Here is a 72089-nt window from a genome sequence, read left to right as displayed (position 1 = left end):
AGGACCTTTCACTAGTTTAAAAACCAAAAACTAACTATATCAGTGGGCAGAGCAGCGCCCAGGGGTCCCCCTGCACTTACTAGTATGTCTGGGCGCCGCTCCGTTCGCCCGGTATAGGCTCCGGTGTGTGCAGCTCCCTGTTTTGTACGGGGCAGAGTTTTTGTATTAGGGTTGTCCGTTGCTGCAGCGCTGGCCAATCGTAGCGCACAGCTCATAGCCTAAGAGTCCCAGGCTATGAGCTGTGCGCTACGATTGGCCAGCGCTGCAGCAAGGGACAACCTTAATACAAAAACTCCGCCCCGTACAAAAGAGGGAGCTGCACACACCAGAGCCTATACCGGGCGAACGAAGCGGCGCCCAGACATACTAGTAAGTGCAGGGGGAGTTTTGGTTGTTGGATCTTTATGTTAAGGATCCGGTTTATTGACGATCCTGTTTTGTACAATGAGTATTTTTGCACTGTGTTGAACATAATATATGACACAAGAATTTTGTAAAATGATATTGTTTATTTTTGCAAAATAATAAAAATGTATCTGATTTTAAAAATAAGTATCTGGCAAACCTATGTCTGTAATGTTATGTGTCTGGATGGGTTAAAGGCAGGGTGTGTAGAGTGTAATGGTCAGTGTATGGTGTAGGAGTCAGAAAAATAGCCCAGAGGTAGAAAAATAAATGTCTCTCTTTACTGTACAGCAAAATGGGAATTGTAGTACATCTAACTATAGCAAAACACAGTTCCAACTGTACAAAGTGCAATTCTCTCCCAGATAGTGGTAAGTGCATTTAGGAAAGGATAGGAGTTATGGTGTCACGAGGGTATCTAGAGCCACGTCTGACTCCGTTATACCCGGGGTCAGGAGGTCGCAGCGGGTGGCTGCGCGCTCTATATCTAAAGATCACGTTGTTTCTTAGTGATTGTTTTCTGTGTTTGCCTTGCTATCCTTTTTGTCTCAATCAGGGATCCGTAGCTTCTCCTCCTCAGCTGTTTCTTGTCTGCCACTCCCAACCTCCTTATATTCTCCCCTCACACTTCTCTAGTTGCCAGTTATAGAGCTTCCTGCCTGGACATCTATACTGACCCACTGGAGTTGTGAATCCTGGTTGTCGTTCCAGAGTGCTACCCTCCGGATCCCTGTTGGGCTTCTTGTTGTCTCCTGTTGTCGCCCACCTGGGATTATATGTTGAGTTTGTATTGTCTGTCCTTCCCTTGGTGTTTTCCTTTAGAGCTAGTGGTGCGGACTAGTGTTCCCACCGCCCTGTTCACTATCTAGGGCTCAGCTTAGGGAAAGCCAGGGCTTTAGGCACGTGATCGGCGTACGGGTGAGGAACCCGTCTAGGGACGTCAGGGCAGCCAGGTGCCAGCCGCTAGGTGAGTCAGGGGTCACCACCTTCCCTCTCACTTGGTCAGGGCCTTCCTTGTTCCCTCCCTCTGTGTCACATATGTGATAGTCACGCCGACCGTGATATTAGAACTGGCCTTTACTTTTTGAGGAAAAAAAAATAAAAATGTTTTTTGTTTTTTTTTCTCTACTTAGAATCCAATATGGATCCTATTGCTGCCTTGGCAAAACAGCTTCAAGGCCTGTCTTTGGAGGTGGCAGGATTGAAGGCGTCTGTCCTCCAACAACAGCAGCAAATGCAGCAGACCGCACCCCCAGCGGTTGCTATAGGTAACCAGGTTGTTACAGAACCCAAGGTTGTTCTTCCTGACAGATTTTCTGGGGGAAGGGACAAATTTGCAACGTTCCGTGAGGCCTGCAAATTATACTTTAAGTTGCGCCCTTACACCTCAGGTAATGAAGAACAGCGGGTTGGGATTGTCATTTCCCTGCTTCAGGGGGACCCACAATCCTGGGCGTTCTCGTTACCCCCTGGTTCCCAGGCTCTCCGGTCAGTGGAGGGATTTTTTGGGGCTTTGGGTCTCATATATGATGACCCTGACCGAGTCGCCCTGGCTGAGTCGAAGTTACGGAGACTCCTACAGGGAGATCGGTCAGCAGAGGAATATTGCTCAGAGTTCCGTAGGTGGGCTACGGATACTCAGTGGAACGACCCGGCTCTCAGGAGTCAGTTCTGCTCTGGGTTATCTGAAAGGGTTAAGGATGCACTGGCGCTGTATGAGACCCCCCTTTCCCTTGATGCTGTTATGTCCCTCTCTATCAGAATAGATAGGCGTCTTAGGGAGAGATCGAAAATTCCTGAGCAATTGGTTACCTCTCCCAAGCAACAATTAGTCTGTACTGACTTCGATGAGCCTATGCAGCTAGGCGGAACTTCTCGTCAGGTCCGTCCTCCTGAGGTTCGCCGTGGGGGGGGGCTTGTTTTTTCTGTGGGGGGAAGGGTCATTTCATTAATGTCTGTCCCTCCTTTCTCAAAAACAAAAGACCGTCGGAAAACTACTAACCCCAGGCTGTGCGGAGGATGTCAGCCGGGGGGTATACGTTTCCTCCATACGAACATCTCAATTTGTGTTACCAGCGGTTATTGTTTTTGGTGTTAAGACGGAGTCTATTTCTTTTTTTCTAGACAGTGGAGCAGGGGTAAATTTGATAGATGCCCATTTTGCCCGCACTATGGGTTTGTCTCTCTGTACGCTGCAGAGACCTATTCCCGTATTCGCTATAGATTCGGCTCCTCTGTCTCAGAGAAACCTCACCCACATTGTTCATAATTTACACCTTCGGGTAGGGGACCACCATAATGAGTGTCTTTCATGTTACGTTCTGGAGGGCCTTCCCTCTCCTGTGGTATTGGGTCTTCCCTGGTTGGTAGCGCACAATCCAGTGGTGGATTGGCAGGCCAGGGAGATATTGGAGTGGAGTGAGCATTGCAGAGAGAATTGCTTAAATAACAATTGCTTAATCGCCTCCATAGCTTCCCTACCTACATTTATTTCGGACTTTGAGGACGTTTTTTCTGAAAGGGGTTGTCAGAAGTCCTTATGATTGCCCGGTTAACCTGATTCCCGATGCAAAATTACCCAAGTCCAGGTTGTATAATCTTTCGGGTCCCGAGAGACAAGCCATGAAAGATTATATCTCCGAGAGTCTGGCTAAGGGACACATCAGACCCTCTTCTTCACCCGTGGCTGCAGGGTTTTTCTTTGTTAAAAAGAAAGATGGGGGCCTGCGTCCTTGCCTAGATTTCCGTGAGCTAAACCAGATAACCATCCGAGACCCATACCCTCTTCCTCTCATTCCTGACCTTTTTAATCAGATTGCGGGTGCTAGGTGGTTCTCCAAACTTGATCTTAGGGGGGCCTACAATCTGATTCGTATCAGGGAAGGGGATGAGTGGAAGACAGCTTTTAACACCCCTGAGGGGCATTATGAAAATCTAGTTATGCCTTTCGGTCTGACCAATGCCCCCGCTGTCTTCCAACATTTCGTTAATGATATTTTTAGTCATCTCATCGGCAGGTTTGTAGTCATATACCTAGATGATATCTTAATTTATTCGGCTGATCTGAAAACACATGAGGTGCATGTCAGGCAAGTACTGCAGGTCCTACGGACGAATAAATTATATGCGAAAATTGAAAAATGTGTTTTCGCCGTTCAGGAAATACAGTTCCTGGGATATCTATTATCTGCTTCAGGTTTCCGTATGGATCCTGGGAAGGTCCAGGCAATTTTAGATTGGGATCTTCCTGAGAACCTTAAAGCCCTACAACGGTTTTTGGGTTTCGCAAATTTCTATAGAAAGTTCATTAAAAATTATTCAGTGATCGTTAAACCCCTTACCGACATGACTAGGAAGGGGACTGATTTTTCTAAATGGTCTGACGCCGCTAAAAATGCATTTTCCTCTCTAAAAGAGAGGTTTACCTCGGCACCTGTTCTAATTCAACCTGATGTCTCCCAGCCTTTTATTGTTGAGGTAGATGCGTCAGAGGTGGGAGTGGGGGCTGTATTGTCTCAGGGTCCGTCTCCTGGCAAATGGCGCCCTTGCGCTTTCTTTTCCAAAAAATTATCTTCTGCGGAGAAGAACTATGATGTTGGAAATAGGGAACTGTTGGCGATTAAGCTGGCGCTTGAAGAGTGGCGTCACTTCTTAGAGGGAGCAGTCCACCCCGTCACGGTTATTACGGATCACAAAAACCTTCTGTACCTAGAATCGGCTAAGCGTCTCACCCCTAGACAAGCTAGGTGGTCGCTATTCTTTACCAGATTTAACTTTGTAATCACCTATCGTCCTGGGGCAAAAAATACCAAGGCAGACGCGTTATCTCGTAGTTTCCCTGGAGGGGGTAATGCTAGTGATCCGGTACCTATTTTACAAAGAGGAGTGGTTGTCTCTGCTGTACACTCTGTTCTAGAGGGAAAGGTGTTAGAGGCCCAGGGGGACGCCCCGGCCTCTTGCCCCTCAGAGAAATTGTTTGTACCGTTAAACCTGCGTCTTGAATTATTAAAAGATCATAATTCGGCACTTGCTGGGCACCCGGGTAGTAAAGCAACCTTGGAGCTATTATCTCGTCGTTTTTGGTGGCCAAGGTTGCGTCAGGATGTAATGGATTTCGTGTCTACTTGCTCTACTTATGCACGCGCGAAAGTCTCTCATACACGTCCAGCAGGGTCTTTATTGCCTCTTTTTATCCCCAATAGGCCATGGACACATCTGTCGATGGATTTCATCACTGACTTACCGTTGTCTGCGGGTAAAACAGTTATTTTGGTAGTAGTAGACAGGTTTAGCAAAATGGTACACTTTATTGCGCTACCCGCACTTCCTAATGCTAAAACTCTTGCTCAGGTGTTTATCAGTGAAATCGTGAAGCTTCACGGGGTCCCTTCCGATGTGGTTTCGGATCAGGGAACCCAGTTTATTTCTAAGTTTTGGAAAGCTTTTTGTTCCCGTTTGGGGGTACACTTGTCCTTTTCCTCAGCTTTCCATCCTCAGTCGAATGGACAGACTGAGCGTACCAACCAAAACCTAGAAACATATTTAAGGTGTTTTGTGTCTGAAAACCAAGAGTTGTGGTCATCATATTTACCGTTAGCTGAGTTTGCCATAAATAATCATTATCAGGAGTCCACTGGCAAGTCACCATTCCTTGGTGCATACGGTTTTCATCCCCAATTTTGTACTTTCAAAGAGGGGGGGTCTTTTGGGGTTCCCGAAGAGGAAAGGTTTTCTTCATCTCTTTCTTCGGTATAACAGAAGGTGCAAGTTAACTTGAAAAAGATGAGTGGTAAATATAAATGCATGGCCGATAAGAAACGGTCGCCAGGTCCGGACCTAGGGGTGAATGACTATGTGTGGTTGTCTACTAGGAATATTAAGTTGAAGGTTCCCTCTTGGAAACTGGGCCCTAGGTTCATTGGTCCTTATAAAATAGTAGCCATCATTAACCCTGTGGCTTTTCGCCTGGAGCTACCTCAGACTTTTAAGATCCATAACGTCTTCCATAAATCGTTACTCAAGAAGTATGTTCCACCTCTAGAACCATCACCGCTGCCACCTCCTCCTGTTATTGTGGATGGTAATCTGGAGTTTCAAATAGCCAGAATTGTTGATTCTCGTCGGGTCCGCCGCTCTCTTCAGTATCTGGTGCATTGGAGGGGTTACGGTCCCGAGGAAAGAATGTGGGTTCCAGCGTCAGAGGTAAACGCCAACAGGTTAATTCAGGCTTTCCATACCTCTCATCCGGAGAGACCTGGTCCTGAGTGTCCGGAGGCCCCTCGTGAAAGGGGGGGTACTGTCACGAGGGTATCTAGAGCCACATCTGACTCCGTTATACCCGGGGTCAGGAGGTCGCAGCGGGTGGCTGCGCGCTCTATATCTAAAGATCACGTTGTTTCTTAGTGATTGTTTTCTGTGTTTGCCTTGCTATCCTTTTTGTCTCAATCAGGGATCCGTAGCTTCTCCTCCTCAGCTGTTTCTTGTCTGCCACTCCCAACCTCCTTATATTCTCCCCTCACACTTCTCTAGTTGCCAGTTATAGAGCTTCCTGCCTGGACATCTATACTGACCCACTGGAGTTGTGAATCCTGGTTGTCGTTCCAGAGTGCTACCCTCCGGATCCCTGTTGGGCTTCTTGTTGTCTCCTGTTGTCGCCCACCTGGGATTATATGTTGAGTTTGTATTGTCTGTCCTTCCCTTGGTGTTTTCCTTTAGAGCTAGTGGTGCGGACTAGTGTTCCCACCGCCCTGTTCACTATCTAGGGCTCAGCTTAGGGAAAGCCAGGGCTTTAGGCTCGTGATCGGCGTACGGGTGAGGAACCCGTCTAGGGACGTCAGGGCAGCCAGGTGCCAGCCGCTAGGTGAGTCAGGGGTCACCACCTTCCCTCTCACTTGGTCAGGGCCTTCCTTGTTCCCTCCCTCTGTGTCACGTATGTGATAGTCACGCCGACCGTGATATATGGCCCTCCTTGTACACTTTCTTGCTAAAGTCTCTCTCAGTGGAATCTATGGCTGTCAACAGTACCTTGGCAGTAATGGCTGTAATGTCCATTGCAGGAGACAGGGGTTTGATGGCATGTCTGGCCAAGGTGTGTACAGGTGTGAGGAGTGTCCTAACAGTGTCCCTCAGTGCAGCAAAGTCTGAATGGCTGTAGTCACAGATTACCTTGCTGACTCCTGTGCTTGGCCATGCAGACTCTAAATTCTCCTTTTCTCTCTCTGTCTTTCCCTTTTTCTGTGGATCTTGCAGATATCTGTTATTCTAAGTAGCTTTCTTGGGCCTAAGAGGATTGAGCATACATTTCTTCCTCTCTCAACTCTCACTAATCACCCCCTAATGGAGCTGGGGGCAGATCCTGGTTACCCACCCAACCTCCTGCAAAGGACTGAGCAGGATTATTAACCCTTGGCTGTGCCATCTATACATGGCTATGCTGGGTCCAATACATGGCAAAACAATACTTACCATAACATTAAATAACATTACATTAAAGAACAAACCATTTGCAGATACCCCCTGCTATGGGGCCCTGCAAGGATAAAGTGCTAACCCATTAGCTGTAGTCTGTACCTCATTACATTCAAAATGGCCTCTGTCATGTTGTGACCTTGCTTGTGATGTCATGATTAGAATCCTGGTAGATGATTCACTTACTTGTGGCATCATAATGGGAGTCATGGCTCATTTACATATGATGTCATAATTGGCGGTGGGTATAAATGGAGGTAACGCACTGACCCCAGCCTTAGTCTCCAGGGCTGGCTGTCACCATTAGGGGCCTCTGATGAGCAGCACAGGAGCAGATCGGGTAAGTTTGGACGCTTTTCTCTAATGTTTGGGAATTGTTTTGCTGATCTTTCTTTTCTTTCTTTTCTATACAATGTGAGAGCTGTGTGTGACCCTCTGCGGCCACCGAAAATCTGCCTCAGGTGTGACACTCAACCTCCTCTAATGGAAGAATCCCAGGAGAAAGTGAAGAAGGAGCCTCCATCTCCCTTAAAGGGCCAGAGCCACAGAGATCCAAGAATATTTTATAATAAATAAAGATCTTTTGTGTGTTTCTTTAAAAAAAAAACTGTTGTGTTTTTTTTCTTAAAGGGAACCTGTCATCAACTTTATGCTGACCTCACTGAGGGCAGCATAAATTAGTGACAAATGCTGATGTCAGTGGAGTGTCACTCATGATCTAATAGTAAGTGGTTGCTGAGAACCAGCATCATAATCATTGCAGCTCAGGCATTAAAAAGAGTAAAATCTACCTGAGAAGAGTCATGGTTATTCCTAATCTCCTGCTCTCTCACCCGTCTGCTGATGATTGGCAGTTCTCTCCTAGAGAGCAAGGGAGAAAACTAGGTAGAAGCCTGTCAGTCATCAGCAGGTGGGCAGGAGAGCAGGAATTCATGAGTAACCAGGACTCTTCTCAGGTGGCCGGGACTCTTTTCCAGGCCCAGTCTGCAATGATTGTGATGTTGGTTCTCAGCAACCACTTACTTTTAACTTTTAAACGACAGACGGCTGAAATCAACTCACCTGTCTCTTCTTTATTCTGCCGTTAGTATGGACACCATAAAGTTGATGACAGGTTCCCTTTAAATATTAAATTGTGCTATTTCTCCTTCCCCCATGTTTTCTATAGGTATCCTAGGGGTGTATTGAACGGGTACAGGGCTGAACCCTTAAAGGATGGGTAAACAAGGAACTCCAGAGAGGAAATTAATTAAAGGGAGATTTTCCCATCTGGGACATTTATGGCATACCACTAGAATATGCCATAATTGTCAGATGGGTGTGGGTACCACCTGTGGGACAGGTCCTGAAGTGAACGGATAGCACCCCGCACCTACACAGTGTCCTCTCCATTAGCTGGTATCAGACTTCCAAAAACTGCCAAGCTGGTGCTCTGTGTATCGAATCCCATCATATGTGATACTGCCTGCGGAGCTGCTGTATCTAATCCTAACATATGTGATACTGTCTGCTGAACTCTGTATCTAATCTTTTTCCAGAGAGTACTCATTACTAATGGTACCCTCAGTATTTATAATGTTCCCTGTAGTGCCCCAAATATTTATAATGTCCCCTGTAGTGCCCCCAATAATTACACTGTCTTTTGTTTTTGCCCCCAACTTTTATAATGCCCCTATAGTGCCGCAATAGTTTTACTGTCTCTTGTAGTGCTCCCAGTATTTATACTGGGAGCACTAAAGGGGGCATTATAAATACTGAGGGGCACTAAAAGACACAGTATAAGTATCTGGCAAACCTATGTCTGTGATGTTATGTGTCTGGATGGGTTAAAGGCAGGGTGTGTAGAGTGTAATGGTCAGTGTATGGTGTAGGAGTCAGAAAAATAGCCCAGAGGTAGAAAAACAATGTCTCTCTTTACTGTACAGCAAAATGGGAATTGTAGTACATCTAACTATAGCAAAACACAGTTCCAACTGAACAAAGTGCAATTCTCTCCCAGATAGTGGTAAGTGCATTTAGGAAAGGATAGGAGTTATGGCCCTCCTTGTACACTTTCTTGCTAAAGTCTCTCTCAATGGAATCTATGGCTGTCAACAGTACCTTGGCAGTAATGGCTGTAATGTCCATTGCAGGAGACAGGGGTTTGATGGCATGTCTGGCCAAGGTGTGTACAGGTGTGAGGAGTGTCCTAACAGTGTCCCTCAGTGCAGCAAAGTCTGAATGGCTGTAGTCACAGATTACCTTGCTGACTCCTGTGCTTGGCCATGCAGACTCTAAATTCTCCTGTTCTCTCTCTGTCTTTCCCCTTTTCTGTGGATCTTGCAGATATCTGTTATTCTAAGTAGCTTTCTTGGGCCTAAGAGGAGGGAGCATACATTTCTTCCTCTCTCAACTCTCACTAATCACCCCCTAATGGAGCTGGGGGCAGATCCTGGTTACCCACCCAACCTCCTGCAAAGGACTGAGCAGGATTATTAACCCTTGGCTGTGCCATCTATACATGGCTATGCTGGGTCCAATACATGGCAAAACAATACTTACCATAACATTAAATAACATTACATTAAAGAACGAACCATTTGCAGATACCCCCTGCTATGGGGCCCTGCAAGGATAAAGTGCTAACCCATTATCTGTAATCTGTACCTCATTACATTTAAAATGGCCGCTGTCATGTTGTGACCTTGCTTGTGATGTCATGATTAGAATCCTGGTAGATGATTCACTTACTTGTGACATCATAATGGGAGTCATGGCTCATTTACATATGATGTCATAATTGGCGGTGGGTATAAATGGAGGTAACGCACTGACCCCAGCCTTAGTCTCCAGGGCTGGCTGTCACCATTAGGGGCCTCTGATGAGCAGCACAGGACCAGATCGGGTAAGTTTGGACGCTTTTCTCTAATGTTTGGGAATTGTTTTGCTGATCTTTCTTTTCTTTCTTTTCTATACAATGTGAGAGCTGTGTGTGACCCTCTGCGGCCACCGAAGATCTGCCTCAGGTGTGACACTCAACCTCCTCTAATGGAAGAATACCAGGAGAAAGTGAAGAAGGAGCCGCCATTCCCCTTAATGGTCCAGAGCCATAGACACCAAAGAACATTTTATAATAAATAAAGTTTTTTGTGTGTTTCTTCAAAAAACAAGATTGTTGTGTTTTTTTCCCCTAAATATTAAAGGGGTTGTCTCATCTCAGACAATGGGGGGCATATCGCTAGGATATGCCCCCCCTTGCCTTAAAGGGAACCTGTCACAGGGATTTTGTGTATAGTGCTGAGGACATGGGTTGCTAGATGGGCGCTAGCACATCCGCAATACCCAGTCCCCATAGCTCTGTGTGCTTTTATTGTGTAAAAAAACCGATTTGATACATATGCAAATTAACCTGAAGTCCTGTATGTGAGATGAGTCAGGGACAGGACTTATCTCAGGTTGAGGCCTATTGCACAAGAACGTATGACTTTTTCAGTGTTTTGCTGTCCGTTTTTCACGGATCCGTTGTTCTGTTTTTTTGTTTCCGTTCCGTTTTTCCGTTCTGTTTTTCCGTATGGCATATACAGTATACAGTAATTACCGTATTTATCGGCGTATAACACGCACTTTTTCCCCCTGAAAATAGGGGGCAAATCATGTATGCGTGTTATACGCCGATATTCATTGCGCTGTATGAGCCGGGAGAGAGGAGGGGCTGGAGTCCGTAACTAGGGGCGGGGCCCGGTGCAGTCACTGTACTCTTACACCGGGCCCCGCCGCTCACCAAAGTATTTATAAACGTGAATCCTTATCCTGTTATTAAGCTGCCCTCTCCCATGTTCCCCCTGTATCCCCATAGCACTTACTTAAGCTCCCATAGCAGGCAGAGCGGACGGCAGCAGTAACGTCACTCACTGACGTTGAGCGCCTGCTCCGCCCCCTTTATGAATGAAGCAGGCGGAGCAGACGCGCGACGTCAGTGAGTGACGTTACTGCTGCCGTCCGCCCTGCCTGCTATGGAAGCGTGTGAATGAATCGTAAGTGCTGTGGGGATACAGGGGAACATGGGAACATGGGAGAGGGCAGCTTAATAACAGGATAAGGATTCACGTTTATAAATACTTCGGTGAGCAGAGGCCCGGTGTATTGGGGGACACTGTTATGAGGGGGATCTGTGGATGACATATAGCAGTGTCATCCACAGATCCCCCCCATAACAGTTCCATCCACAGATCCCCCCACCTCATAGCAGTACAATTTGAAATGGACACTGTTATGAGGGGGATCTGTGGATGACATATAGCAGTGTCATCCACAGATCCCCCCCATAACAGTTCCATCCACAGATCCCCCCACCTCATAGCAGTACAATTTGAAATGGACACTGTTATGAGGGGGATCTGTGGATGACATATAGCAGTGTCATCCACAGATCCCCCCCATAACAGTTCCATCCACAGATCCCCCCACCCCATAGCAGTACAATTTGAAATTTAATTTTTTTTCCTGAAATTTCCCTTAAAATGAAGGGTGCGTGTTATACGCCAGTGCGTGTTATACGCCGATAAATACGGTACATAGAAAAAATTGGGCTGGGCATAACATTTTCAATAGATGGTTCAGAAAAAAACGGAACGGATACGGAAGACTTACGGATGCATTTCCGTATGTGTTCCGTTTTTTTTGCGGACCCATTGACTTGAATGGAGCCACGGAACGTGATTTGCAGCCAAATATAGGACATGTTCTATCTTTCAATGGAACGGAAAAACGGAAATACGGAAACGGAATGCATACGGAACACATTCAGTTTTTTTTGAGGAACCACCATATATGGAACGCAAAAAACGGCCCGCAAAACGGAAAAAAAAAAACGGTAGTGTGAAAGAGGCCTAATTTGCATATGTATCAAATCTGTTATTTTACACAATAAAAGCACACAGAGCTATGGGGACTGGGTATTGTGGATGTGCTAGCGGCCATCTAGCAACCCATGTCCTCAGCTCTATACACAAAATCCTGATGACAGGTTCCCTTTAAAGGTGTGGGTCTAACCGTTGGGATCTGCACTTATATCGGGAACAGAGCCCTGAAAAGTGGTGGCTGGAGGACTCCGGTCCGGCCACCACCAAGCGCTCTCCCCATAGAAGTGAAAGGGAGCGCACCGCGCATGACTAGCCAGCTAGACAATGAGCATATCATTGGGGGCGATATAACTCCATTGTCTGAGATGAGATAACCCCTTTAAATTGTGCCATTTTTCCTGTATCCCAGGGGTGTATTGAACGGGTACAGGGCGGAACCCGTGAAGGATATGTAAGCAATGAACTCCAAAGCGGAAGTTTATTAAAGGGATATTCCCATCTGGGATATTTATAGCATACTGCTAGAATATGCCATAAATGTCAGATAGGTGGGACCGGTCTTAAAGTGACCGGAGACCACTTTGCACATACACAGTGTCCTCTCTATTCACTGGTTTGAAACTTCTAGAAATTGGCAAGCAGGTGTGCTGTGTATCTAATCATATAATGTGTGATACTGTCTGCTTAGCTGCTGTATCTAATCCTATCATATGTGGTACTGTCTGATGAACTGTGTATCTAATCTTCTCCCAAAGTGCCCTCAGTAATTGTGCCCCCTGTATTTATAATGCTCCCTGAAGTGCCACCAACCTAATTTTATGGTCAAAAACAGGCAAACTTGACAAATGTGTCCCACTGACTGTGTGAAAAAGGTTGTGTGGAAATTGCAATAAAAACATATAAAAAAATAAATAAATCTGTGTTTAACCTGTACAAACATTTGTGGTAAAAACACATGCATTTTTGTGGCTTTTTTTTAAAACCAAGAAAACGGCAAAGTATAAAACCCCCCATATGGCCTCTTTCACACAATGGAGGTAATTCACAAAGACCAGCTTTTTATGCCGATCTTTGGGGCACATTTATCATGAGGTTTTGCACTTGTTTTGGTCGTATTTTGTGTGTGTTGGGCAGACTTTTCAATGTAATCGGATTTATTGTTAGGTTTGCGCCTTGCCTCAGACTTAACATCGTATTTGCGCATGTTTTTTTCCGGTCCGTTTCGGGGATAGGTCTAAGTGTTTTGTCAGTGGGATATTGCATTTTTGTATTTGCGTCTTTTTAACGTATAAATTTGATTTGTAAACGTGTGCAAAAGTCCGCCAGCTCCTGCCTGGTGTATGTTGCTGTGCTTAGGCTACTTTCACACTTGCGGCAGACTGATCCGTCAAACAGTTCCGGCGCCGGAATTGGCCACCGGATCCGACAAAACGCATACCGCCGCACAGTTTTACTGCAACGGATCCGTCCTTCGGTCGACTGTTATAAAAGCCGGATCCGTCGTTCAGTTTCCTTCAGTCGTCAATTTTCGACGGATCCGTCCGTCGGATCCGTCTAAAAAGCTGATCCGTCTATTCCGTTTGCTTCCGTTTTTAGACGGAAAGACGGATCCGGCGTTTAAATTTAGAGATTAAGGATGCTATCTTTTTAAGCAAATATTAAAACTGTCTATAAAAGATAAGAGAAGGTCACAAAAAGATGCAATCTGTTAAAGCAAATACCACAACTGGCTATAAAAGACCAGCGAAGTTCACTTACCACTCAGAAGTTCCTTCAGCAGAGTGCAAAGATGATGCCGGACCATATTCGTTTTGGATTTCAGGCTTTAATTCTGGTTTCACGATGGAGAAGACGTCTTCAAGCCAGGCGACGTAAAACGCGTCGCTATTGGGTGCATCCAATAACCTCTGCAAGAGTAAGAAGGGGAGTTTTTGAAACTCTATTTCCTGAATTGAGGGATTATCCAGAAAAATTCTTTACCTATTTACGGATGACGGTAGAAAGTTTCGATGATCTTCTACAACGTGTGTCACCTCACATTCAAAGGCAAGACACCACTTTCCGTCGCTGTGTTTCCCCAGCAGACTGCCTATTGTTGACGATAAGGTAAAGTTTATACTTTATTACATATTATACCAATATTTGGTCTAAATTTTCAAAAGCTGCTGTTTGGTAGTGTGAAGCCATACATTTTTTAATCCAAATTTACTTTTTCTGGGATCACTGTACTTTCTGGGATCACTGTACAAAGTGTTTTGGGCCCAATTGATGCTCATCTATTTTTTTTGTAATTATACATCTTGTTTTGGAAAAGTTTGAATCAATATACTCGTCATTGAAGATTTATGAACTGTGATGAATATTGTTCGCCATGGAGAACAAACATTTATTGTTGAATTTTTTTAAAAATTACATTGGCCACATAAAAAATCTTGACCAAACTAATATATGTAGGGGTGCAATAAAATTGGGTCCAATTGATATACCTTGTATATTATCTTGTTTATTAATAATTTTTAGACACTTATTTTTTTCTTTTATATTTTAGGTTTTTGGCAAGTGGAGAAAGTTTCAGCTCACTCCATTTTCAATTTCGCCTTGGGATATCAACTGTTTCAATAATTGTAAAGGAGACATGCCGTGTTTTGTGGGAACAACTGCATGATGAATTCATCCCACATCCAACTCGACAGCATTGGAAAGAAATATCTGAAAGATTTTGGGATGTTTGTCAGTTTCCCAACTGCATAGGGGCTGTAGACGGTAAACATATTCGTATTATCAAGCCACACGGAACCGGATCCGAGTTTTTCAATTATAAGAAATATTTTTCTATAATACTGATGGCCATCGCAGATGCTCAATATCGTTTTGTTGCAGTGGACGTAGGGGCCTATGGACGCGCAAACGATTCAATGGTGTTTAAAAATTCAAATATGGGCCGTAGTCTATATAATGGACAATTCGATTTTCCTCTCCCTCAACCACTGCCAGGTACTGATGGCCCACCCATGCCGTTTGTATTGGTTGGTGATGAGGCATTTCAAATGTGTGGAAATCTAATTAAACCATATTCCAGCCGCGGATTAGATTTAAAAAAACGCACATACAACTACCGCTTGACCAGGGCTAGAAGAATGGTAGAATGCACTTTTGGAATTTTGGTCGCAAAATGGAGGATTTTCACTAAACCAATTCACCTGAAGGTTGAATCAGTAGACGAGGTTGTCAAGTGTGCTGTGGTGTTACATAACTACCTCCTTCATAAAGAACCACTCAATTTGGAACAGGTGCCCGAGGACAGCGAGATCGCGAGCATTCAAAGTTGTCGACATCGGTCAACTGTAGCGGTTGCACGGATGAGAGACTCGTTTGCAGATTATTTTTGTACTGAAGCTGGAAGGGTGGACTGGCAGGACCAATTTTTATAAACTATTTGGGATTAATTTTCAAATAACCGTTAATTTATGTTTGTTGTCCCGTTGGTTGATGGTTACAGTGTGTTGTATTTGATTTCAATAGCATTTTGGGTTAAATAAATATTTTTTATACGTAATTGTGATTTTATTTTAATATATTGATGTGCTCACGCTGGAGTAGCGACACATACTTGTGTCGCTCCAATCAGTCCTGTTAGGAGACTGTCTGCCCACGCTGGAGGAGCGACAATCTGTTTTGTCGCTACGCCAGTGCTGGGAGATTTTAATTGTCTGGCCTATAAGACACCTAGCTTTACAATCTACCAACGCTGGAGGAGCGAGAATCTGTTATGTCGCTACGCCAGTGCTGGGAGATAATGTCTGGCCTATAAGACACCTAGCTTTCTTACAATCTACCAACGCTGGAGGAGCGACAATCTGTTGTGTCGCTCCGCCAGTGCTGGGAGATTATGTCTGGCCTATAAGACACCTAGCTTTCTTACAATCTACCAACGCTGGAGGAGCGACAATCTGTTGTGTCGCTACGCCAGTGCTGGGAGATTATGTCTGGCCTATAAGACACCTAGCTTTCTTACAATCTACCAACGCTGGAGGAGCGAGAATCTGTTATGTCGCTACGCCAGTGCTGGGAGATAATGTCTGGCCTATAAGACACCTAGCTTTCTTACAATCTACCAACGCTGGAGGAGCGACAATCTGTTGTGTCGCTCCGCCAGTGCTGGGAGATTATGTCTGGCCTATAAGACACCTAGCTTTCTTACAATCTACCAACGCTGGAGGAGCGAGAATCTGTTATGTCGCTACGCCAGTGCTGGGAGATAATGTCTGGCCTATAAGACACCTAGCTTTCTTACAATCTACCAACGCTGGAGGAGCGACAATCTGTTGTGTCGCTCCGCCAGTGCTGGGAGATTATGTCTGGCCTATAAGACATCTAGCTTTCTTACCAATCTACCAACGCTGGTGGAGCGACAATCTGTTGTGTCGCTACACCAGTGCTGGGAGATTTTAATTGTCTGGCCTATAAGACACCTAGCTTTACAATCTACCAACGCTGGAGGAGCGACAATCTGTTATGTCGCTACGCCAGTGCTGGGAGATAATGTCTGGCCTATAAGACACCTAGCTTTCTTACAATCTACCAACGCTGGAGGAGCGACAATGTGTTGTGTCGCTCCGCCAGTGCTGGGAGATTATGTCTGGCCTATAAGACACCTAGCTTTCTTACCAATCTACCAACGCTGTTGGAGCGACAATCTGTTGTGTCGCTACACCAGTGCTGGGAGATTTTAATTGTCCAAAAATTTAAAATATCTATCTTCGTTTAAAAAAAAAAAAAAAAACAGTTCTTGGATTTTTTAAACCAAAAAATAACATTTATTATAAATAACAATAAAATAAATAAAAAACAAAGTTACAAATTGAGGAAATGGTGGGGGGTGGAGGGAAGTGATTGGTTTGGGTCCACTCTCTCCTGTTGTTCTTCTGCCACTGTGGACAACAAAGTGCGTGTTGATGCAAGTGGCACAGAGGGAGTGTGAAGACTGGATTGGGCAGGAGAAGGAGTTTCCCGAGCAAGAGTAGAGGGAGTGGTGAAAGAGGAAGGAGCATAGTAAGAAGGAGGAGAAGAAAAGCTTTGAGAAAAGAGCTCGGGGGTTTGGGATGGGGGTGGGTTGTGGGGAGGGGGAGGGGGAGGGGGAGGGTGGGAATGCTGAGCCTGGTGGGGCTGTAAAGTTGGATAGGTGTGGGATGGGGGATAGGTGAAGGATGGGGGATAGGAGTAGGATGGGGGATAGGGCTGGGGTGGGGGAATGGTTGTGGGGCGGTGTGCCAGTTGCCACAAAACGCTGTCCATCTGTCTTCTGGCCTCATACTGCTGGTCGGGTGATAAGCGTTCCAGCGCAGGTAACAACGACACAAGATAGTGATGCATCGGACTCATTTGTGTCGTCAACACCGCCCCCTCCTGAAGACGACGCGAATGATCCTCCACAGATGCAACCCTATTTGTGATCCCCGCCAAGGACTCATACATGAGCCTTGTGAGGTCTTCGTAGTTAGCCTGGCGGCTCCTACCTGACCTCTGGCGACGCATGAGGGCCTCAAAAAGTGGTGCCATGGTTGCCATCGTTACGTCGCCAGAGGGCACAAGTAGGGGAACATGGTGTTCCTGACAAGCAGTAGGAGCAGGGCGAGAGGGACCCGCGGCGGCTTGCTCTTCAGGGACCGCCTCCTGAGGAACTTCGGGCGCAAGAGTGCTGCTTGATGTTCTGTGAAGCAAAGAAAAAAATAAATTTAGAATTTTTAATGGATGGGAGAAACAGTCGGATAGAGGTTTAGCAAAGAGACTTCTGAAACGACATAGGAGGTTACATTCCAAAAAATAGAGAAACATACTGTACATAAATAGAGGCCATGAATTAAATGATTTTTCAAGGAAGTGTCTATGTACAGTATAGCCTTTTTTTTGGAAAACAACTTCTAATGAAAAAATCGGAAGCACACATTGCTACTCTCTACTACACTAAATACAATGTGAATGTCGAAGACAAAGTGCCAAATGACAGTCTGTCTGGGCCATACACCTAGTTTGAAATTATTTTTTTTTAGAGACACCAAATACCTTACCTTCGCATCTCAAGGGTCCTTCGTAGGAACCCCAAGGCGGCAGAATAGCGGTATACGTGTCTTGAGGCTCCTCCTGACCCACTCGGGCGCCGAAGTTCCTCATTAAAGGCCTTCTTGTAGCGGTCCCTGATTGAGCGCCACCGAACCATGATCGTGTCTCCTAGAAAGAAATAAATCAAATTAGGATGTATAATTAAAATAAGTGATTTAATCAAAGTTGGTTTACAATTGTACTTTAAACAGCCACAATAAGAAAACAAAAATTTTTTTAAAAAAATTAAGTGGCGCTTATAATAAAATTATACTGTAAACCACTTTTGATAAAAAAAATTTTTTACGTGTATGTCTGCTATCTACAAATATATTTATACTTACGGCATTGGCCCTGTTGCCTTTCTCGGAGGTCATCCCAGTTGGGGACAATGGCCGCACAGATCTCGTTCCAGAGGAGCCGTGTAAGATGATGGTCTGCATGGCGGCGGTCGGTGTGGTCCCACAACGGTGTACGTTCCTCCACCATATGGATGAGGAGGTCATTGTCAATATAAAATCTTTCAACGTCCTCCTCATGCCTTCTGGTGGAGGTTTGGGATCCCTAAAAGAAGAAAAAAAAATAGAATAATTTTTTTTTGGAATATTTGAAAAAAAAAAAATAGAAAAATTAAAATAATTTACAATACTCACACGACCACGACCGCCACGTGCTCCACGGCGTCCTCTGGAAGATCTTTGATGACCTCTCTCACTGGCAACAGGACGAGATGGCTAAAAAAAAAAAATAATAAATAAATAAATAAATATATAAATATATATATATATATATATATATATATATACATATATACTCAACAAATGACGAGGCAGCAATTCCATCTTTTGTTGCCAGGGTGACGAGCCCAAAACTTTTTTCCCAGCAACGTATCGGCCAACTCAATGAGGCCTTTGTCAAGCTTGACAAAGGCCTCATTGAGAAGGCCGAAACATTGCTGCAAAAAATTTTTTGGGGTCATCAACCTGTCACCAAAAGCTGGAAGTGCTGCCTCGTCATTTGTTGAGTACGTATCGTGGGGGAGAAGCCTACCTCTGTGAGGAATTTCAGCCAGTGCACGTGGTCTGATTGTGCTGCTGCGGTATTTGTGATTTTATATATATATATATATATATATATATATATATTAAAAAAAAATACAGGCATAAAAAATTTTGAAAAATATAAACTAAAAATTAACAAACCGTTTCTCCTCCACCCCCAACTTCCTCCTCCCCTCTTCCTCTGGTTCTGGCTTGAGCAGGAGAACTCTCCTCCATAGAGTCTGACTGATAAACAAAGAAAAAAATAATTAATGTAATAATAAAAGAAATATACAGTTTGGAATGCTAAGGAACTTTACATACCACATCCTGGAGGTGTCGTGATCGTGGAGGAGAGCTCCCGGCCTCGCTCGCAGAAGAAGATGTGCCTTTAAAAAAAAAAAAAAAAAGGTGAATATTCGAACTTTAATAAACAGACATACCGACGAAAAAAATACTTACTGGTCATATTTTTTTTCTGGCTGGCTGGCTGGCTGGCTGGCAGGCTGCTGGCTGGCTATCTGGCTGGCTGGCTGGCAGGCTGCTGGCTGGCTGGCTATCTGGCTGGCTGGCTGGCAGGCTGCTGGCTGGCTGGCTGGCTGGCTAATTTTTTTTTTTGATCAGTCAAAAAAAAATATTTGACAGGTTGTCATATTGTTGAACGAAAAAATACTACTCCTATTATATTACCTGCAACCCCTATGCCACAGTACATAGGGGTATGCAGTTAATATAAGTACACAGTGGATGCTAGGAGTAGCAGCAGACAGGACTACTACTCCTAACATGCACTGGGTAGTTATATTACCTGCAACCCCTATGCCACAGTACATAGGGGTATGCAGTTAATATAAGTACACAGTGGATGCTAGGAGTAGCAGTAGACAGGACTACTACTCCTAACATGCACTGGGTAGTTATATTACCTGCAACCCCCATGCTACAGTACATAGGGGTATGCAGTTAATATAAGTACACAGTGGATGCTTGGAGTAGCAGCAGACAGGACTACTACTCCTAACATGCACTGGGTAGTTATATAACCTGCAACCCCCATGCTACAGTACATAGGGGTATGCAGTTAATATAAGTACACAGTGGATGCTAGGAGTAGCAGTAGACAGGACTACTACTCCTAACATGCACTGGGTAGTTATATTACCTGCAACCCCCATGCCACAGTACATAGGGGTATGCAGTTAATATAAGTACACAGTGGATGCTAGGAGTAGCAGTAGACAGGACTACTACTCCTAACATGCACTGGGTAGTTATATTACCTGCAACCCCCATGCTACAGTACATAGGGGTATGCAGTTAATATAAGTACACAGTGGATGCTAGGAGTAGCAGTAGACAGGACTACTACTCCTAACATGCACTGGGTAGTTATATTACCTGCAACCCCCATGCTACAGTACATAGGGGTATGCAGTTAATATAAGTACACAGTGGATGCTAGGAGTAGCAGCAGACAGGACTACTACTCCTAACATGCACTGGGTAGTTATATAACCTGCAACCCCCATGCTACAGTACATAGGGGTATGCAGTTAATATAAGTACACAGTGGATGCTAGGAGTAGCAGTAGACAGGACTACTACTCCTAACATGCACTGGGTAGTTATATAACCTGCAACCCCCATGCTACAGTACATAGGGGTATGCAGTTAATATAAGTACACAGTGGATGCTAGGAGTAGCAGTAGACAGGACTACTACTCCTAACATGCACTGGGTACTGACAGCTCCTATGTACTTATAGCTCCTATGAATAAGTACATAGGAGCTGTTTATATGAGTTATTTCAGTCATAATACAAGATATACTCACCTTCTATGGCTTGCACCCGACTCCCTCGCAGGCTGGATCCAGACAGGATGGCGCGAAACTTGCTCCTCCTCTATCCGACGCAGGCGCAGACAGGATATCCGGATCAGTCGATGCGTCATTCTCCGGAAGATTTAAAGTCGGATCCGTCCTTAATACAAATCAATGGGACTTAAGGACGGATCCGGCGTTACGGCTAATGATACGGCTTTTGAGACGGAGAAGAAAATTATGCATGCTACGGTTTTTCATTTCGACGGAAACGTCGAAAAGACTGAAGCGGAGCCATCCTGATGCATCCTGAAGGACGGACTCTCCATTCAGAATGCATGGGGATAAAACTGATCAGTTCTTTTCCGGATTTGAGCCCCTAGGACGGAACTCAACGCCGGAAAAGAAAAACGCAAGTGTGAAAGTACCCTTAGTCTGATCTTTTGCAACTTTGTTTAAGTTAAAAAGTCGCAAAACTAATGGATATGACTTTTCAGTTTACTTTGCGACTTTTCAGGCAAAAATTGAACTTTCTAATCCATTAGATCTGCGACTTTCAAAAGCCACAGCAGACATAAATTACAGCTAGAAATTATGGCACACCTTAAAACAATCCAAAAATAATGGCAACAGACGGATTTATCAACACAAATAGATTCACACGATAAGGCCTCATGCACACGGCCGTTGTGCGGCCGTTCCGTGCAATGAGGACCGCAATGTGAGGTCCCCAATGCACGGGCAAAGTCCATGTGGTGGTCGGGATGGATCGAGACCCATTCAACTTGAATGGGTCCATGATCCATCCGCACCGCAAAAAAATAAAACATTCAAGTGAATGGGTCCGCATCTGTGATGCAGAGAGCACACGGCTGGTGCCCGCATATTGCGGACCCACATTCTGCGGGCCGCAATACGACCACAGCTGGGCAACGGCCATGTGCATGAGGCCTAAATGGGAGAAAATTTAACTTTGTAACGACAGCAAAACAGGCACAAAAATAGGCATGTTTCCCTCCTGTGTTGCTGGAGGATTCGCCTGATTTAAGCCTCATTCACACATCAGCGTTTCACGGATGTGTGCTGTACGTGTTCTCCACGGACAGCACACGGCCCCATTTATTTTAATGTGTGTATTCAGACATCAGTGTTTTAGCACGGTCCGTGGATTCGTGTTTTTAGCACGGATGCATGCTCTATTTTGTCCGTGTTCATGGATTCATCACGCCCATTATAGTCTATGGGTCGTGAAAATCACGGATGTTTCATGGATCAGAAGAGATGCTGTAAAAATAATTTTTCAGCTGTTCAGTGTCAATGAAACACGGACGCAACACGGACAACAAAAAATTGACACACGGACGCAACATGGATCCTTCACGGACAGCTTCACGGATGCATCACTGACCACCTGCTCACAGATTTGAGCACGGACGTGTGAATGAGGCTTTAAGATGAGGCATGTGCCTCTTTATAAATTAGGCACACCTCCGCCAGTCTGTGCACCCAGAGTGAAAACCACTGTCCCTGACTAGAGTCGTTTTTATTCCACTTTTATGTCTATTTCTAGAAGAAGGTAAATTTGCCGGGGGCCAAAATCCGGATGTGCGTCAGAATAATGCTGCACAGGCAATAAAAAAAGTTGCATAAGGGCTCATCCACATGAGCGGATGCCGTGGCGGTAATCCGCTGCGTGAAAGAGTGCCAAGCCGCGCTATGGACAGCAGAGACACGGAGCAGTAACATGATTGATAATGCTTCTTGCCTCTCTGTGATCTTTTTACTTTAAAATCACAGTGAGATAAAGTTGTCACCGTGATTTTGTAGTAAAGAGATCACAGAGAGGCACAGAGCATTATCAATCATGTTACTGCTCCGTGTCTCTGCTCCCGCACGGCATCCGCTCGTGTTAAAAAGAGCCCTAAAGGGGTTTGCGACTTTTTTTTACCTAAACCAGGTGTGGTGTGCTTTGTAAATGACCCCCATTGATTCTGTGATTTATTAACAACTGAAAGAGGCCTTGTGCTGGTTTCACACAAGTGAGTTTAATGCATTGAACTCGCAGAGTGTGTCTGCGAGAGCTCCCGTCCTGACCTACGTAGCACTGATAGGATCGCATAGCATTATATTGATTTATGATGCTATGTAACCGTTACAGTTCTGAAATGTATTGGATAAAACTGACAGCATTATGTCACTATTATACAATACATCACAGACCTCTAAGGGTTACATAGCATCATAAATGAATATAATGCTATGAGAACCCGGCAGTGCTGGGAGGTCAGGACGGGAGCTGCTGCATAGTCATGCTGCGAGTGCGATGCTTAGAACTTGCTCGTCTGAAAGGGGCCTAACTAAAGCTTATGAGGAGAGCATCTATCAAACCCCGGACCTGGGGTTATGTCCAGATTTTTTTTTAGCACTTTTGAATGACAGCTGTAGTAAAGTGACATTGTCACTTGAAAAAGACAAAATCAATCAAAAGTGCTACAAAAGAGGGAATGGCCACATGGCGTGGCCATCCTGTGGTTGGGACGCATCCGCTGTGTGGCAGAATACTGTGCAGCTGTGCAAGCCACAGAAGGATCATGCTAACTGCTTAGGCTCCATTTGTTACAAATAGCAGAGAAAAAAGTCCTGCATCCAGGACTTTCTTCTCTGCTAAAAACACATTCTCCCGCACGGAAACCTAAACGATCCCATTAAAGTCAATGGGGTCTGTTTGGCTCGGTTCCTGTCAGTTATGTGCTGAATCTGGAACTTCTGTTATTTTTGTTCGTCTACACCTATAAGGGGGTAGAGGAACAGAAATACATAGCCGAGCGCTGGTTCAGCTATTTCTGTCAGCCCCATGCAAGTGAATAGAGCGGTGGGTGTGCTTGAGCGGCGCACTTCCCATTCATTTCAATGGGACTTCTGAACATAGCAGAGCGTGCTGCTCAGCTATTTTCAGTGCTCCCATAGGAATGAATGGCGGGCGGTGCACCCTCTGGCACTTTGCGGGCTCCATTCTAAGTATAGGTGCGGGTTCGCCATTCTCTGACATCCTACGACCCTGGACTTGCTGACATCACCAGTCATATGGTCAGGACATGCTACCCCTCTAGACATTTCAGCTATCATAGCTAAATTCACCACTTCCCTTCTTCTTGGGGGGCACATACACCTCTCACCCCCCCCCCCCCCCCCCCCATGATTCCTGGCAGGCTCCTGTGCCCCCTCCTCAGGCTTCATATTCACCAGAAACAGCTTTCTTTCACATGTAAAGGCTAACCCCACTGATAAAAAAAAGTATACCGTACAATGGGGAAGATTTATCAAACCTGATGCAAAGGAAGACTGGCTTAGTTGCCCCTAGCAACCAATCAGATTACACCTTTCATTTTCTGAAGGAGCTCTGAAAAATGAAAGGTAGAATCTGATTGGTTGCCATGGGCAACTAAACCAGTTTTCCTATACACCAGTTTTTTATAAACCTCCCCCAATGTTTTGCTTTTTTCCAGCTGCTCAATGTATAGGAAACTTCTTCGCTTTCCTATACAGTAAAATGAAAAGTATGCCTGTGCATAACGGCCCAAGAATATTCATACGGCTGCACTTCTGCTCACTGACTATGTGTGTGCACGCCGCCCAATGGCTGCTAAGACTACACATCCCATGAGCCTCTTCGTCATGATGCAGCGCCACAGATGGTAAGGGGCGTGTCTGTCCGTCAGTTAGGCTACATACTACATTTCCCAAGATACTTCACGAACGAATTAGCGAGAGAGGCGAGGATAGTATGGGCGCGTCACCCGTCTCCGGGGTGACAAAGCCTGAGGAGCCCCGCCCTTAGACTGTTATTGGCCCTTAGGTGGAAGGAAAAGTGACGTCACGGGCAGGGTGTCCAGGCTAAGCATTCTATTGGTGCGAGCGGTCCCCGCGGGCCGGCGGTGGCTCCTGTTCTCTGCGAGGAAAGTGTGAAGATGGCGAAGACGTACGACTACCTGTTCAAACTGCTGCTGATCGGGGACAGCGGGGTCGGGAAGACGTGCCTGCTCTTCAGGTTCAGCGAGGACGCCTTTAACACCACCTTTATCTCCACCATCGGTCAGTGCCCTCGCCACACCCACTGCTCACTTCCTCCCATCCTAGGGCTAAGACTATCTCCCTGCGCTTGTGCTGAGCCATTCTAAGCGCTGGGTGCCCTCTGCTTGCCTCCTGGCCTTTACCCTGTGCCATAGCGTCTGCCCCTCATGGACAACCCCTGTGTGATCGCTGCCAGCTGTGTTACCAGGCAGGGGGGCAGATGGAAGCTTTACCACTTGCCTGGGCCCAGGGCTGTATGTAAACTTTAACTGCCCCCCACTGCTTGTATGGAGCAGGCAGTACTGCAGCTCTGTGTACTAGTTATGCCAGGTGATGGCAGGGGAGCTGGGCACCTAAACTGGTGGGAGGGTATAAGCACGTCTCCACAATACTGTGCTAGTGTATATTATGTACAAGAGTGTATACCGCCTCCAGCGCTGATCAGTGTGATATCCATCTTGCCTGGTGACCTGCTGTCAATCTCGCCCACGCTTCCCGCCACAGGCAGGCGAGGGGCGAGTGAAAGATTGTTTGGATGCTCTGCTTTACGTGACTAAATGCAAAGCCGTATGAAAGTTCATGTACCTTCCTGTATGAACGCTATGGCGGCAGATTTGTGTGGTTAGTGCTTATTAATGAGCCTTACACCCATTAGGGCGGAAACATTCTCCACATCGCGCAAGCGTTCCCAGTCACTGGCCGTGTAAACCATCAGCCAGAATTTGCTCGTTTGGCAAAGAGGACAGACAGGCGAGCGCGACAGCGTAATTGCAAAAACAAAAAAGATTATTACCTAGAATTCAAATTTTTGGTGATTGAATTCGGAAGAATTATGGGGAGGCACAAAGAGCCCGGCGCTCTCTTCCACGCAGCTTGTGACTTACAGCCTCAATGTGTATACGCAGCGCAGCATAAGGATATATCTAACGAGGATTTGCAGTGCTCCCTCAAGTTACCATGTCAATTGGTTCCAGGACAACCGTTGTAAGTTGAGTAATCTGCTCCAAAGCCATGATAGGAGAAAACGAAGAGTTAAAGGCTTTGTACACCTTTGGAGGCAATTTTTGTTATGAATGCATTTTACTCATTTTTGGCTAAAAATCATATTTTCAATTGGCCTTTGTTAAAAATATTGTGCCATTCTGTCACAAAGGTTCACGTTTTTTCTAACTGTGACTGGTGCTTTCGAATTCACTTTGTGCCGGTTATCTAATAACAAAGCATGGGATTCAGCCAGTTCTCCAGATCCAGTGGTTGAAATTTCAACTGGATCAGAGAACTGTGTTACCAGCAGAGTCCCAATCCGGTTCTCTGGCGGCATCACTGCAGCTGTAGATGTTCGCTTCTATTGCTTCGTGCACCGCTGATAGTTTAGCTCCTTAGTTGGGTGTTGTGTGTGTAGATGCATTTCAATCAGAAGCAGGGGGCGTCTCCCTTCTGAGGAATCTGCCAGCACTGTACTGCTGTGACCTCCTTTCCCTTACTTCCCACTATGTTTGTTTTCAGCTCTGAAGCTCCGAGGACAGATAAGGAGGGAGAGATGACACTTACAGAAAGGCAGGAGATTCCTGTGATGTTCAGAAGCAGTGCAGAAGCAGTTCTTTTATCAGGCTCAGGATCTCAGCTAACTCTGACACTTCCTCTGCCTTCTTCTGTCTCTGTAACTATGGGCCATTCTTGCCTAACAGTAGACTGCAACTTAGGAGGAAGTGAGACCCCTAGTGGCCATGACTTTACAGCTTTTTTTTTCAGGTGGATGCAGGCAGATTTTTTTTTTTAAAGGATAACTGTTGTATTTATTTATTTTTTTGAGTATTGGATTGTGGTGATTAATATCTCCTTGGTGGCCCTATTTCAACTTTTCACTGTGTATTCAATTACCCCTTAATTCCACAGTTTTGTTCCCTATACTGCCTACTTTTACCTGTGCTTAAAATAGGGTTGCTAGGCATGGTCCTTCCTTCATAGAAGGAACTGTAAGTAAATGATTAAAGCCAGGTCCTCCCCAGCAGCCCTCCTTTGTGCTGCAGGGGATTAACCCTTTAGGGGGAGGGCTCTGGTTACTGACACTTTTGGGGGGCTATTGTTACTGGCTAGTAAGGGCAGGCGGGATTAGCCTCAGGGTGAGGGCAGTGGCGGCCATATTAACTGAATGGTGAAATTGCAGTTTTATGCAGACTGGTTGCTAATGGCTGAATCTTATTAAATATGGGGTAAGTCAGTCTAATAGTAACTGATTCTGGAATATCATGTTATTACTAACTACATATATGAAAATTTTAATTGGGGTCTAAATGTGACAGTTATCCTTTAAATGAATTCATTTAGAAATTTGCTATTTACACCACTAAACTCATTCAATTCTATTGATTTATCGGCAACACATCTCTGATTACACAGGTAGATGTACTGCCGATAATCGTGTATCTTTCGTTCGAATGAACGAGGCAAAGTAGCCGACAAGCATGTATGGCTGATTGGTGGCACAATTTAGTGGGCAAATTATCGGGAGCAAGTGTTTTTATGTACCCTTGTTCCTGAAAATTGTGCGCTCTAATAGGACCCTTAGAGACAAGAGGGAGGAAGTGCTCTGGACCTCGAGAGTGGCAGCGGCATCCGGAACAGATGAGATGAGTTGATTTACTTTTCGTCTGATTGGGGGTCTTTTTAACATTGGGGGTCTGAGCTGAGGTCTGATGAAAAATACAATTTTTCTTATTTTCCTCCTCTAAAACATAGGGAGAAAAATACAGTAGTTTTTCTTGTGTGTTATACTTACAAAAAATGTTCCAATGTGTTTATTATTTTTTTAATCTGCATCGCCATATTCTGACCGCCATCATTTTGTGTGTATGTGTGTATGTGTATGTGTATATATATATATATATTATTATATTATTACACATATACACTGCTCAAAAAAATAAAGGGAACACTTAAACGACACAATGTAACTCCAAGTCAATCACACTTCTGTGAAATCAAACTGTCCACTTAGGAAGCAACACTGAGTGACAATCAATTTCACATGCTGTTGTGCAAATGGGATAGACAACAGGTGGAAATTATAGGCAATTAGCAAGACACCCCCAATAAAGGAGTGGTTCTGCAGGTGGTGACCACAGATCACTTCTCAGTTCCTATGCTTCCTGGCTGATGTTTTGGTCACTTTTGAATGCTGGCGGTGCTTTCACTCTAGTGCTAGCATGAGACGGAGTCTACAACCCACACAAGTGGCTCAGGTAGTGCAGCTTATCCAGGATGGCACATCAATGCGAGCTGTGGCAAGAAGGTTTGCTGTGTCTGTCAGCGTAGTGTCCAGAGCATGGAGGCGCTACCAGGAGACAGGCCAGTACATAAGGAGACGTGGAGGAGGCTGTAGAAGGGCAACAACCCAGCAGCAGGACCGCTACCTCCGCCTTTGTGCAAGGAGGAACAGGAGGAGCACTGCCAGAGCCCTGCAAAATGACCTTCAGCAGTCCACAAATGTGCATGTGTCTGCTCAAACGGTCAGAAACAGACTCCATGAGGGTGATATGAGGGCCCGACGTCGACAGGTGGGGGTTGTGCTTACAGCCCAACACCGTGCAGGACGTTTGGCATTTGCCAGAGAACACCAAGATTGGCAAATTCGCCACTGGCGCCCTGTGCTCTTCACAGATAAAAGCAGGTTCACACTGAGCACATGTGACAGACGTGACAGAGTCTGGAGACGCCGTGGAGAACGTTCTGCTGCCTGCAACATCCTCCGGCATGACCGGTTTGGCATTGGGTCAGTAATGGTGTGGGGTGGCATTTCTTTGGAGGGCCGCACAGCCCTCCATGTGCTCGTCAGAGGTAGCCTGACTGCCATTAGGTACCGAGATGAGATCCTCAGACCCCTTGTGAGACCATATGCTAGTGCGGTTGGCCCTGGGTTCCTCCTAATGCAAGACAATGCTAGACCTCATGTGGCTGGAGTGTGTCAGCAGTTCCTGCAAGACGAAGGCATTGATGCTATGGACTGGCCCGCCCGTTCCCCAGACCTGAATCCAATTGAGCACATCTGGGACATCATGTCTCGCTCTATCCACCAACGTCACATTGCACCACAGACTGTCCAGGAGTTGGCAGATGCTTTAGTCCAGGTCTGGGAGGAGATCCCTCAGGAGACCGTCCGCCACCTCATCAGGAGCATGCACAGGCGTTGTAGGGAGGTCATACAGGCACGTGGAGGCCACACACACTACTGAGCCTCATTTTGACTTGTTTTTTAAGGACATTACATCAAAGTTGGATCAGCCTGTAGTGTGTTTTTCCACTTTAATTTTGAGTGTGACTCCAAATCCAGACCTCCATGGGTTGAAAAATTTGATTTCCATTTATTTTATTTTTTTTGTGTGATTTTGTTGTCAGCACATTAAACTATGTAAAGAACAAAGTATTTCAGAAGAATATTTAATTAATTCAGATCCTGGATGTGTTATTTTTGTGTTCCCTTTATTTTTTTGAGGTGTGTGTGTGTGTATGTATGTCTGTGTGTATGTATGTGTGTGTGTGTGTGTATATATATATATATATATATATATATATATAATGTGTGTATTTATGGAGCTGTGTTAAGGTTAATTTTTTGCAGGGTGATCTTTAGTTTTTATTGATACCATTTTGGGCTGTGTATAGCTTGGGGGGGGGGGGGAGGTGAATGTGTGTTATTTTTTATTTTTTTTTATATGTTACGCTGTTAACCGTACAGGATGAATACGTTTATATTTTAATAGTACAGTTGTTTTCGGACACAGCGTTGACTATGATCATTATTTTTCTATTTTTAACCCGGGGAAAGGGGTTGATTTTCAGATAGATATATAGATAGATAGATATCTCTCTATTTTATTATTATTATTACATTTTAAGTTCTCTAAGAGGACTTTAAGAAGCGATTGCTTTTTTCATAGCCTGCAGTGAATTAACTTTGTAGGCTATTAAGCAGATTTCTTGTTATATGAAGCTATCTGGTATCCACACGATAGGGGATAACTATTACATTGATGGGGGTATTACCACTGGGAATCCCACTGATCACGAGAAGGGGGGCTCTGTACACTGTGAATCCCCCTGAAAATGAACGGAGAAGCTGGTTGGGCATTTCATTCATTTCTGAGGGTGTTCCAGAGATAACGGTGGATGAGGGATGAGGGTAAGTAGGATTCCCCCTGCAGGTCAGGGCATGCTGGGGGCTCTGCTGGAAAGGCCCCAGACGTTGAACAACCCTTTTAAAGAAGTGCTTTCAGGCCTCTCTTTAAACTCTTTTAGTGAACTCAGGCAGAGAGTTCCATAGTCTCACTGCTCTTACCATAAAGTATCCTCTTCTATGTTTGTGTACAAACCTTTTTTGCACATCAAACTTTGTAGGAGTGCTGCTGATTTTTATTTTTTTTATTTTTTTTTAAAATTATTTGGATACTTGATCAAAACCAAGAATGCGGGCACCTATTTCATTTGGACATTTAAAGGAGTGATAAAATATATATATTTTGTATGTAAAGTGCTTTTCAAATAGAAATAATGTGTAGAGCAGCTCTCGGGTTGCTATGAATAAGGCCTCATGCACACGACAGTTGTTTTTCTCGGCCTCCGTTCCGTGTTTTTTTTTTTTTTTTTGCGGATAGTATGGGGACCTATTCATTTCAATAGGTTAGCAAAAAAATGCTGATAGTTCATCCGTTTGTGTTCCACGTCCGTTGTCCGTGTTTCCCGTCAGCAAAAAAATTGTGCATGTCCTACTTTTTTCACATTTGCGGACAAGGATAGGCATTTATTACAGGGATCTGTGAAAAAAAACGGATCCTCTAAAAAAAAACGGATGCCGCATCCGTTTTTTTTTTTTTTTTGGTGGACGCACAATTTGCGGACGCAAAAAAACAACTGTCGTGTGCATGAGGCCTAAAGCAGTGGTAGCAGAAGAATAGGATCTTCCTGCATAAGTGGAGCATTGGTGTGCACGCATGATCACAGCTCCCTTCACTTCTATGGGACTGCCGGTTGTAGCAGACAGATCTACTCAGCAGTCCCATAGATGCGTTTGGAGCGGTGGTGACACATCTCACACGGGGGTCTCGGGAAACCTCATTCTCCTAATCGTTGGGGGTTCCAGTAATCAAACACACATCACCTCTCCTCTGGGTAGGTGGTCACTGATTTTGATAGGGTACCCCTTTTAATTATAGCATTTTCTGTAATGGGGGTCTGTTTCCTTAGTAGATCACACATAGTGACCTTTTCCCTACCCATGCACACAGCTTTCAGTCTAGTTATGGTAAGCCTCTACTTCCTCTTTTACTCCTACTATAAACGTATTCATTCATTTACAACTAGTCATTACGGACACTGTCCAGCGTACAATGCTGACAATACCAGACTGTGGGATCACACTCCTCTCACCAAGGGAATGGTAACACCCAGCTGTAGGCTTATCCGTACATTTCTAGGAGGAATAACACAATGGAGTTTATATGAAAAGGTGCTCCAGAATCAATGATTCATGGAGAATGTATTTACTAAAACGGACATGACGGGAAGGTAGACAGGTGCTCTTGAAAGATTTGCTTAATGGTAAAATCCTGATCGTCACATGTAACGCATGGTGACCTTGTCGGGTCCTCAGCATATTGCAACAGAATGCCAAACTCGGCAAATCTCAATACTGGCTTTGCACATTACATGCGCAGACTCCTTCGTATGTTTATGCTGGGCCTGTGCGGTAGGCAGTCTGAGAATGGCGAGCTGCAGTAACGCATGAAGAACGGAGAGAGCGGCAGCCTGAGGATAAGGTGCCCCTTTTGTAGACCAGTTGAGCGGTGACTCCATTTAATTTTTCTGGTACGTGTATGTACTATGCAAGACCCTGAAGAAGCTCCTGCTCTTATCATAGAAAGTCATTCACAGCTTCCAGCATCTATTGCTGTCTGTTTTACATAAGGACCATGGTTGCCAACCTTCTCTTTGAATTTTTCTAGACAACTGAACCAAAAATCACGGACAGCCTAAGATTTTTACGGACATATGCCACTCCCTCTTTTAGAAACCGCGCCCCCATTTCACACCCTCAAAATGCCCTAAACATAATATCCTTGAATCACAAACACCCCAGAATGGTTTGTGGGGTAGCCCAGTAGATAAAAATAAAATATGGCACTTTAAGTTCCTCACTTTTCTATCATCATCCTCCTCCTCCCTATCCTCCAACAGTGTTATCCTGCTGCTACCCTCAATACTGTACGGATTGTGCTCCCCAATGACCCCAAACACTATACTGTATAAATAATAGTGCCATACAGATAGTCCCCCTGTAGTAACAGTGCTCCCCAAAGTCCCACTAAGGCCCCTTTCACACGGGCGAGTATTCCGCGCGGATGCGATGCGCGAGTTGAACGCATTGCACCCGCACTGAATACTGACCCATTCATTTCTATGGGGCTGTTCACTTGAGCGGTAATTTTCACGCATCACTTGTGCGTTGCGTGAAAATCGCAGCATGCTCTATATTCTGCGTTTTTCACGCAACGCAGGCCCCATAGAAGTGAAAATCGCAAGCATCCGCAAGCAAGTGCGGATGCGGTGCGGTTTTCACGCACGGTTGCTAGGAGACGATCGGGATGGAGACCCGATCATTATTATTTCCCCTTATAACATGGTTATAAGGGGAAATAATAGCATATTGAATACAGAATGCATAGTAAAATAGCGCTGGAGGGGTTAAAAAAATAAATTTTATCTCCCCTTAATCCACTTGATCGCGCAGCCGGCATCTCTTCTGTCTTCATATTAGCTGTGTGGAGCAACAGGACCTGTGGTGACGTCACTCCGGTCATCACATGGTCCATCACATGATCCATCACCATGGTAAAAGATCATGTGATGACCTGAGTGATGTCACCACAGGTCCTGTTGCTTCACACAGCTAAGATGAGGACAGAAGAGATGCCGGCTCCGCGATCAAGTGGATTAAGGGGAGTTACATTTTTATTTTATTTTTTTAACCCCTCCAGCCCTATTTTACTATGCATTCTGTATTCAGAATGCTATTATTTTCCCTTTATAACCATGTTATAAGGGAAAATAATAGCAATCTACAGAACACCGATCCCAAGCCCGAACTTCTGTGAAGAAGTTCGGGTTTGGGTACCAAACATGCGCGATTTTTCTCACACAAGTGCAAAACGCATTGCAATGTTTTGCACTCGCGTGGAAAAATCACGCGTGTTCCCGCAACACCCGTACATTTTCCCGCAACGCCCGTGTGAAAGAGGCCTTATAGTAATGATTCTTTCCCAGAGCGCTCTCATTAGTAAGTGTCCCAATAGTGATAATGCTCCCAAAAGTACCCCTGTTAGTAGTAGTGCCAAATAATTATAACATCCCCCAACAGTACCCCCAGTAGTGTTAATAATTCCTCATAAGGCATTATTCACATAGCCATGGTGTCACTGTGCCCATGTCGCTGACCAGAAACCGCTAGTCTACAAAACACGGGCAGTGGCCGTGTGAATGCTGCATTGTGTTGCGGACCCATTGACTTCAATGGGTCTGCAATCTGTAAGGTACGGTGAAAGATGGGACATATCATATCTTTTGCCTTATCTTGCGGATCGCGGACCCATTAAAGTCAATGGTTCTGCGCCACAATGCAGTGTACACACGACCGGTGCCCCTGTTTCACAGACCTCCGGTTTGGGGTCCACAACGACCCAGCGACACTATGTGAATGCAGCCTAATAGAGAGAATTTTTCTCATAGTGCCTCCAGTTGTAATAAAGGCCCCCCCTCTATAGTGACCCTGTAGGTGTGGTGGGCAGGGGTGCACCTAGCCTTTCTGCTGCCTGAGGTGAAAACTGAAATGACCCCCCCCCCCCCCCCCTCCTTTCCATGCCAAATTCTCAACCTTATCCCTTCCCTCCAGCCTTACTGTTAAAGGCATACTTGGAAAACATTACATTTAGCGCTACAAAACATACTGGTTAATATAGCGATACTGTTGAATATGCAGAGATATATGCTTCCACAATGAAAGCACTCTTCCTGGTGCTGCCTGAGACAGTCGTCTCACCTCGCCTCATTGGCTGTCCTCCTCCTCCAGGCCTTGCCTCATGTCTTACACTGCCCGCCTCACCAGGCGTTCAGGGCAGGCTTCATTTTATTTCCTTTCACTTTCTCTCAGTCTCTGCCAACCCCAGTCCTGCCCGCAGTCTTCTCCTTCTCTGTGTCCGGCGCATGCGGGAAAGCATCAAGCAGGAAACTGGGCTTCATTGGTGGCCCAGCGGGACTCCTCCTCCTTACCTCATTATGCTCCGCTACACTATAGCACCACTGGCTCGCAGCATCGGCTTCCTTCTCCTTGCACTGCGGCCGCATGTGCAGTGCTTGCTGCACGGTTCAGGTGAAATATTCTTACGGACAATCTTTTTTTTTTTTTTTCTGCCGGACGCTATGGACAGCGGAAGAAAACACCCAGTCTTTGCGGACTGTCTGTAAATTTACGGGTGGTTGGCAATCCTGATAAGGGCTTGCTTTATATGTCTTTGTTATCTGCTTATTTCTTAGAACTTCACTTATTCTTATTCTGGGATGACTTTGTTGGTGTTTGGAACCAATTATTGGTTTTCCATATTGTTATGGACTCCACTTACAATGGTCTCCCTGGAACCAATTAATATTGTAACTTGAGGGAGCACTTTGTTGGAATCAAATGAAACTTTATGGGGGAGATTTATCAAAAGTGGTGGAAAAGAAATCTGCCTTAGTTGCCCATAGCCACCAAGCAGATTCCACCCCTCATTTTTCAGACCTCCTTTGGAAAAGGTGGGATCTGCTTGGTTGCTATGGGCCATTAATGCAGATTTCTTTTCCAAAGGAGGTCTAAAAATGAGGGGTGGAATCTGCTTTTGATAAATCTTCCCCATAAGTCCGAATGTAATGATATATGTGCAGTAAGCCGGATTGTGACTAATGCACACTGGCGCAAAATTAATGGTTTTTAGTTCGTGACGCCAATTGCAATGTGCGCCGGTTATAGTCTCGGGGCCCTTTTTAAGATGTTGCAACTCACGTACCAGGTGAGGAATGCCAGAGGGGGATAATGTCTCTGTGTAGTAGGTATTGTGTCAACGGTGTCTCCTACCTGGGTACGGCTGGACTCCTGGATCCTGGCTCACTTGCAATAAATTGAGTGTTGTTAATAGGAGTAATTGAGGAATGAATGAGATCCAAACAGGTAATATGATCCAACTTGTCTTTACTTAATGGGTGCAGCATAAATCCATACAGGTACAGCAATAGTCCTTAGGTCCCAGCAGGTATTGGCAATGTATGGCAGGGGTTAATGCCTCTTCTGCTCCTATACTATATGCCTGGAGAATCTGGCAGGTATTTATCTTCTGCTCTGTCTGTCTTCTGCTTGATATGTGCCTGACTAGCTGAGGAGGAATTTGGCTTCTCCTGGTCTCTGGATATGTACTCACAGCTTGGCTCACAGGGAATGCTTCTTCCTGGAGGCTGGAGATGGCTGCTTTTCTTGTCAACCAGCTGAGGCTGATGGCTCAGGCTGGGAAGAGTGATCTTGGGTCTCAGCCGAGGCTGGATCCTAGGTTGGGATCCCTGTGTCTGGGAGCTCCTGCTAACACAGCCTTCCCCAAGCCGGGGTGGCTGGTACACTCACTAGAACTTTCCTTCCTCCCCATGAGGCAGGACATGGGACCAGCCCACTTCTGCTCACAGAGGAGGGGGAGCTAAAACTGGAATGAACTATTCCAGTCTAGCAATACTAACTGGCTATGGTCCTGCTAAATACATTGCTGCCACCTGCTGGTGTACAGGGAAATTGCAGCGTAATATATGAAACAAGCATAGAAAATACATATAATGGAAAATGCAATGTTAGACTACACAAGATGACAATACATATGCACCTGACATGTTGTAGCAGGGAGAAAGAGTTTAGTGACATACTCCAGGATGTTACATATTAGGGATCGACCGATTATCGGTTTGGCCGATATTATCGGCCGATATTGAGGATTTTGAACGTTATCGGCATCTATTTTGCCGATATACCGATAACGTATGGGGAACACAGAACGCGCTGCTCTCAGCGCGTTCTGTGTTCCCTCCGCAGCACAGGGGAGAAGGAAGCAGTGTCTCCTCCCCCTGTGCTGCTGCTGCCGCCAATGACAGAAGAGAAGACAAGAGGAGGGGAGGGCCTGTGGCCGCTGCGCCACCAATGAAGATAAGCCTTTCATTCATTCATATACAGGAGGCGGGAGCTGGCTGCAGAATCACATAGCCGGCTCCCGACCTCTATGAGCGATGGCTGCGATCCGCGGTAGTTAACTCCTCAGGTGCCGCGGATCGCAGCTACCGCTCATAGAGGTCGGGAGCCGGCTATGTGATTCTGCAGCCAGCTCCCGCCTCCTGTATATGAATGATTGAGAGACTTATCTTCATTGGTGGCGCAGTGCGCCCCCCCCAAGCCCCCCAGTATTAATCAATGGTGGCGCAGTGCGCCCCCACCCCAATCCCGGGCAATAGTAAAAACATTGGTGGCGCAGTGCGCCCCCCCCACCCACTATTACTCATTGGTGGCAGTGGCCACAGGATCCCCTCTCCCCTGCTCCTCCGATCGGAGCCCCAGCTGTGTAAGCCTGGGGCTCCGATCGGTTACCATGGCAGCCAGGACGCTATTGAAGCCCTGGCTGCCATGGTAAGCTCCATGCTGCTGTGTGCACAAAGCACAGAGCAGCAGGGACAGTGTGAGCTCCTATTCACCCTGATAGATCTCTATCAGGGGGAATAGGACAAGGGTTCTAGTCCCTAAGGGGGCTAAAAGTTAGTAAAAAAAAAACAACACAAAAATATTAAGTATAAATGAAAAAGACTTATAAAAAAAAAATACACATTAACAATAAACATATTAATTTTCAGCAGATTTGTGTAGGAATTTATTTTTTTTCTCAAAAATGAAAATTCCCAGAATATCGGTATAAATTATCGGCTATCGGCCTGAAAGTTCACAAATTATCGGTATCGGCCCTAAAAAATCAATATCGGTCGATCCCTATTACATATGTAAGTGATTACAATAAGGGCCCTTTCACACGATATACGGACCGTATATCTCGGAGGGCATATGGTTGTGTGCAAGGGCCCCAATAGAGTGAAACCAGAATTTTATTGTGGAAGATGGTACAATTAAAAGAAGTAGGACCGACCCTCTTGAGCCGCCTTTGGCGGGGATACAAGATGAGACGTGGTTGGTCATGGAGATGTATAGGTTCCATATGGTATCCTGCAGCACTTTTGCTCACAGATGTTACAGCTGGGCCTTTAGATCCTGGACACTTTTAGGTTGCTGAAGCTGGTGTCCCCAGTTGGTCCCAGAAATGGTCGATTGGTGATGAATCAGGTGACCGGGCAGCCAAGGAAGTGCTGCAATCTGGTGGAGATATCCCTGGAAACCCTTGCCAACTGGAAGCTCTGCTATGAGCTGTAACACTTGTGGGCACAGGATGTCCTGCATATCGCTGAGCTCTTAGTGTCCTTCATACCACTGTTAAGGGCGAATGTCGTATTAGAGGCTCCCCAGATAATCAGTTGGGACAGTGTGTTGCTCCACAGCAAAGGCGGGATTGAGGTGCTCACCACAGGGCCTCCATACATACACAGAACCTGGATTTGTCTCTAAAGATAGTACGGTAGCAGTCCAGGTTTCTCCTTCATGCCACCACTGAGAATGAAGGGGACGGTGGCTGGCTGTCAGTGGCAGGAGAGGTATTGTGCTCCGTGACACCAAATTTCCTTCCACTAAGCACCTGGAAATGGTCCAAGCAGAGATAGGGGTGTGTAATGAAGATGTCGCCTGTGTCTGCCTGGTGGACAATGAAACTGTAGGAGCTGCCTGTGTACTGGTAGTCTGGGCTGTCTGTAGTCTATTTGTTGTGTGCATGTGCCCTCGCGTAACCACTGCTCCCTGCACCTCGTAACAGTTGGGTCAGAACAGCCTAGATGGTGGGCAATTTGTAGAAATGACCATCCTGCTTCACTCATTGATGCGCCCCCCTCAGTCTGTCAACTGGGCATTATGTCTTTGAGTGTGTTGCAGAGGCATGTCTAGCAGTCAACAATCTCTTAACAAGACGTACACTACCCAAAAGTAGCCTCTGAAAGCGGGAGAGGCATATTTGCGGCTTCTTGTGGTAAGACCCAATGTCTAATCAGAACAGTTACATGCCTCATTTTACTCCAACTATACTGGAGAAGGATTTTTGCTAAAGGCAGGAAAACAAATGGGCATTTCAGGCTAGATGCAATTTTTATATTCCCTTCACAGATGAGAATAGGACATGCTCTATAGTTGGCGAAATGACCACACGGATGCGGAAAATGTCAGTATGTTTTGCAGACCCATAGAAATAAGTGGGTCTATGTGTGATCTGCAAAAAGTGCGGAGCAGAAGTGGACCTAAAGTACAGTCGTGTGCATGTAGCCTTAAAGGGATTCTGTCACCAAGTTTTGGGCTATAGAGCTGTGGACATGCACGGCTAGATCGCCGCTAGCATGTCCGCAATATACCTGTCCTATAGGGCTGTGTGCTTTTATTTTCTTAGTCTTGTAGCTGCCCAAGGGGCTGTACGAACCTTCCTGGTGCCCAGCCACACCCGCCTGTGAAGGAGCCCAGCACCGCCTATGTCCGCCGAATCTCCTCCTTTCATCAACGATAGATTGCCGTAATCTCGCGATGCGCAGTTCTTTCCCTGAGGCTGATGCCAGCACAGGGAAATAACACAATACCAGCACTGCGCATGCGCAAGCTCGCGCATCAAGAGATTACGGCAATCTATCGTTGATGAAAGGAGGAGATTCGGCGGACATAGGTGGTGCTGGGCTCCTTCACAGGCGGGCGTGGCTGGGCACCAGGAAGGTTCGTACAGCCCCTTGGGCAGCTACAAGACTTATTTACATATCTCTAAAATCCTTTTTTAAAGAAAATAAAAGCACACAGCCCTATAGGACAGGTATATTGCGGACATGCTAGCGGCGATCTAGCCGTGCATGTCCACATCTCTATAGCCCAAAACTTGGTGACAGAATCCCTTTAAGATGGGGCATATCCATTAGTATGGTCCCAATCTCCATACAGGACTGGTCTCTTTTAAGGAGAATCAACACCCTGCCTAAGCCGCTTCCAAAGCATCGCTCTGGGCAAGCACCCCTAAACGGCTGTCTACAGATGGATATCTGGCCTGGCTTAAAGGGGTTGTCCAGGATTAGAAAAACATAGCTTCTTTCCTCTAAAAACAGCACCTGTCCATGGGTTGTCTGGTATTGCAGCTAGACTCTATTGGAATCCATGGGGCAGAGCTACATTTCCGCACACACAACCCGTGGACTGGGATGATGTCATTTTTGGAACAAAAACAGCCATGTTCTAATCCGGGACAACCCCTTGAATTCCCTTGTCAAATCCCAAGGCTTGTTTGATTGTTGGATCTTGAGCCGTTTCCAATAGGTGGCGCTAGCGAGATGGTTCTCTTTCTTGGGAGATACCTCTTTGCATGGTCCAGATAGGTAATCCTGGGTGGGTTTTGTTTTGATAGGTGAAGACTTCTCATGGCTGCTGTGTGGGACATTTGATAGCTTTGCATGTTCCTGTCCCTTGATTCCTTATAGCGCTATGGCCTATGCACATACATTTGGGCGCGCTCTCTGGGAATATGCTGCATTTTTATAGACTCGCTCCGTTGAGCATAGACCTGTGTTCTGCCAGCAGCTTCATAAAGCCTATGATTTGCATGTGTTACACGATTGATATTGGTAGAGGGGTGCACGTCTCAGAGTGGCGGTGACTCACGGTGGCTGTATTTGAGCTCTTCCTCCATGGCAACACTGCATGTACACCCACTCCTATGCAGTACGCCAGGCGCTGCCAAGCTGCTCTCCTGAGCTAGCGATCGGTTTTGAATGTGCGCTGTACACAGCGAACTTAACCCTGGAAATCCCAATCTGCCTCGATTTTTGTACTCGTTGCTCAGTCGGCATCCTTTTACACTAGATGCTTCTCTCCTTTCTTAAACCGATGATTGATGTGATGTCAGCTTCTGCATAGTCTGCGTTGTGCACTATAAGCTCTCGGGGGATTTCCATAGAGCCACATTATGTTCCTCTCTGACACCATCACCTTCCTCTCACCCTCTCAAGATTTCCCCTCTTGTTTAGATGTAACTTCCTGCTGGCCAGAGAAGAGAATTTCCTTATGTATCGGGTGCGAGCCTGACTCATGGTTTTTGGCTATTTACTGTACGGAGTATTATTTATTGGTGTGACCCAGTCCTCTATCTATGGTATGATGCATCTGTATCTGTATCAGTGTTGGAGTCCAAAGTTACAGGACTTTGAGCTTCAGAGTCACCTAATGATGTGACACATGCCGTGCCAAGAAAATTGCAATTCATAACGAGAACTTCCTTTCTGTGATTCAGAAAAGATTTCTTACCGCCGCTCTAGATCGGGGATGCCCAACCTGCGGCCCTCCAGCTGTTGCAAAACTACAACTCCCAGCATGCCTGGACAGCCTACACATATCATGGCACATTGGGAGTTGTAGTTTTGAAACAGCTGGAGGGCCGCAGGTTGGGCATCTCTGCTCTAGATGATGATGATAAATAGCAGTAAAAATATAAAATGTCCTAATATACATTATATTCTAGAGCTGTGGCATTTGCCACGTAAGTAGTGTCCTTGTCACAATGTATTAGGCTGAGGTCCCCAACAATTTTTTTAACTTGTGGGCGACATGCAAGTTTGAGTGATAGTCAGAAGCGACTGTCAAGTCGAAATGTTCAATTTTGATGGCCTATTGTTAGGGGTCCAATTCGCGGCAGCCCCACCGATCAGCTTTTGTGAAGAAGCCGTGGCCTCCTTACTAAGGTAAGTGACATCACGTTTCCATGGTCACCTGGCCTATTTGCTGCTTATTTCTATTCAAGTCATTTGAACTGCAATACTATGCACAGCCACTGTACAGTGTATGGCGCTGTGCTTGGTAAGCTGTGAGAAGGACGGAGTGGCGCAGCCTCTTCAAACAGCTGATCGAGACGGGTGCTGGGTGTTAGACCTCCGCCGATCAGATATTTATGGTCCATCACAGGGCTGGCCAACCTGCGGCTCTCCAGCTGTTGCAAAACTACAACTCCCAGCATGCCCAGACAGCCTACAACTATCAGCCTGCAGCAGGGCATGGTGGGAATTGTAGTTTTACAACAGCTGGAGAGCCGCAGGTTGGCCAGCCCTGGTCTATCATGAGGATGGGCTATCAATATCGAAGTCTGGGAAAACCCCTTTAACATTTTAAAATTGGGAGAAACACAAAACCACAACATTTGAAACTCCCGATTGACATGCTGGTATTATACTGCCAGCCTGCCAACGGTCTGGGAATAGTCACATCGTGTGGCCATAATCCAGGGCCCCTGTGGTGAGGCACACAGGAGATGGTCAGAGCCACGTGTGCCATACATTGGCCAGTAAAGCGCCCACTATATATATCAAACATATCCGTAGTGCACTATCCCCTCGACAGATGCCAAGAGTATCCCTTTGATGTTTATTACACTGGTATACGTCGCCATGCTTTAGTTTTTAATGTGTGCGCCAATGGGTGGCGTATAGCACTGTATGCTTGCGCAGTGGCATATGTTGGAGCCTTCCACTAGAGGTATATGCCAGGAAAACCTCCAAAGGAAGCCATTGACACAATGTGATCAAAGCCTAGACCATGTTGTATGTCTATATGCCAATATCTTACGAGCACTCTGGTCACTGTCCCCACTTGCATTTGTTCAAACTGTATCTCTCAGGTTCCTTTCTGTCAGTGAGAATAGTATAGTATGCTGCACAGTTCTAAAAATTATAAATGAAATGGAAATCTGACCGATCAATCACAAAACTTTTGGCAAGGGGTCAATCATGGATCCTGTAACAACACAAGTCCAGATTCCCGTGTAAGCAGGGTCTCACTTCTTACCTCAAATGCCAGTCACAATGAAGACAAATATGCCATACAAATGAATTCTCATTAATATTCTTGAAGGTATTTATACTGATCATTAACCCAGTAACACAAATGATGCACATGGACATCAGCGGTGCGTTCAGTAGTTCCAGCACAGTGGTGTACATACCGCAATTTAGTATTCCGTATTCCACTAAATCACATCACCATATATACAGTGGTATGAGGTAAGTGTGTTTTTGGTGGGGCTGTTGTGAGTTATTTCCATTCCTTGCTGAAATTTAAGACCCAGACCCTCTTAGTGATGTAGTGCGCATCAGAACATACAGTAACACTTTGGTATTGATTTTTTTAGATCCTTAAATCCACTAGTAAAGTCAAAAATGAAAATCAGACATCATATAGTACATGACAATCTCTCTCTCACAAAGCTAGAACCTGCCAGTACCTCACATTGGTCCAGAGATCTCCTCATGAATTGTCCCAATTGCTCTACTAGATGATCTTCAGCCAGCTCTTTCCCTGTAACCATCACAGATAGCTAGTGGCATTTGTAGATTTAAACTAAGGGTGTGTGACCATCTCGGTGAGGTGGAGAAGAACAAAGAGCGGATGGTGCTACACAGTCACTGTCTATCTAAAATTTGTAATTCACTTCACTTCAATTGTAAAAGTTTTCAGATCCAGGTGCTGGTTTAACCCACTTTAACTATAATGTAGTCCATGATTGTGTCACATGTAGAAGATCTGTAAGCCTACCATCCCCCCCCAGACCATTCACTTCTAGACTAAAGGAATGTTTGTTACACTAGTAAGCCATGCAGGGTCAACAAGGAACCGTTGAATGTGTGCATCCATTGCAACCAGATGTAAAGTTTCCATAAGTCAAAAAGTCATAGGCCCTGATTTATCATGCCTTCGCTTCACAATTCTGCCTTCAAAAATAAAACTGCAACTTTTTGGAATCGCTTCCACAAAATGAGTTTTTGCATTTTTACCCCACTCGCTCAAGTTTTGCAATATGGGTGGAAAGGGTGTGTGTGCTTCGCTATGAGTTTCACACCAGATTTATCATTGAGACTTTTTTTTTTTTTTTTTTTAAGGCTACTTTCACACTTGCGTTCGGGGCGGATCCGTCTGGTGTCTGCACAGACGGATCCGCTCCTATAATGCAAACGATGGTATCCGTTCAGAACGGATCAGTCTGCATTATATTTCACAAAAAAAATCTAAGTGTCAAAGTAGCTTCAGACGGATCCGTCCAGACTTTGCATTGAAAGTCAATGGGGGACGGATCCGTTTGAAAATTGAGCCATATTGTGTCAACTTCAAACGGATCCATCCCCATTGACTTACATTGTACGCTGCAAGCTGCGTTCGGGTGTCCGCCTGCTGAGCGGAACGGAGGCCAAGCGGAACCAGACTGATGCATTCTGAGCGGATCTGCATCCACTCAGAATGCATTGGGTCAGTACGGATCCGTTCGGGGCCACTTGTGAGAGCCTTCAAACGGAACTCACAAGCGGAACCCCGAACACATGTGTGAAAGTAGCCTAAATCACAATCTCACTCCAGCTGGAGGAGCTTCTCTAGACAAGTGTTAGGTCTAAGGATTAGAAAAATTAATGAAACATGTGACATTTGATAAATGTGGAATAAAGTACAACTCAGACTCTAACAAAATTGACTTCAAATCTTCCCCTCATTGTATGATCTGGTCATGAGTGACCTCGGAGGTCTCCTAACAGATCCAGCAGTTCACTTCCTGTCTCCGCCTGCTCTCAGTTCCTGACCTGTCATTTTAATATATAGATGTGCTCCCAAAATAAAATTTCACAATAACCACTATTCTCAAAAAATGACAGTGAAAATGACTGACCTTCGGCATTATAAGCTCTTTGTGTTGCACTTTTGGTTTTGTGATGAGAAGCTAACCCTGTGGGAGTTGGAGTGGACTGGGGCTAAGCTGCACAGGAACTGCGGGAAGTGGTCTCTTGACTTTCTGTAAGCCATGACGCACATAGGCCACTTCCTGCCTCAAATAAAAAAGCATGCCTTTATACCTCTCTGCATGCATGTTTAAGTATCTGCAAGATGTCTATGTCCACATGATAGAAACGGCATCCATCATGCCAGACCGACGTATTCCATTGTCCAGTTCTGATGCTGATGTGCCCCTTGTAGGCCCTTTTCAGTAGAGGTCGGCATGTTCACTCTGAACGGTCTACTACTACTCGGCACCATACACAGCAAACTGCAGTCCTTTGTGGGGCAGGTTCACCCAGAGTGGCGTTTCTTACGTCAGTCTGGTCATAAGTCGATGTGAGCTGCGCCAAATTTATGAAGAGGCACGGGTCCATGTGGCATAAAAAAGGTACCCATAACCAACATGAACTTTTCTCTGCAATTTGTTATCCGGTTCACTGCTTGTCCTTCTTTGGACTGCATTCAGCAGTAACCATTGCCTCTTGGGTAAGGCCCGCAGGTAGACCCCATAAAATCTGCTGTACCGGAGATGCTGTTGCTCCATCGTCTCGCCGTTTCAGCTTATCCCTTGTGCAAAGCTGTTCCCATCCTTACATTGCCTATTTTTTTTTTTCCTGCTTCCAATCCAACCCATAAACTTCAAACCCAGACTGTTCACAGGCCGCCTTGTATACCTTACCTGCATAGGCTGGGTTCACGCGATGCCTTCTTTGCCACGTTTTTTTTTGTAATCCACCGAAGCCCCGTCAAAAAATGCAACGCATCTTTAAAGGGACATTGATGGCCTATAGCTCACTTCTCGGAACAGCTCCTATCTAGAGAAAGGGGGCTCTGAAATAAAGAAGAGTGTTCTTGTGCGTTGGACTCTCCATTCATCACTGTGGGAGTTCTGAAGATATCAGAGTGAGTGATCTTGGCTATTTTCGTAAATCCCATAGCGGTGAATGGAGAGTGCAACCTGCAAGTACTCCGGCCATCTCTCCATTCACAGCTATTGGGGCTGCTGTAAATGGCTGAGCCAGACCTTGACTATTTTCGGAGCTCCCATAGTGGTGAACAGAGGGTGGCTGCGCATGCTCTGCTGCTCTCCCTTTACTTTGGGAGGCCCATGCTGGATATAGGTGTGGGTCCTACCTCGGGGACCTGCCCCTATCTGACATTAATAACCTATTCTAGCGATATGCCATCAATATTCCAGTGTACTGAGATACGGTAATCAGTATTATTTTCTTCACCTTTCAGTAGCTTTGGCAGATGTGTGTTGTATACAGGATGGGTAAGGGTCCATTCACACCTCCGCAAAATGGGTCCGGATCCGTTCCGCAATGTTGCAGCATGGATCCGGACCCATTCATTTTCAATGGGGCTGCAAAATATGCGGACAGCACAGTGCAAAAAAATAGAACCTGTTCAATTCTTGTCCGCAGACACGGACAAGAAAAGGCATTTCTATTTAAAGTGCTGGCCATGTGCAGTCCACAAAATGCGGAACGCACGTGGCCGTGTTTTTCAGATCCGAATTTTGCGGACCGCCAAACACTTGCGGATGTGTGAATAGACCATAAATGTGAGTTTTTCACTTACTTTATCAGTCCGTCCTCCTCATGTAAATTCTTATCCTGTCTGCTCAGTAAATTGTATAACCTTACATGAAGTGTAGTTTATCCTTTGTAATGTGTAAGTGGTGAACCACGATATGAGGTTGGCCTCGCAGACTGATAATTTGGTAATTAACAGAAATGTGATGATAGAAGTAATAAAAGTAGATTTTTTTTATTTTTTTTTTTATTTTTCAGGCATTGATTTTAAAATCCGCACAATAGAATTAGATGGAAAGAAGATCAAGCTGCAGATATGGTATGTGCAGTGTAATTCCTTTTAAGTTTATATTTTGTATTTATTTGGTGTTTTTTTTCTTTCCGCTGGTATCGCCATGGTTGTGACTGAAAAATGTACATTACCAAGAACTAGGGCTTTTTGAGGCAGATTTAAGGCTGTATTAGCCCAATTCTGCCGTTGATTGTTAGGAAGGGAGCTTTCCTTCCCATGGATCGGCAGATCGCTAGCGGAGGAGACCGCTGCTATTACATGCAGCGATCTCCTCCACGTCATGGGGAGGAGCAATTGCTATGCCATCGCTTGTCCCCATGCAGGATAGTGGTGTGCCGGCAGCAAATCCTGATTACACAGCACGATCTGCCGCCGGCAAATCCTGATCTTTCAACACGAACATTTGCTCGTTCATTGGGCGATCGGCGACAGTATTACACTGCCAGATGATCGCTAACAGGTGTTTACTATGAAAGCTTGTTAGCGATTATCTGGCAGTGTAATACAGGCTTTACACAGAGCCATTGTCGGGCCAGTTATCAGGAACGAATGCTCGTCTAAAGGTGCTGCCGATCATCTGATAAATTAGCAAAATGCTAAAATCATTGTTGATGCGGCCACCTAAATCCATTATTTTCTGGGCAGCAGATCAGGTTGTGTGACCAGCGATCTGCTGGCCGGAAAAGGTGAATCTGAATGAGGATGATTGATAGCAGAAGTCACCGCTCATCCACATACAGAGGAGGTGAGTGCTGGATGTAAATGCAGCTCTTATCGTCACTGACTAGCAGGCAGTTATTGGGAAGGAACGGTCCCTTCCCTGTAATTGCTAAGTCGGCGCATGTAATTGCACCTTTTATCTGCAGACCATTGGCAGATCTGCTGAAAACCTAGGGGGGGAATTTATCATAGAGCAGCGTTTTACGCCAGTCTATGATATCCCCATGCGCTGCTAGAGGTTGCCCTAATTTATGATGAGACTCGTGCCTAGTCATAAATAGGGTGTAGCTTCGGCAGTCCGTGCCCCTAAACTGAAATCTTTGACAGACCCTAGCTGATGTAGATCTGTCTTTTACACCAGAAAACTGGCATAAAAAAAATATGCTGGGGTCACTGGCCCCGCCCCCTCCCTGCCATCGAAACTTTTTGGGAAAGTGGCGAGGGCAGCAGAGAAATGCCACTTGCACAAAAAAATTTTAAGTGGTATAAAGTTGCAAACAGTGTTTTACGGCAGAAAACTGGCGTGGGGGAGATGATAAATTAACACTAGCCATACAAGGAATGTTAGTACACCCTATATATATTAGATGGACGGCTTGTCCCACCAAAATCAGGAGGTGCAGACAATTTGTACCTAATGTGTATGGCCAGCCTCAGACACAAAGTGGTAGGAAATTTGGCTCACTTACTTGATTGATGGAGCTGTTTAGTATAAAATGTGTGCTGATTGACATCTGTTTTCCTATCGCAGTGCTCAGCATGGGGGTTTTGAGAGCCGGGATTCTGTAAATATGGGGGTTCCCTGATTTAAGTAAGGGCTTGTTCACATCTGTGTTAACATTTCCTTTATTCCGTTCCATCAGAGGAACAGAAAGAGGGGAACACTTGTATTCTTCTTAATCCCTATTTGTTTAAATAGCTGCTTTTGAGCATCAGTTAAAGGGCTTGTATTTGGGTTGTCGCCCAACCTTTACAAGATTAGTGAGTTAATCCGTAGCATTGGCACTGGACTAACACAGTGCCATCGACCTTGTAGTGGCGGGAGTGCGGTACTACAGCACTGTTCCTGTTGACTTCAATGGGATCATTGCTGTAGTAACTCGCTCACTCCACTACAATGTTGATGTTGCAGTGTAGTTCCCGCGCCAACTTCCAGCAATAGCACTACACCCGAACGGCTGATCGGCGGGTGTTGGTTCCTGATGATCAGCTAGTGATAGCCTATCCCGCAAGATAGGCCATCACTTAGTAAAGGCTGGACAGTCCCATTAAAGAGTTATCCAACGAGTAAAACGTGCTCCTTACCCCGCTCCCCAGCACCCGCATCGCCCCTGATCCCCGTATGGCTGCCACGGGTGACGCTATGGAGGCTCGTCCCCATTGCGGCCCGCTATTGGCTGAACAATGTGTCTAACATATCAGATTTTTATTTTAATTTTTTCCCCTGTTTCTCTGACTGAGCAGAATAATGGATAACTCAAATATGAACAAGCCCCAAGTGTCGCCACTGTATTCACTTACCACACAAGTCACTGACGGTCTAAACACATGAAATGCTTTAATACAGTCAGGTCCATAAATATTGGGACATAGACACCATTCTAACATTTTTGGCTCTATACACCACCACAATGGGTTGGAAATGAAACAAACAAGATGTGCATTAACTTCAGGCTGTCAGCTTTAATTTGAGGGTATTTACATCCAAATCAGGTGAACGGTGTAGGAATTACAACAGTTTGCATATGTGCCTCCCACTTGTTAAGGGACCAAAAGTAATGGGACAATTGGCTTCTCGGCTGTTCCACGGCCAGGTGTGTGTTATTCCCTCATTATCCCAATTACAATGAGCAGATAAAAGGTCCAGAGTTCATTTCAAGTGTGCTATTTGCATTTGGAATCTGTTGCTGTCAACTCTCAAGATGGGATCCAAAGAGCTGTCACTATCAGTGAAGCAAGCCATCATTAGGCTGAAAAAACAAAACAAACCCATCAGAGATAGCAAAAACATTAGGCCTGGCCAAAACAACTGTCTGGAACATTCTTAAAAAGAAGGAACGCACCGGTGAGCTCAGCAACACCAAAAGACCCGGAAGACCACGGAAAACAACTGTGGTGTATGACTGAAGAATTCTTTCCCTGGTGAAGAAAACACCCTTCACAACAGTTGGCCAGATCAAGAACACTCTCCAGGAGGTAGGTGTATGTGTGTCAAAGTCAACAATCAAGAGAAGACTTCACCAGAGTGAATACAGATGGTTCACCACAAGATGTAAACCATTGGTGAGCCTCAAAAACAGGAAGGCCAGATTAGAGTTTGCCAAACGACATCTAAAAAAGCCATCACAGTTCTGGAACAACATCCTATGGACAGATGAGACCAAGATCAACTTGTACCAGAGTGATGAGAAGAGTATAGAGAAGGAAAGGAACTGCTCATGATCCTAAGCATACCACCTCATCAGTGAAGCATTGTGGTGGTAGTGTCATGGCGTGGGCATGTATGGCTGCCAATGGAACTGGTTCTCTTGTATTTATTGATGATGTGACTGCTGACATAAGCAGCAGGATGAATTCTGGTGTGTTTCGGGCAATATTATCTGCTCATATTTAGCCAAATGCTTCAGGACTTATTGGACGGCGCTTCACAGTGTAGATGGACAATGACCCAAAGCATACTGCAAAAGCAACCAAAGAGTTTTTTTAAGGGAAAGAAGTGGAATGTTATGCAATGGCCAAGTCAATCACCTGACCTGAATCCAATTGAGCATGCATTTCACTTGCTGAAGACAAAACTGAAGGGAAAATGCCCCAAGCACAAGCAGGAACTGAAGACAGTTGCAGTAGAGGCCTGGCAGAGCATCACCAGGGATGAAACCCAGCGTCTGGGGATGTCTATGTGTTCCAGACTTCAGGCTGTAATTTACTGCAAGGGATTTGCAACCAAGTATTAAAAAGGGAAAGTTTGATTTATGATTATTATTCTGTCCCATTACTTTTGGTTCCTTAACAAGTGGGAGGCACATATGCAAACTGTTGTAATTCCTACACCGTTCACCTGATTTGGATGTAAATACCCTCAAATTAAAGCTGACAGTCTGCAGATAAAGCACATCTTGTTTGTTTCATTTCAAATCCGATGTGGTGGTGTATAGAGCCAAAAATGTTAGAGTTATGGACCGGACTGTATGTTATTTCTGTTCAGTTTGCTGGAAGAACCATTGTTCCTACTTTGATAAAATCTGTGGTCCACAAGGAGTTACTACACTGCATCCTGAACTTATAAGTGCTCCTCAGAGCCGGGCCCTTGCTTTTTCTTTAATCTTTAGCATCCCATATTATTTGACTTCTCAAGGATCGGTTGGGAACCGTAAATTCAAGTGCACTGTAATTTTATTTTCCTGGCATGCACTAGTCTCTCTCTTGTGACCAAGTGGGTATTTGGTATGTAGATGGTGATGTGCTCAAACACAATGGAGGAGATTTATCAAAACTGGTTCAGAGCCAAAGGGGAGTAGTTGCCCATAACAACCAATTAGGTTGCTGCTTTCACTTTCCATCATGCTATATATTACAGAGCTCCAAATCCCTTTTTATAGCCACAGAAGTAAATTAAATAATTCTAGCTTTCTGTCACCACTAGAGGGAGCACACTGTCTAAAAACTTCTACAGCTCTTATTTAACTCTTTCACAACATACACATATAGAGCAGGCTCAGGGGCAAAATCCGCTTTCTACACGGTGGGTGCCACTGTGTTATGCAGCTAACGCCCGCCCGCAGCAATGGGTACTGGACCCTTCAGATGCTATTGTTTCTCAGCAATTAGACGGATAGGGTTTTCTCTGCCTCCACGACTCCAAACGTGCTGATTGTATGTCCTGTCAACAGGGGCTTAGTGAAGGCCCCAGACCTGCCATTATAGTACTCCTATTACATACTGCCATGAGAAAATGACCCAGTGTTGCTCAGGTTCTCTGTCACCAGTTTTATGCTCAGATAGGGCAGGATAAAACTGGTGACAGATCCTCTTTTAATCTGTTTTTGTATCAATAAGTATGGCCTTTTTCAATAATATGTAGCTCTGGAACGGAAAAATTTCTGACCCAACCATAAAAGGGACACGCCTAATTTAAATGGGTTTTCCAGGAATTCTTCACCATTTACTTATGGCCTCTAGTGTGTATGACATAATGAAAACTCATGCTCACATGTTCCCTGCCGCTCCAATCCGGTGTGCTGGCTCCCACCCGGCTTGTTTACTTACATATGGTCATCAGCACCACTGCGGCCTATGACAGGCTTCAGTGGTGGTGTCACTACTGTGTCACAAGCTACTTGGGGACGCATCACCACTGAAGCCAGGGGACCAGAAGATGTGCCGAACAGGAGCCAGGGCACAGGACTGGTGGTAGACAGCAGGTAAGTGTGAGTCTCTCATTAGGTAATAGACACTGGGGGGCCATATGTAAATAATGAATTCCCAGAAAACCCCTTTAAAGGCTATGTACACCTTTTGGGGGCAATTTTTTATGATTGCATTTTACTCATTTGGGGCTAAAAATAATTTTTTTAATTGGTCTTTATTAAAAATTTTGAGCCATTCTGTCCCAAAGGGTTACCTGTTTTTCTAGCTGCGTGAATCTATTTTCAGTTTGTGCTGATCATCTAATGAACTTTATCTCTAAATTACTTAAAGGCCATAAACACTTAATTAAGCCATCCTCTTATCAGTAAGATAAGAATTGAGCTTTGAATGTTTATAAGGTTGGAGAGCAGAGATAAGAAGCCTGTCAGCAATCTGAAGGAGCAGAGAGAAAATTCAGATCCCTCTATTAGAGCATCTCAGCCCTGTACAGAAAAAAGGCTCCATATTTGTAATAAAGACCAATTTAAAAAAAGATTTTTAGCTCAAAATGACTACAATGCAATAATAATAACAAAAATGCTCCCAAAGGTGTACATAGCCTTTAAGGGTTATGATGTTTAAATAAAAGTGAAAATAACACTAGAGACTTCATCACAGAATATATCCCTCTTCGCAAAATTTCGCTCCAGACCGTACTTTTTACAGGGCCCTTTTAAGTTCACAACATTGAAGAAAGCTTGATTTCCATTGAATGAATGATTAATTGAGCGAATATTCCTGTGTCTCATGATAAATGGTCTTTATGTGCTTGTATTTTTAGGGACACAGCCGGACAGGAGAGGTTCCGTACTATTACTACAGCATATTACAGAGGGGCCATGGTAAGAGTCCACTTCTTTCTAACCACATGGCTCACTAAGGGCCCATGCACACAAACGTATTTTTCCGTGTCCGTTCCGGGTTTTTTTGCGGACCGTATGCGGAACCATTCATTTTAATGGGTCCGCAAAAACGGAAGATACTCAATGTGCATTCCGTTTCCTTATGTACGTATTTCCGTTCCGCAAAAAAATAGAACCTGTCCTATTATTGTCCACATTACGGACAAGGATAGTACTGTTCTATTAGGGGCCAGCTGTTCTGTTCCGCAAAATACGAAATGCACACGGACGTCATCCATATTTTTAGCGGATCCGTTTTTTGTGGACCTCAAAACACATACAGTCGTGTGCATGAGGCCTAAGTGAAATCCCCAGAGACCATGTAGCTGTCAAGTTCTCCTGCAGTAGTATGGGGCTCCAGAAATTGCAAAGTTTTTGTCCACCCTGGTTTATGTACATTTTTATGTATTTTCAGCGTAGAGGTAGTCCAGTATTTGAAAGTTTTCAGCCTACAACCCTATAGTGCATGGCTTGATGATGTCCTGCTGCCTTCCCAGATGGTTTGCAGAATCCGGGGACACCATTGCCCCCAATAGATATGAGACCTAGAGGTGGAGCCCTCACCCATCAGGCATCTTTTATCCCAAACACTCAAGATTTTTAAAGACTTGTTGTAATTTGTGCCAGATGTATCAAATGTTGCACAATGTTTGATAAATTTGGTGCATCTTTAAGTCTAACACTTCTATCTTGAGATGTTACTCTACCTTCTCAACCACCCTTTTACTAGTGTAAGATTGTGACAATTTTTGCAACTTTTTAAAAAGTCACAGTTGATAAATCTGACTTAAAGAGGACCTTTCACTAGTTTAAAAACTAAAAACTAACTATATCAGTGGGCAGAGCGGCGCCCAGGGGTCCCCCTGCACTTACTAGTATGTCTGGGCGCCGCTCCGTTCACCTGGTATAGGCTCCGAGCTGTGCCCGGTATAGGCTATGAGCTGTGCGCTACGATTGGCCAGCGCTGCAGCAAGGGACAACCCTAATACAAAAACTCCGCCCAGTACAACAGAGGGAGCGTAGACACCGGAGCCTATACCGGGCGAACGGAGCGGCGCCCAGACATACTAGTAAGTGCAGGGGGACCCCTGGGCGCCGCTCTGCCCACTGATATAGTTAGTTTTTAGTTTTTAAACTAGTGAAAGGTCCTCTTTAAATCAGTTTGACAGGCCAGCTACATCCATTTTCTCACTTTTGCAAATTGTAGTGAGTGGTGTAAAGATGCTGAATGGTGCAAAATGTTTGCCCGAAAAGTTAAAAGCTCTATTGTGCGACTTTTTGAAGCCGGCATTCTGGAGTGCAGGGCCTGATAAATGACACCGTTTGGCTCTTTTGGTTTACCTGAAGTGGTAAATATATTTTTGGTCTTTCTTTCAGGGCATCATGCTGGTGTACGATATCACGAACGAAAAGTCATTTGACAATATTAAAAACTGGATAAGAAATATCGAAGAAGTAAGTGATTGGTTTCCACTTTTCTCTGTGCAGTACATATAGTGGGGTCTCTAGAAGTCTTGGCAATCTGTTGCCCACAGCTTCCTTGCAGTGTAATACTTGGATTTGTGAGGAGTGGACCAGCTAAATAGGAAGAGTAATCTAATCTAAAAGACAGTGTACGGTAATTGAAATAGTTTTTGGACAATAACATTTATTTATTTATTTATTTTTTGCTGTAAACTTATTTCATCAAAGCTAAGGGCCCATTTACACAACCGTGTTTTTCTATGTGCATCCGATCCTCAAATTAGCGGATTGGATGTGGACCCATTCATTTAAATGGCATCCGCACTTCCGTTCTGAAAAAAAATTTAATAATAGAACATGTCCTATTCTTGCCTGTATTTGTGGACAAGAATAGGCATTTCTATCATGGAGGAGGATATTCCGTTCCGCAAAATGTGGAAGGCACACAGGCGCCAACCGTGTTTTGCGGATCCGCAATTTGCAGTCTTCAAAAACTGATATGGTCATGTGACTGAGCCCTATCTGTTTAAATCACTAGGTCTCCTAGTTAAAGTTGACTTTACTTCCGCGTTGAATTTTACTACAGCCAATGTTAGACACTGACTTAGCAATGCAATTTCCGCTAGCCATTCACTTTGGATAACTGACATTCGGCTGACAGCTGTCACTCCTGACCTTCCCATGCACGTGTTCTTTATGGGGAGAGTAAGCCGCAGCCAGCCACCTCTATCCGCAGCTCTTCTTGCCCGAGACTAAATGGATTGTGCATATTGAAATTCAACATGCCCCCATACACATTAGATGGTAAGTTGGTACTGCTGAAATCGGAGGGTTTGACTGCTAGTAATCTAATGTGTATGGCCAGCTTTAGACCGGATAGATGCACATTCTGAGCTGCGTAACGCGAGTTACTTTCTCACCTTGAACGGAGTTGCGTGACAATCTCAGTACCCATTTATTTCTGTTGAACTGGCTGTCATTTGACTTGTCAGCTGTAAGTGTGGCATGAATTAGTGTTGCTAAGTGCTGTAATCCACCAACCCATAGCCGTGAATGAGATTAAGACTAATTGGTACAACACAGTGTGCTTAATTGCTGCATTTCTGGCACGGCGCCATGTGCTGCGGTAAGACCTGCCTTGAAGCGGTCACCTCCTGGGTTAGCCTTTTGAGAATTTATTGTGGTGATGTTAGGTGCCTATTATGCAGATGCTTACTGTTCAGCAGTATACAAGTAGATGTTAAAGGGATTCTGTCGTCCGGATTTTAGCTACAGAGCTTTTCACATCACCTCAGTCTCCTCCGTTTAGTTTAAAATATACAAATCTTACCCCCATATGTCTTGTCATTTAGGCTAAAAATCGCTTTTATTCATATGCAAATTACTTCTCTAAGGATCCCAAGGGGCTGTCCCTCTGGCCGTTGGAGCCCAGCCGTGCCCATTATCTCGGAGCCCAGCACCGCCCTCTGTTAATTATTCACTCCTCTCCTCGCTGATTTTTTATTTTTATTTTTTTCTAGTGCGCCGTAATTTCGCACATGTGCCCTGGATCCACTCATCCGTGCCCGCGCGGTGTCCTGGCAGCAGCCTCACCGAACGAAGCGCGCATGCGCCAGCTGTCTGCGCACTTCGCTCAGTGAGGCTGCTGCCAGGACACAGCGTAGGCACAGGCGAGTGGATCCAGGGCGCATGCGCGAGATTACGGCGCACTAGAAAAAAAGTTTTTGCTTGAGAAAGACAGAGGTCAAAATGTCACAATTTTTGGTGAATAAACAAGCATGAATTGAAGTGCTGCAGTTTTATTTTTGATTTATTCTGGATACTACAGACTAGTATCCAACACTGCGGGCACCACCCCCATAGAGCCTTTTTGCTATAGATTCGGAAGTGCTGCTCCCCCCCCCCCCCTCCTAGGCCATGTGATCAATTAATGTGTCCTCACTGGCCTAGGAAGAGCAGAGAGGAGGTTTGCGCTGGTGCCTTTTCACAGGGTCCAAGCTTTGGGACCTCCGCCAATCACGTGAACAGGATCCTGTGCTCTCTGTTTGAATTGACTATCTCTGGCAGCCACATAGTTGAATAGAGCGGCAGCCTGCATGCATGCCCACCACTCCATTCAAACTGGGGGAGCACGTGCCCCTATTCTAGTGATCGGCGGGGGCCACCACTGTCAGACTCCCTCCGATGGATAGGAGAGAAGTTGTCTTAATGGGACACCCCATTTAATAACTAGTGGTGGTTCCACAATAATGATCTGATCAAAAGGTTGTCATCCTGCTAGGACCACAGCCTGTGTGGGACCTTGGCAGATAGTGATCAGTATTCCTGCAGGAGAAATTGAGCACTGCACAGTTCTCATTGAATTCAGCGGTCAGAGGATCCTATCCCTCTATTAAATCGCACTTCTCCAAAAGGTTGTTTTTAAAATCGTTTTTCTTAACCGGATACCTCATTAATAATACCCGAGGACGTTGGTATGCCGCACTGCGGAGATTTTTTTCGTGTGTATGTATATGTTGGCACAACAGTGTAATCTCTTTCCTACCGAACTGGAAAGTCATAGTTTAGTTAGTATAATAAGCATGAGGGCAAATGACTGGTTAGGACAAGTCCATTCCACCTTCTGGTCAACCTAACCCTCTGAGCTGCTTCCAGTCCTTACCGCTTACAAATGGATGATGTTAAGATGCAGGTAAATCCAGAAGGTGCAGCACATTTGTCTGACTTCACAATATATGAACATTGTCTTCATTACTTTCTGTAACCTTCTTTCCCAGCATGCCTCGTCTGATGTGGAGCGAATGATCCTGGGTAATAAATGTGACATGAATGACAAGAGACAAGTATCCCGGGAGAGGGGGGAAAAGGTAAGTGATTCTTCATCGCTTGCCCTGACAATCTGCTTGTGTCCCCTGGGGGGGGTGTTAATTTTTTGGGTTATATTTTTACTTCTTTTTTTTTATTGTGTTTTATTTATTTTTATCTGTGTTCTCTTTAATTTCAGCTTGCAATTGATTATGGAATCAAGTTTCTTGAAACCAGCGCAAAATCCAGCATCAATGTGGAAGAGGTAAGAACTGGTCACTTGCAATACCCTTTATAGTAATAAGTTCACCATTAGTGAAGCAAAGTTAAGTTTCAATGTGTACATTGTGTAACTGCTTAGACACCAATACCTTAATATATTATGTTGATCAGTTTCCTCTGAGAGGTGGCAATCTGATAATAGAGCACAGACGCCATGGGAAAAATCAGATTTATCATGACTGGCTTGTCTGCAGTCCAAGATGGAGGCAGCCATGTCCTCGCCTTGATCGGGATGTTCTCCAAGAACCTCATGTGTATATGTGTATAGTGAATACAGCAGCAATGCCATTCAAAATCCATATATCCAATGTTACTATCTCGTTTAAATCTTGTGTTTTCTTCTCAGCTCTCTCTGCCCCCTCCTCCTCCTCTGTGTTGTGAGGTTGAGCAAGGCAGATCAGAGTGTGGAGAGGGTGAAAAGTATCAAAGGCTTCAGGGAGGGCAGATTACATAGGCTGTACTTTGCAGTGTGTGTGCTCTTCTGTCTATACTCTGATAGTCTACAGGGGGAAGGTGGTGAATTATACACACTATAAGTTTCATAGAGGGGGCAGAACTCGTAGCAGACGATATCACATACACCTCAGCATTAATGTCTGTCAACACAAGATATCTCTCCAAGCTGTAGAAGTAGAAAGAGCTAATGAGGGCAGCAGCATCCTGGACACGCATGTCTCACATCCAGCCTGTATTACCGTGTGGAACTTGCACATGAGGAAAGTGTGACTAGGAGCAGGTACCAAACTGAATATCTTAGATATGTCTGGCTACCGTTTTCATTTTTCTTGCCTATTTTCCGTGAGCCATAACTTTTTTATATTTCCAGTCACATAGCTGTATGAGGGCTTATTTATTGCAGGACAAGTTGTACTTTCTAATGACACCATTAATTATGGCATAAAATGTAGTGGGAAGAAGGAGAAAAATTTCAAATGGGGTGGAATTGGGGAAAAAAAATTCCCTCCACCGTTTTACGGGTTTTGTTCCCACGGCGTTTTGTTTACGGCAAAACTGACCCATGCCATTCATTCTCTAGGTCATTACGATACCCCATATGTATAGCTTTTTTTTTTATGTCTAAATAGTGTAAAAATTGAAACTTTAAGAAAATCTTCCATTTTATTTTTATTTTTTTTACATCACCATATTCTGACCTCAAACTTTTTTATCCTTGTCTACTGAGCTAGTTTTTATTGTTACCATTTTGGAGTGTGCGTGACTTTTTAATCACATTTTATTTAATTTTTTTGGGTAAGAGAAGCAATGAAAAAAATGGCAAATCAGCCAATACGCCATTCACCGTATTGGATTTTTTATTTTATTTTAATAGTATGTGCGTTTTCGGTCGCGGTGATACCCAGGATGTTTTTATTTATTGTTATTTAGGTATTTTTATTAATTATTATTATTTATTATTATTATTATTATTCAGAAAGGGGGGTGATTTAAACTTCTTTTTATTTATTTTTTATATTAATTTATATTAAATGACTTTTATAAAAAAAAAAAAACATTTTTGACCTATCAGGGATTTGAAAATTGACAATTTCTTTGCATTTTGCTCATTTCTTATGTTGGCCTGCCATCTGGTGGCCAAAATAAGAATTGAAAAATTAATGCTCCAAGTCTCTTCATAGAGACTCAGAGGATTCAGCGCATGTACTGAAGTCCCGATTGGCCGCACTTATGTACCGGGATCTCACTTGATCACGGCATCTAAAGCATTTAATTACCGCGATCGGCATTATTGCCGATTGCTGTAATTAACCGCAGGTCTCTGATATTTTAAACAGCAAAGACTTGCCGGCGATGACGCGCGATGGTGCGTCATGCTTGCACAGCGCTACCAGCGCCGTACATGTATGGCGCTGGTAGCGAAAGGGTTATACACAAAGTAACATATGTAAGTATAATCATTTCCATGTCAGTTGTCTGTGGCTTTTAAAGGGGTTGTCCAAGTTTTCATTGATGACCAATCCTCAGCATAGGTCATCAATAAAAATAACTTGGATGCCCCCTTTTAAGGGGCTCCAAATTCCCTAGTTTCCCCTCACACAACCATACATTAAAATTATCTTGTGGTCCCTACCTACTCACATGCTTATTATATATGTACTTATACAGTCCCTGGTAAATTCAATATTCAATCGATCTTCAGTAAGATCCCTCTAGTGGCAGTGGCAGGCATCCAGACGGTGGCAAGATGCGGGGGATTCTACCTCTGCCTCATAGAAATAGAGGTATTCTGCTTTATAAAGTGTGGGGACTCTCTCTGGTGGACAGGATTAGCGGACGCAGTAAAGAGGCAACAACAAGTTCTTTGGATCAAACAGTTCAGAGTTTTATTCACACTTTAGGCAAGTGACAAAACAAGCAGTCATATTCAAACAAAAAGTCACTATTGCGGTGTTGGTGGTAATTCACACCATGCAGCAATTCTGCCTCAGAGTCTTTGCTGATAGCAGCACCAACCTGTTTTCACACCAAACAGGTAGCAAGCCTTCATCCAGACACAAGGCTCCCAGATCCCAACACAGAGACATGGCTTCTGAGCCCAGCTGGCTATTTAAGGACAGCCAGGTGCTGCCAAAACCCGGTCCGGTATTTGAAGTCCGGTCCGGTATTTGAAGTCCGGTCCGGTATTTGAAGTCCGGTCCGGTATTTGAAGTCACCTAGCTGTAAATCAGCCCAGCAGCACATACTGGGAGGAAAATATCTGTTTTCCCAGACCAAACCGCTCACTGTGTCACAAAAGATACATGCTTTATGAAAGTAGTATGGAGTTTAAAACTAGAATGTTGATCATGTTTGCTTTACAATAAAGATTGTGGACATTTTCTGGAGTTTATTGGCCGGTTTTATTTGTACTGTCACTGGTGATGTCATTTTTTATTTTATTTTTTTTCAGGCATTTTTCACCCTTGGTCGTGACATCATGACAAAACTCAACAGAAAAATGGTTTGTATTAACAGAACTTGTCTATTTTCTTAAGTGTAAAGATATGCCTAGATTAATGGAACAAAGCTCCATCTCTTGGCTCTTATTAGTCTTTGTTACAGACTACTCAACTTTTATAGTAATAAAATGGCGTTTGTTTGTTCCGTAGAGGGTGATATTGGTGTGTAGTTGTTTACTGCTTGCTCCAATGCACAGAAAGTGGTGTTTTAAGTCTTATTCCTGGAGGTTAGCCTATCCTTATTTCAAAGGGGTGGGACAATCCCTACTTGTTAAATCGACTGGTCTGTTATGCTGGCCATAGACTTCTATTATGACGGAAAGCCTCTAAAGGCATTCCGTTATGCATTCTATCCTTGAATTGTGTATGGTCCGTGGTAACGGAACCCATAACGCAATTCACCATATACCTGAACTTCAGAACTTGACGTTCGCTCGTCCCTAGTTGTAACCCCTGGAAAGGAGCAGTATATAATGTGATGGAAAGTGAATCAAGCCAGCAAAAGAGGCAATATGGACAATCGTAATACATTAGTAAGTGCCTTGTATTAATGTTGTCTGCATTTGCTGAAGTGAGACAACCCTTTTAAGAAAAGGGGTTTCCAGGGCTGTACCTAAAACTAACCTGTGGTGAGAAGACCCCTTGAGCCCTGCTTACCCTTCAGCCGATTTTGCCATAATGGGGATCACGTGACTACTCTACTGGCTGCAGGCTCTTTCTCTTGACTTTGCAAGTGGATGCGCTCCTCTTTCCTCCTGTTCAGCTACATCTACAGGATCTGAACAGGAAAGAGGAGGAACACATCCTGTTGCCTCCTCGGAGGAAGACCCCACAGCTAGGCAGGTGGGATGACTGAATTGGCAGAGCCATGGAAGGGTGTCGTCTATTCACAGATTAGTTGAAAGAGGCTAAAAGTACAGGCCTGGAGAAGCCCTTTAATATCTCCAACTTTTGTATTTTCTTTTCCCAGAATGAAGGCAGCTCTCCAGGCGGTGGAGCTCCGGTAAAAATTACAGAAAAATCGGCAAAGAAAAGCAGTTTCTTTCGTTGCGTGTTGCTTTGATAAACTGAAGCACGCTAGTGAGAGGAAGAGATGGACTGTGGCACTCCTGATTGAATGGCTTCTTGCCGACCGCAGGTGCTGCAAAGGCCTCTGGGGGAAAATAAACCTGCTGTTTGCTGAAAGTGCCCGATGTGAGACAGTTGCCGATATGGATTTCTGGAGTGGAAGAATACAATGGGGAGCCTTTTCTTACTTTTGGAAGGAACACATAGGAACAAACAGACTGATATCAAAATCTTAACTCCCGCTCTCTTTATTTGGCTCCATTTTGGGTAAAGGTTGTTGTCTTTCTCAAAACCAATCTGGTTCTGTTCCCTGTTTAGTAGTTATTGGTTAAGGCTGTGATGCCATCCATTTATTACCAATTTTCTGAACTGGAAGAAGCATGGTGGCCTTAGTGATGTAACCATTGACCATCTGCTCTTTGCTGCCTATGGACCTTGTAATGTATTGCAACCAAATGCTGAAAGTGACTGTTGTGGGGGTATCGGTCTGAGCAAATCCAGCATAAAATACCATGTAGGGTCACTGGCAGGTCCCACACAACAGCAGTCAGGTTTGCTTCAAGCTGTTACATGTCTGAAATTTAGCCATATTAAACATGATGCAGATGAATAGTAATGCAGATAAGAAATGTATATTTCATATGAATGTGGATGTCCCATCCTGACACTCCCTTCCACCTTGCAGTTATTAGAGGAGACCCCTGCATTTCTTCCATAATTCCACTCCATGAATACACTTTGCAGACCACCTTCCCAAATGCCAGAATCTTCTTTCCGTCCATGATGCGGTCCTGCTTCAATGTGAATTCTGGCCAGTAAGTCTGTTGTCTGCATCTGAGCAGGTGCTTTCTCCTTGCTCTGTGTTTCCTTTGAGCCAGTAGATGGTATATAAGTGAATATTTTTTTATTTTTAAACTATACTGTTAAAATAGTACTTGGGAACTTTACTAGAACGTTGGAAGATTTATGAAACGGTCTTAAAGAAAATCTTTGTTGCCTGTAGCAACCATAGTGCTCTTGAGAAATAAAAGCTGTGGTTGCTATGGTCAACAAAGTTATTCATTTAGACTAGGGATCAGCAACTTCGGCACTCCGACTGCTGTGGAACTACAACTCCCAGCATGCACACTTACTCGGCTGTTTTTGTAACTCCCATAGATGTGAAAGCAGAATTCTGGGAGTTGTAGTTTCAGAACAGCTGTAGTGCCGGAGGTTGCTGATCCCTGATTTAGACAGTTCTCTAATTCTGCCTCTGTTTTTTCACCTTCGTCTTCATAGGGGCAGTAGCTGAACCATTTTTTTAAGGGGTATTTTGGTTTTTACAATTTTTATCTCCATTGAACAGTATAGGGTATAACTGTTAGATCGGTGGGGGTCCTACCGCTGGGAACCTGTACCCCTCTGAGCCCCCGAAGTTAACAGGTGGGCAGGTCCTATGTACTGCTGCTCCATTCATCTCTGAGAGTTCTGGAGATGGCTGGAGTACAGTACTGGGCCGTTTCCAGAACTCCCATAGAGATGACTAGAGTGCCAGTGCACATGGTCGACCTGCCACTCCGTTAATTTTGGGGCGCCCTGAGGGTTACAGGTACCCATTCTTGTGACAGGTGGTGCGGTAGGACCCCTACTGATCTCACACTTATCCTCTATCCTGTGGATAGGGAATAACCTGCAACAACCGGAATACCCCTTTAAGGGGGTCCTGAAGCTATTGGCAGTAGTCAAGGAACTTTGTAGGTCCTTTGATAGTGTTGCTCCATTATATCTTTTAAACTATAGGGAAGAAGTACGGTTCCACATGCCATAGGATGAGTGTGGACTCTTCACATTTCATTGGAGCAAAGTTGTGTATGGTTTATTATAAAGGGAGGACCGCTGGCTATAAAAGACCCTCTAATTTACTGTAACATTGAGGATGCCTCAAACAGATTATTGAATAGAGGTCCTAATTTTTGTAAGGGACTATCCTTTGGGAGGAGCCAAAGTTAGTTCTTGACCTGACTTATATTTTATATGTGTATATTTTATGCAGCTTTGTTGCTTCCAAGATTCTGTTTTAAGCTGTTACTATTCTTTTTTTTATTTGAGGGGGGATGTCAATTTGGAACATCATCGTTGCAGAGAGTTGACGTGATAAATGCATGCCCCAGCATTATGGTCTTACGAGGACATCTATGCACTGACTTTAGGGATTTATTTGGAACGAGACCTGGAGAAACCACACTGTATCTATGTTTAGCCCAGTGCTTCCCAAACCTGAGTAAATGACCTCAAATTGGATATTTTTTTTGTTTTCTGGATAATGATACATGAACCCATAATTACCCATCATAAAAGGGACACTTATTTTACATTTATTCAAGATTGCCATCTGTACTATTGGAAATCTCCCAAACTATTAACATTAAAGGGGTTGTACCACAAATAATGTTCGAAGTTTTTCAAACCACAATATTTTTTTTAATTGCATTGAATTAAAAATGTATTATAGCTGCTTATTCACCGACATCTATCCGTATAGCGCCACCTGCTGTTTGCTGTTTTCTAAGTTCTCTCTCCTGCTCACTGAGATGGAAGCACATGCTCAGTTCCATCCTTTGTCACTAGCTGCAGCAGACAGGACATGCCCTTTGTGTAAGGACACGTGCCGTAAGATGCCAGCTGGAAATAAATCTAGCAGAGCAATGAATGGGGAGATCCCTGGATCCATGTGAGGTACAGGGATGGTTCTAGCTTTGCTAGAAAGAGATTGCCATCTACTAGATCATATGTGATTTTCATTTTTTACATTAGTCATGGGAGAACCCCTTTTAACATGATAAAATTAACTATGGTAGTCTCTTAAATTGTATGTTTTTTCTGTGCGATTACCATTTTACCTACATTGGGACTTTTTTTGACAAGTTTTTTTGAGTAATGAAGGGTAAAGGCTTGGGGAGCACTGGTATATCCTATTATTATATCATTAGGAATAGACATATGAAAGCAACAATACGATTGTATTAAAGGGGTTTTCCAGGATTAGGATATCCTTGGCCTGTCCCCAAGATAGGCTAACTGTATCAGATTGGTGGGGGTCCGACTCTCGCCACCCTGCTGATCAGCTGTTTTATCCGCACATGAGCACTGCGGCCTCTTGGACTTGCATGCTATCTACTTAGAATATCCTGCACCTTCGCTACTAACTTCATCCCATTCACTTGAACTGGATAAATCTGCAATACCCTACAAGGACAGGTAGATCGTTCAAGATAAATAATGGAGAAGCCTCTTCAAACAACTGATCATCAGGTGTGCCGAGTCCCACCGATCTGGAAAAAAAAACAACAAACAAACAAACATTTTAAAGGGGTTTTCTAATGGTCATCAGTATCTGATCGGTGGGGATCCAACACCAATCAGCTGTTTGAGTAGTGTCATTGCCTTCTCACAGCTTTCCCTAGGCAGCTCAGCCACATTGAAGTGAATGGGGCTGAGCTACGATACCAAGCACAGCCACTATACAATGTAAGGCGCTGTGCGGTGAGCAGAGGGATAGCCAGGGGTCCCGGGTGTCAGACACTAGAGGATAGGTAATCTGTAGTAAAGTCTTAGAAAACATTTTTATCTTTTAAAGGGCAACTTTTGTGCTTGACTGAAGCCACATCCCATTGGTAAGCTGCATTGATTCTTGCTTTTTGTTTGATGTTAGTGCTATATAGTATATACTTTTGTATTTCCCTGTGAGCCAACAAAGCCTGGCACATAGATGAGCCTCTCTACTGCCATTTTTCTCACCATTTTACATAAGTGAGCTTGTTTGGGCCGATACCCAGGATGATGTCAGTCTCTGTTGTAAATCTAAAGCTGCTGATTTTTATGTCTTAATTTTATTTTGCACATTGTTTTAGTGAAAAAAAAACCAAGAAAACAGCTTCTAAGTATTATTGTACTGATTGCTCGTGCTCCAGAGCCTGTGTTCAGAATGCATTCTTTGCTTTACCTATTTTGTGCATTTTCAGTATTTAAAATTTATTTCTAAATTATCAACTTCTTATCCGTGGAATTGTTGCAGTTTTCCATTCATATTTTTTCTTTTCTTTAATGGAATACACTATTTTACAAAAATACATGTCTTATTTCTCCCAAGTTGATGGTCTGAGCACATCCTTTTTAAAGTGCCATTAGTTCTCTGCAATTAGCTTTCACTATTATCTCTGTATTTGACTTGATCTTCAATGTAGAAATAACAAAACCATTCTAGTTTTGCATTTGTTTTATGATTGTATGTGTTGGACGTTGGCCTGCTTTCTTACACACAAGATATATGGCAGGAGGTAATTTAGCAGACTACTGGTAATTTATCAGGCTTTTATGCCTGGAAGCTGCAATCTCTCGGATTCAGGAAAATTCCTTTAAGTGGTTCAAATCATAAAATGGCATAGTTAGGACTAATTATGATTCGAGCCTCATGGGCAGGGATGGAGCTGCTTAAGGTGTCCTTTTGACTTTCCGAAAACTTTTGATATGTCATAGAAACATATCAAAAGCTTTGATCGGTGGGGGTCTGAATGCTGAGAATGAGAAGAGAAGCACTCATGTAATGTAGCTGCAGGCCTATAGACTTTCTACTGAGCACACACTCGCTTTCATCTCTTGCAGTGAGGAGAGAGAATTTGCTATGTGAGCACTTCTCTCTCATCTTTCTAGCAATCAGTGGGGTTCTTAGCATTTAGATCCCCAATGATCAAAACCTTTGATACAGTATCTCACAAAGTGAGTACACCCCTCAAATTTTTGTAAATATTTTATTCTATCTTTTCATGGGACAAAACTGAAGATCTGCCACTTTTTGATACAATGTAAAGTATAATATAACAAAAACAAAGACAGGTGCACTCTGCGGTCTTACTAAGCCCTCAAACTGGTGTTCAAATTGAGAGATTAGCCAACATGTCCTACGTGAGGACATGTCTGAGCCCGAGCATCGCGCCAAGGTTTCTCAAGTAGCTAATTTTACTTGAGAAACCTTGGCGCGGTGCTCTGGGTCAGAAATGTCCTCACGTAGGACATGTTGGCTAATCTCTCAATTTGAACACCAGTTTGAGGGCTTAGTAAGACCGCAGAGTGCACCTGTCTTTGTTTTTGTTATTATATATACTGTTTATCACATCCACACATTTGCTATCCTGTGTAGGATGTCCATTGTGGTACTTGTGGTCCGCTGCAGGCATCCTCCATTGTATGCATTTTTGCTGGGGATTGCCATTAGCAGCGGACCACAAGTGCAGGATCTGCCCTCCCGGTATAGATTCACCACTGCATATGGGGTTAAGGACTTCCTGCTTTTTAATACCATGCAAATTTGTAGTTTGTACAATGTAAAGTAGTCAGTGTACAGCTTGTATAACAGTGTAATGGCTGTGTGTTGAGTTATTTTGGAGGGCACACCAAATTTAATGTCTAAACCGCTGCCAACAAAAGTGAGTACACCCCTAAGTGAAAATTACCAAATTTTGCCCAATTAGCCATTTTACCTCCCCGGTATGTGACTCATTAGTGTTACAAGGTCTCAGGTATGAATGGGGAGCAGGTGTATTACATTTGGTGTTATTGCTCTTATGCGCTCTCAGACTGGTCACTGGAAGTTCAACATGGCACAGAACTCTCTCTGAGGATTTGAACAAAAGAATTGAGCTCCACATAAAGATGGCCTAGGCCAGTGTTTCCCAACCAGTGTGCCTCCATCTGTTGCAAAACTACAACTCCCAGCATGCCCGGACAGCCTTTGGCTGTGTGGGCATGCTGGGAGTTGTAGTTTTGCAACAGCTGGAGGCACATTGGTTGGGAAACACTGGCCTAGGCTATAAGAATGCCAACACCCTAAAACTAAGCTGCAGCACGGTGGCCAAGACCACAACGTGGTTTAACAAGTGATGTAGAAATATTTGTAGTTGAAATCCGCTCGCATCAGACTGTGTGTAAGGAAAGGTAAATCTCTCAACCGCAGTCAGACAAAGTTGTTACCATCTTGAATTCTTGCTGAGCACTCCTCCTCCACAGTCTGCTCACCTTTTATTTAGTCACAGTAACAATAGAAAAGGGGCTGGCCAGTAACCCGACCACTTGCTTCATGTAACAAGGATACAGGAAGATGAGAAAGTTCAGGTACATGTCAAAGGACAGGGGAGGGCATCAACATGGCCGAACAGTGCAATGCACACACCCCATCCCTGTATAAGGAAGGATGAGTCATGTCCATTGTCTGATCAGCCAGGTGGCCGCCCATCACTGTCAGCTTGGACCCCATTCAATACTGCTCAAAGTGACCAGTATCTAGTGAAGATCATTCTACTGGTTCTTATAGGTTTGAGATTATCTGCGAGACATTGCTACGGCTATTGTCAGTATACGGTACGAGTATACCGACAAGGCAGATATGTATCCAGAAAGGAATAGCGAAGTCGCAGCAGAGGTATAATATGTATCTCTCGTTATGCAGACTTCACTTCTCTAATGTGTATAGACATTTGAAGGGAAGAAGCCCAGTGCATTGCACTTAGTGCTCACAAACCGGCAAATGCCCCCCTACACATGTCTCCAAGCCCATGAGAAGGTTTTCATACTGACTGTTTTACCGCTGGTCCTGATTCAACCCAAGTACCCTCTACTAGAGCGTTCTTCGGTTAAATCCGACACAGGGAGACAGATGACAATCTATAAAAACACACATATATCCGAAGATAAAATGTCCGCATAATAAAATTTCCACAACAGTCCCTCCTCTTTGTCATATGCTCCCCAGTGTCTCTCGATGAATCTCGATCTTCTTTGGAAAAAAAAAAAACAACAGTCTTGTCTACGAAAAGTCCTGAATCCATAAAACAAAACAGATGGAAAACAGAAACTCAATCTTGACACGTAGCTTCTTTTCTTCGGGAGGTGAATCAGGAGGTGGCGTTTCACGTTGATCGCGGGCTGGTTTGGAATCCTCTGCATCTGGTCCATGGTTTGGTCTTCGGGGCGTCTTGTCTGTTCGGGCTTCGGCAACTCGGTCGATTAGACATCAGGAACATCTCACTCCGGCATATAGAAGGAATGGAAACAAAATAACATAAGTACATGTCCTATTTCCTTTCGCCCGGATCCAATGGAAAACCAGTGAGCCCCAAGACCTCCCAAAGCTTTAAAAAGGATTCCGACCCTCACTAGTCATAGATCTGCCCTGCTCCTGTCAGTATGAGCATGACCCTTGTCAATGGTGTCTGCTAGCCAGGCATAACCATACCCCATCTACGGGTCGCCTAGCTGCCTGGACACCCATACAGGATTAACAAGCGAGGAGCAGGAGCCAGAGCTAATATTAAACCTATAGCTGATATTACCCTCTAGGAATGTATCGTTATGTGCTATCAACAAACGTCTCCTTGTGGCCCTTGCTAGTTTGAGGTGCGTTTCCCTCCATAGAAATTTAACTAAACAAATAAAGAAAAGTGATACTCTTCAGTTGAGCAGCTTCTTGCAGTGACCGGTGTGGATCCAGTTGTCTCGTCCCTTGAACTTCAGAGGTTGGCGTTATCAGCAGCACCTGGAATGGCCCAAGATATCTCGGCTGTAGTCCCGTCCTCGAATGTTTCTTTAGCACGACCCAATCACCTGGTTGACTAGAAAGAACACTGGTTATCGAGTCTGGGTCCTGGAGAGACTCTCGAACTTGGTGGTGGACATTGGGTGATAACCCGTGGGGCTGCCTGGGGGCATACCTGATGGAATAAAGGGTTACAGCGGAACATTCAGGCCATGGATTGGCCGTGATTTTTACCTTCTTTGCAAAATTCTTACCGAAGTACCGTCAAAGAAAAGGCAGTCGTGATGGTTCTCAACTTAATTCCCTACTAGGTTAGAAAATTGATTGACAGTTGAAAGGTTAGTAAAAAGTTTGAAGATTGTAGTTTTCTGCACCACTTTCCCCCCTTCTCATCGTCCTTAAAACCAGGACGAAGAGAAGCTGGATTCAACATGGTGCATCGTCTCAAGGTTAGAGGGAGGGATGAGAGAAAGAAAGAAAGAGAAAAGCGCTTCTATTGGACTCCGTAGTTTTAGTTGGACGGGAGTACATGACAGTGTTAGTTTGCACTGTCTGGAACTTTTGAATGCCCTGTTGCTGGAGATCGATGGATTAGTGCAGCCACAGTTCTGCTTTCTAGAGGGAACCATGGCTTTGGAGTCAAGTGGGGAATTCACGGACAAACTTTTTCCCAATCCAGACCTCAAAGGTCCCTTCTTTGGTGATGGTCCACTCTGTACCTACAGTTCATTGGTGCCAATCTTTGAGGGGCTTAACAACTCCTCCTCCATAGATGGATTTCATGTACTGCTTGGCTACCCTTATGTTCCCTATGCTCGAGCCTTCTAAAAGTAGGTGCGTCCACCTAGTGTCCCGCGACACATGCCTGGACTTTCCCGCGACACACACCCGGACGGCTGCTACTCCCTTCCGTTCGCCTCTTCGTTTCTGGCACCGACACACGGACTCCGTTCACCCTAGTTAGACCTCAGGAAAAAGGAGTAGCAGCGTGAGGAAAAGGGCTCTCGCCGACACACAGGTGCCCTCTGAGTCTCCTAATGAGATATACCAGCCTCTGTTTTGGCTCTGAATAGTGACCTGACCATAGGATAGGGCTTCCAATTGACCTGGAGTGGAAAAAGGGGCGCACAGAGAACACACAGTACCTTCTGTGGGGACGAGGGGCGCACAGGAAATACACCGTACTCCCGTTGGGGAAGGATCAACAGAGAACACACAGTACCAGCTGTTGGAAAAGGGGGATCATCACAGAGAACACGTCTCCAAGCCCATGAGAAGGTTTTCATATTGACGGTTTTACCGCTGGTCCCGATTCAACCCAAGTACCCTCTGCTAGAGCGTTCTTCGGTTAAATCCGACACAGGGAGACAGATGACAATCTATAGAAACACACACACATCCTAAGATAAAATGTCTGCATAATAAAATTTCCACAACACAAGGCAGGTTCCACTCAGAACAGGCATCTCCCTGGTCCACCAAAGAAGTTGAGTGCACAAGCTCAGCGTCATATCCAGACGTTGTCTTTTCAAAATAGATGTATAAGTGCTGGCAGCATTGCTGCAGAGGTTAAAGTGGTGGGAGGTCAGCCTGTCAGTGTACAGACCATACACCGCACACTGCTTCAAATTGGTCTGCATGGCTGTCGTCTCAGAAGGAAGCCTCTTCTAAAGATGATGCACAAGAAAGCCCGCAAATGGTTTGCTGAAGACAAGCAGACTAAGGCCTCCTGCACACAAATGTTTTTAGTTATTTTTTCCTGTTTACGGGCCGTTTTTTGCGTTCTGTATACGGAACCATTCATTTCAATGGTTCCGCAAAAAAAAACGGAATGTACTCCGTGGGCATTCCGTTTCCATATTTCAGCTTTTCTGTTCCGTTAAAAGACAGAACATGTCCTATTATTGCCCGCAAATCACGTTCTGTGGCTCCATTTAAGTCAATGGGTCTGCAAAAAAAAAACGGAACACATACGGAATGTACTCCGTATGTCTTCCGTATCCGTTCCGTTTTTGCGGAACCATCTATTGAAAATTTTATGCCCAGCCCAATTTCTTCTATGTAAATACTGTATATGCCATATGGAAAAACGGAACGAAAAAACTAAACAAACAAAAAAACGGAACAACGGATCTGTAAAAAACAGACTGCAAAACACTGAAAAAGCCATACGGCCTATGGTCTGATGAGACCAAGATAAACTTATTTGGTTCAGCTGGTGTCAAGCGTGTGTGGTGGCAACTAGGTGAGGAGTACAAAGACATGTGTGACTTGCCTACAGTCAAGCATGGTGGTGGGAGTGTCATGGTTTAGGGCTGCATGAGGGAGCCATGAATGCCAACCTGTACTGTGACATACTGAAGCAGAGTAAGATCCTCTCTCTTCAGAAACTGGGCTTCATGGCAGTATTCCAACATGATACCGACACCTCCAAGATGACCACTGTTTTGCTGAAGAAACTGGTTAAGATGCTGGACTGGCCAAGCATGTCTCCAGATCTAAACCCTATTGAGCATCCATGAGGCATCCTCAAACGAAAGGCGGAGGAGCGCAAGGTCTCGAATATCCACCAACATCGTGATGTCGCCATGGAGGTGTGGAAGAGGATTCCAGTGAAAACCTGTGAAGCTCTAGTGAACTTCATGCCCAAGAGAGTTAAGTCAGTGCTGGAAAATAATATTGGCCACACAAAATTGGGCATAATTTGGCCATTTTCACTTATGGGTGTACTCCCTTTTGTTGCCAGCGGTTTAGACATTAATGGCTGTGTGTTGAGTTATTTTGAGGGCACACCAAATTTGCACTGTTATACAAGCTTTACACTGACTACATTGTATCAGTCTTGTACCATAAAAAGATATAATAAAATATTTACAAAAATGTGAGGGGTGTACTCTTGTGCAATACTGTATGTCATCTGTTGTGCAGTGGACGGAGTCGGTTACTGCATTTGCTTGAATAGGAGCAGCGTTGCACTAGTGAGCTCCATCCACTGCACAATGGACAGGGCTGTGTAGCGCCACCACTGGAGCTACGGCAGATCAGCTGATTGGCAGGGGTCCAACGCCTCACACCCCCGCCAATCAGATAGTGATGATCTATCCTGAGGATTGGCTTTCATTTGTAAAGGGTTGTACGATTCCTTTAATGCAGGGCTCCTCAACGCCAGTCCTCGGGACCCACCTACCAGTCATGTTTTCAGGATTTCCTTAGTATTGAGCAGGTGATATAATTAGTGTCCATACATCAGGATTTACCACAGGTCATTTTTCTGTGACATCTTCTCAAATCCTAACCGGTAGGTTGGTCCCAAGGATTGGAGTTGAGAAACCCTGCTTTAATGTGATAGGGTCTTGAGACTGCACCTAATAAAGCTGTTATCAGTAGGACTGGCTGTTGTGGCTAGTGCTTACTGGACAGGATAACCCACTTCTATTCAGCAGCAGTGCAGATCCCCTTTATATGAGACTCTAAGGGTCCATTCACACATCCACAAAATGGATCTGGATCCGTTCCGCAATCCGGACCCATTCATTATCAATGGGGTCGGAAAAGATGCGGACAGCACACAGTGTGCTGTCCGCATCCGCACTGACATTACACAAAAAATAGAACATGTCCTATCTTGTCCGCAGACACTGACAAGAAAATGCATTTCTATTAAAGTGCTGACCATGTGCGGTCCGCAAAATGCGGAACGCACATGGCCGGTGTCCGTGTTTTGCGGATCTGGATCTGTGTATACAGAGGTAGCTGTCAATCACGGATAGGACCGCCTTCTTGACTCCTAAGCCCAGAATGAACCATATATTATACATATATGTAATGCGCACACACACCTCTCAATTTGTTTAGCTCTTCCAGCTCTATAACATGTTGCTGGTAGATTTTCATGGTGAGCAGTTCCCTTTAACGGCATTTAGAGATTTGCTTTACAGCAGCCATGTGCACTATAGGCCACTATGGAGAGTTTTCTAGACTAGTTCTGTGACCTGCACAAATGTCATTTTGTGTGTGTGTGTGTGTGTGTGTGTGTGTGTGTGTGTGGGGGGGGGGGGGGAAATATATAAACTGCAGCCAACGCCTAATGTGAAAGAAAAGGCATTTCTACAAATAGGTGGTTGTTGTTTTTTTTTTATTTACAGGAGCAGGGAAAATTTAAAATCTTATTCCCCCCCAAAAAATAAAAAATTACAAAATTTGTTTAACCAGCTGTTCAATTTCTGATGACACATTTGCTTTAAAGGGAACCGGTCACATTGAACATAGTGTCTGAGATACAGGCAGCATGTTATAGAGCAGGGGGTACTG

General features: G+C 44.6%; 1 protein-coding gene across 1 annotated transcript; it reads left to right on the top strand.

Annotated features, from left to right (window-relative positions):
* Positions 1–24559: 24559 nt before the first annotated feature.
* Positions 24560–62677, top strand: RAB8B (RAB8B, member RAS oncogene family). The gene is made up of 8 exons (XM_040413659.1): positions 24560–24767; positions 45573–45633; positions 51515–51575; positions 53013–53090; positions 55877–55966; positions 56104–56169; positions 59095–59145; positions 60114–62677. Exons 1-8 carry the CDS (start codon positions 24644–24646, stop codon positions 60204–60206), a joined length of 624 nt encoding a protein of 207 aa, XP_040269593.1. The 5' UTR covers positions 24560–24643; the 3' UTR covers positions 60207–62677.
* The last annotated feature ends 9412 nt before the right edge of the window (positions 62678–72089 follow it).

The sequence above is a fragment of the Bufo bufo genome, chromosome 1 (assembly GCF_905171765.1).
Source record: "Bufo bufo chromosome 1, aBufBuf1.1, whole genome shotgun sequence".
Classification (NCBI taxonomy): domain Eukaryota; kingdom Metazoa; phylum Chordata; class Amphibia; order Anura; family Bufonidae; genus Bufo; species Bufo bufo.
This window is presented reverse-complemented; position numbering and strand designations above follow the sequence as displayed.

What these genes read in the sequence shown, in the direction of transcription:
- RAB8B (XM_040413659.1), top strand. Translation starts at nt 24,644, where the DNA reads ATGGCGAAGACGTACGACTACCTGTTCAAACTGCTGCTGATCGGGGAC. An exon ending in CATATTACAGAGGGGCCATG is followed by an intron (nt 51,576 to 53,012) that starts GTAAGAGTCCAC and finishes TCTTTCTTTCAG; the next exon opens with GGCATCATGCTGGTGTACGA. An exon ending in GGATAAGAAATATCGAAGAA is followed by an intron (nt 53,091 to 55,876) that starts GTAAGTGATTGG and finishes CTTCTTTCCCAG; the next exon opens with CATGCCTCGTCTGATGTGGA.